Source organism: Nomascus leucogenys, chromosome 3 (assembly GCF_006542625.1).
Source record: "Nomascus leucogenys isolate Asia chromosome 3, Asia_NLE_v1, whole genome shotgun sequence".
Classification (NCBI taxonomy): domain Eukaryota; kingdom Metazoa; phylum Chordata; class Mammalia; order Primates; family Hylobatidae; genus Nomascus; species Nomascus leucogenys.
In genome coordinates this window covers 15,134,836-15,198,093 of record NC_044383.1, presented here as the reverse complement: position 1 = coordinate 15,198,093, position 63,258 = coordinate 15,134,836, and the positions used below count along the sequence as shown (strand labels likewise).

The 63,258-nt window shown below is 39.5% G+C and overlaps 2 long non-coding RNA genes across 2 annotated transcripts; both read left to right on the top strand.

The window, feature by feature from the left end:
• Window positions 1–2,900: 2,900 nt before the first annotated feature.
• On the top strand, window positions 2,901–5,258 carry LOC100590337. Its single transcript, XR_120960.2, has 3 exons — window positions 2,901–2,951; window positions 3,321–3,642; window positions 4,791–5,258. It is a non-coding gene; the product is annotated as an uncharacterized LOC100590337 (long non-coding RNA).
• Window positions 5,259–6,880: 1,622 nt separating this feature from the next.
• On the top strand, window positions 6,881–10,952 carry LOC115832225. The gene is made up of 2 exons (XR_004027657.1): window positions 6,881–7,143; window positions 10,511–10,952. It is a non-coding gene; the product is annotated as an uncharacterized LOC115832225 (long non-coding RNA).
• Window positions 10,953–63,258: the final 52,306 nt, after the last annotated feature.

The following is a 63,258-nucleotide window of genomic DNA, read 5'->3' as shown; positions in this document are numbered from 1 at the left end:
GAGTAGAGTTCAAATTGTGGAGACTCTGAAAAGGCGGGTTAATAGAGGCCCATAGACTGTAGTTAGGGAAGACTGCTAGTTGGCTGTAGCAATAATAATGTAAAAAGTATTGGCAATAGGACTGAATCCAAAAACAAAAGATTGTGTTTTCTGTTCCAAGCATAGACTGGAAAAAGATGAAAAAGAGAGAACAAATATAAAGGATTTGGCCATTGATTCTGTGGAGAAAGGAAAGAATGAAACTCAGGAAGTTTAATGGAAACAGCTAGAACCAATTTAATGAAACAACTCTGAAACTATTGTAAAGTAGATTATATATTATTATTTTATATGGTATATACACGGGATTCATTTTTTCTGATATAAAGAGAATTATTTAAAGTATATTTTGAAATAATCATAAACTATTTTAACTGGTAATAGGACTTGAAAGATGCTGCAAAAAGAAATAATTTTCAATGTTTGCTAATTTTTTCAATTAAAACTCAAAGACCTTTCTCCATAATTTTGCTTAACAGAATTTTTATATTTTCTTTTTTTTTTTTTTTTTACTTTTCTTGTTCATTGAGGTCTTCTTAACATATACTTCATGTGTTCCCATATATTACATCTCTTTTATAGCAACAATCCACTCATTAACACCTCCTTAGTACTTCATTAAAATGTTTTATCCAGATATACTATTGGATTTTTTAATTTGTTTGTTTTGGATAGTGGGGAAATATTCACAGAAAGGAAATACCTTTGGTTCATAAGCCTGGAAACTCTTACTAAATGCAAACAAGCTGACATTCATAGTTAAGTAACTACAAGAGAAAATAGCTTAAAAATCGTGCTGGTGAACTTCAATATATTTATGTCTTTTGCATTTATTAGCATGAATAATAATTCACTAATGTGTGTCTGCTAGGTACAAAACACCATGCTAAGCATAACATACACATTATCTCACTTAATTTTCGTGACAACCATGTGTAATACTCTGATTATCCCTAAATTAAACTAAAGGAAATTAAAGTTCAGAAAAGGTTATGTGCTTGTGATCGCATAGCTAGTGAATGGCAGAGTTTAGATCTGAGCCTAGGATCACCTAACTCCAAAGCCCATATGCTTTCTCCTATACCTCATTGCCTCCCCCAGGAAAGAACAGAAGGGCGAGGATGGAAGAATATCTAAAAACAAACTGAGTCCTTCCTAACTGCCAAACTATTCCAAGTGCTTTTACATACACTGACTAATTGAATTCTCACAACAGTCATAGGAGGGAGGTTTCTTGTTATCCCCATCTCGTATATGAGTAAACCAAAAAAAGGTACCCAGATCTTCCACATGGCATTCAACAGTTCTACGACCAAGATGTGCATAACAATTGAGAACTTTGAGCCAAATAACATCATTTGATGGTCACTGGGAACATCTTCCTGGTCCCTAAATATCTTCTCCAAGGTTTTCCCCTATTGAAACAAAAATAATCCTGGGGGCGAGAACACAATAAACTTCATTATCCAACTGCACTGCAGTGAAACTGAATGACCATCTGGGTTCAGGGGAGGTAGTTTTAATGAGAGGAGAACTAGCAGGCCAAAGGCACCCAAGAAGAAGGGGCTGGGGCACGCTGGGAGGAGGAAGAAAGGAATTACTGAGGATGGTTGAGATGCAGAAAGCCACCCTCGCCTACTTCACGTTTTTCTGGGCTTGGCCTTGCTGCAACCAAACTCACATTTGCAATTCACAAATAGAGGTAAGACAATTAGGTGAACACACTGTGTGCCAGAGAAGATGCTGAATTCAAGTATATTTGTTTTTATTATTCTTTATTTATGAAGAACATAAAGCACTTTGCGTGAGATTAGATGTTAAGAGCTATCCATCTGGCTCTGCCAGATATTAACTCAGATTAATTGTAGGCTGCTCAATCTATCATCCATGCGACGGCTTCACATTTTCAAACAATGTACTAAATGTTCCTCTAAGTTGATGTGATTCCCATACTATATATCACACGGGATTTGCCATCTTAACTGCATGAGTGTGTAATGCCATAAGTGACCCTGTGGCAAAAAGACAAGTGCAGAGTGGGAAGGACTCAGGCTGGGCCCTGATCATACTACATCCAGGTGTGATAATGAATTAAGTTAATCCGTGAGTATTTTCTTAACCACAGACTGGAAAACTCTTATTCCCAAGAAATTGTTTTGACTTTTAAGCAGGAAATCCTGTAAAAGGTAGGCTATTATAAACTCTCCTAAAGCAAAATATTTGCTTTATGTAAATAGCCTTCTCAAGATAATAAATTATTAAGGAACCTCAAAATAAAATAATGTATGAAGCTCTGAATCCCTAACCAAAAAGATTTCCAAAGATTTACCTTCAGAAATACTCCATCTCTAAGGAGAAATACTGAAAACATACCAACTGCCCTAAGTTCCAAAATCATAAGCAACAATTAAGAGCAATAATTAAAACGGAGAGTCCTGTGTTCAGGAGTTGCAAAGACCTGGGTACTAATTCTTTTCTCCCAGGCAAGTTACTTAACCTCCCAGACTTTAGATGTTCACCTGCAAAACAGGAATAAAAGCACCTGCTCTGCCAGCTTGCCCAGCAGTTGTGAGGATCAAATGCAGAGGCAGCAATAAAAGGGCAGTACCTCTGAGACAATCCAGGTATACAAGGTACAATGAGGTCTGGCCCAAGGGCTGACCTCAGACTGTGCCTTACACTCTGTGTCTTACTGCATCATTTCTGGAAGGTTATTTCGGAAGGTGGTAATTACAGAGAGTAAATTAGGGCTAAAGCAGGATGAGAACTTGCTTGGATGTTCTGTTGAGGAAAGAGAGGTGGAAGGAGCAAGGGGCTCAGCACCCAAAACTCTGGGAATCACTCAACTTTAGAGAAAGAAAGCAAACAGCACTCTTAAAATGAGTTAAGTGGAAGACAAAGGGACAAATGAGGTAGGCACCGTGTCCTAGAACCTCTGGTTGGAGTGGGTTGAAGAGGGATCTGATAAGACTAATGATTTTGTTGTCATCTTAAGAGAGTATCTAAGTAGAAAACTAGTCTGTAAAAATAGATACCAGAAACCAGTTGTGCCTGTCACTGGGTGGTGGGACCATTGGTGGGGATGTGTGATTTTTATTCTTTTTGTTTATCTATATTTTCTATTATGGGAATTCCATGATGAGAATGTATTATTTCCATAATGAAAATGCTACTTCTGCAAAAAGTAAAAAAAAAATGGATTTTAAATTATATGTTATATGTAAAAAAAAACTAGATTTTTTTTTTTTTTTTTTTTAGTTACTGGGCGCTTTATTTTACAGGTAACTTCTATAAAGATGGAGGTTGCTTCTGGCTCATCAGCCATCGTTGATGGTAACCAGTCCTACAATTCTCATTAGGTGGTTCTGTTACCCCACTATTTCCTTGGGGTCTGTTGTGCTAAGGACAGGATTGGTTGGGTAAAGGGGTGTGGCACAAATAACCCTCAGGAATACAGGCCACAGAGCTAATGAAGGGCCCCAAGGAAAGAAAGACCTGCCCATCAGCGATGAATTCTCTCCCCTAGTGCCACAGACCTGAGGGCACGTGACCCAGGAATGTGCATCCAAAGATAATACTACCTTCAGAGAACTCTACTTATAGGTAAGTAACTCTCCTTTATAGGAGGTATCTTTGTGTGGCAGACTGTTTATGCGAGCAATTTGAATTGAACTTTAAATGAAAAAGGCATATCTCTGTAAGTGGTAATAATTTTAGTCATCTCACTGTGGCTAGGGGTTGTGGAATTCATTAGCACAGATTAACATATAAAGTGGGTGAGATATCTAATAGCAAACGGAGAGGTTTAGGGGCCTTAATTCATCACTGAATGAACAGCGTGTACAGTATTAGGGACTATGAAATTTTTAATTTACACAAAGTGTCCAAGAATATAGGGAATAAATTTAAACCCAAAACAGATAATGGAGCTATGCCCTACCTGGCTGGCAAGTTGAATTGTTTTTACACTGAGTGAAGAAAGCTAATTATCCCAAGCACAAGGAGACTGCTAAAAATAATAAGATTATAAGGAATAATTTGCTGATATAATTACAACAAAATTGGGTACACACAATCGTCAGATACATGTATTGCTTGACCTGGGTGAGAAAGTGAAATAAATCCTTCTTCTATAGCCTTCGTAAATTTGTTTTTATCATCTCCAAGTGGTGTTTGCACAGGCAGCACAATTTGCATGTGTAATGTGGCTGTACAAATTGACAACAAGTAAATTATTCAAGGAAATAGGCTGGTCGCGGGTCTGAACTATCTCGCAAAGCCTATTCATTTTGAAGAATCACTGAGACGTGAAGCTCATACATCAACCGTTTTCTGACAATCCTCAGACTTATTGTCTCCTAAAATGTCATTATGGCTATTATTTATGAAGCTAATTCATTTATTAATATATATTTAACTGTGACTTGTCATGCACCTTAGCAGACATTCTGTGCACTGCATATTTTTGAATAGATGAAAGGCTTTTGCATGCTTTAATGATTACTGTAAGCTGCTATAGATTTATAGAATGCAGCTTTATTATCTACTTGCATTAATACCTTTTTATAAGTTTTTTTCTTAAGGCCATCAAATATAAATGGCAAATGACATATTCAAAAGATTGTGTGGAATAAGATTTTCCTAGAGTTTTTTGAATTTTAGAACAGAGTGGGTTATCTGTCAGTTAAGGCCTAATTCACCTAAAAAGATAGGTATATACCAATTATGTTGAATTTTCCTGCAAAATATAGGCTGTGGTTTTTCAAGAAAAAGAAAAAGATTCATGATTCATTGAGCTCTTTCCTTGTGAGAAGAAAGGCCACTCTTTTATGTGCTGAAGTTGGACAACAGTTCCCAAGGAAGCTGAATTCTAGCTGTTTATTGTTATTGGGTTTTGCACTACGCCCTTTATGTTGTCATTAATCAATAAATATGTGTGGAACAAATGATTAACTAGATGAATGATCTCCAGGTTTTCTGATAATGCCATGAGTAAAATCAGTAGAATCAAACATCTACCTAGAATACTATTTTATATAGTTTTGCTTTCTGCTTTAGCACTTATAACCTCTAGAGAATGTTCTGTAACTCCCACTGTGATTTAAAAATAAGCCATATGTGTATGTAATCAAAATACACAACACATGTTATTTTTACAGTCTGCATAATAATATATCAATACTAGACATGTATTGCTACTTCTTGTTATCACTGGATAAATTCTGCTCACTAAATGTGACCTTGACTACTCTGTGTGTGTGTGTGTGTGTGTGTGTGTGTGTGAGAATGTGAGTGTGTGAGTATGTATGTGTCTGTGTGTGTGAGTGTTTATGTATTGGGAGGCAGGGAGAAGAAACTGAAGAATAAAAAGGAAGGACGATGCAGTTGCCTCAGCTGTTCTGCTGTGAGTATGTTTCATGCTAACCATTCAAATATTCACTATATTTCTAACTTAACATTTCTGCATTTTTGTAGGTGCAAATGTAAAGCTTTTAAAGTACCAACCAAGCAGAAGGGCAGCACAGGCAAACCTAACACTCCTGCCATTTAACTATGGATTTGAAATTTGTGACAAACCAGATGCTTCATTTTAAAGATAAAAATTGTACAAAGATGAAAAATGTCATTATATACCTGAATATTATATTGAATATATTAGTTTTAATAAGATCATGAAATCACCAAAACTTTGAGATAATTAAGATGTGTTGCTAAAACGTTGCTTAATCTATGAAGATAGAAAGTAGAATTAGCTGGGTGTGGTGGCGTGCACCTGTAGTCCCAGCTACTAGGGAGGCTGAGGCAGGAGGATAGCTTGAACCCAGGAAGCAGAGGTTGCAGTGAGCTGAGATCCCACCACTGCACTCCATCCTGGGCAACAGTGCAAGACTGTCTCAAAAAAAATATGTAGATTAATGGTTGCTTAGGGCTGATGGGAAGTGACAGCTAATGGGCATAGGAGTTCTTTTGGGGGGTGACAAAAATGTTTTAAAATTAGATGGTTGTGATGATTACACAACCCTGTGAATAGACTAAAAACCACTGAATTGTGCTCATTAAATGTGTGAACTATAATGGTATGCCAATTATATCTCAATATGGCTGTTTAAAAAGTACTGCTTGAGCTATGCCAAAATTAGTTTAGTATATATAACCAATGCCATATACTATGAATAGTAGCGTAAGAAATAATTTAAGAAACTAGCTTATGAATGAAACCAAATTTAAGTATAAGATAAATGATCTATCCACAAAAGCATAGGAAGGAGGGCTGCTTTCCAGAAATTCAATCTTCAACAAGAATGGTATTCATGTTGCATGATCTGATGAGAGAGACAAAATTCTTATGTCTCAAACACTGATATAAGCTACCAAATGTAGTCAGGCAAAATCTTAAGTAAATGTATAGGAAGATACAATTTTTCCTTTAGAATTATTGAATAACAACAATAAAGCATCAAGAATCTATTTTTAAAAGTAATTTTCTTACATTAAGTTGTCTCTCAAAATGTCATATTAGATATGGAAAGCAAACCACACACGTACATACAAAATGTCTTTCTAACTGCATCCCCCTGACAGGGAAGGCTGATGACATTTTTATTAGTAATATTAATCACATGCTTAAAGGGAAAACGTCTCACTTTTTCAAGGACCATAATATTTACCTATTTACACCTTTTAAAATTTCAATAAGTCTAACTTAGAACCCTTAACCCCCATAACCTTCAAAAAACAAGTAAAATGAAAATTAATAAATATTCCTTAGTGTGCTATGAATCATTAATTGTACAGACTGAACAGCTGTAGCCTAATAAGAAACATGCCTGCAGCAGAAATGTGAAAGTCACCTGATGCTTATGATTTAATGATAAAAATGTGTAGTCAATTTGCAATGAAGTTAAGACATACAACCCTGGAATATTTTAACTACAAATTATTGCAGATACCTGAGGAACTTTGAAAGGTGAACGACCCGAAGTACTGAAATGTTCTCAGCATGAATTAAGTAATTCATCTGTAAAGTGGTCTGAAGATAGAGGCAATAGAATTTCCAGTAATAACAAATGATCAGAGATGGATTTGGCCTGACACTCCAAGAAGGTACAGGTGTTGCATTAATCTAGCAACAAAATAATTGTATCAGTAATTTTTTAGAGAAGAGATATTATAATATTAGAAGTAAAGACACGTTAATAGCATCATTAATCATAAACCTCATGTAAATTTTTAAAATCAGCTCTAGGTTTAGCAATAAAAGTCCTAAGTATAATTCATTCATTCAAATAAATAAATACTTATGTAATTCTTACTATGAATGAAGGCTGGCGTAGACAATCTGGCGCTAAAGTGGGCAGATTCCAGGGGATATAAAGATGAATTAAACACAGTCTTGTCTTTGAGGAACTTAAAATGAGAGGAGTGTGATGTTTTTACCAAAATTTCACCATTATTGTTTGAGTCATTTCCATTGAGCAGTGTTTTACCTTTATAATCAGAACCAATAGTGTTGATTTCTTTAAAAAGGGATTTAAGTGCCATTGAGTGAGATGCAAAGTTTTATAAGAGTTCAGAAGAGAAATCCCTATCAAAGAAAATTTTTGAGGAAGAGTGCGCGTGTGAGCTGGGCATGGAAAGATGGCCAGCTTAATGACAGACTGTGTGGGGGAAGGCAATCGAGGTGGAAGGTATCATATCAGCTAAAGCTGGAACATGAAATTAATGGAAAACAATGCAGTATGGCTGCAGGTTAGGGTGCATATAGAGCAGAAAAAGCTAGCATGTAATATTAGGGCTCAATCATAGGAGGCCTACACTATCACACTCAGGAATTCATATTCGGTTTGCCAGGTCATGTATGTAAGGTACTTAGCAAACAGTGCCATAGGCATCAAGATATACGAGCCATTATCATTAGTGTTCAATGTCTCGTAAGAAGATGGAGCAGAGCAAAGGCTATAGATAATCCTGGGCAGCCAGTTCAGTGTCCTTTCATCTATCCCATAGGTAGGCTCTAGATGAGTGCGCCCCAGCAAGTAGGTCTGTACTGGGGTGTGACTCACTTTCAAATTGTCCCTGACTCACCATCTCCCCCAGCACTCATCATATTCCTCAGCGGCAAGCATTGACACTCTGAAAGTTCCTTCAGTGCAAAGACTATGTCCTCTTCTATATCTTTGTTTCCATGGCCTTAGTACATATTAGGTGTTCAAGAAATGCTTGTTGAACCAGTTCCGCATTAGGTATGAATACTCCCAGACAAATAAATATGTTGATACTCTGACCAATGTGTCAGAACGGATGGCCTATTCATTTAGTAATTGAGTTTGTCACCACTGGACATACTAATGATAGCTAGTTTCTGGATCTGCCAGGTTCCCAAATGAGCCATTGTCCAGAGAGGCCCTTGCTTGCAATCCTCTGGATATTGACATCCTCTCGGTTCTCCTCCTTTACCCCTAAACTACCACACCTACCTCCATAGGGATATTGAGGGTGAAATAAGGGTTTTCGCATGGCTTGCATTGTGTCTGATGCATACTAAAATTCACTAAGCATGCTCGTTCCCCTAAGCAGAATTTCTGACTTGTCCACCCATTGGCTACGGCATGGTAGACCATTTAGTGTACTGTTTTGGAGACGAAAGAAGTAAGAGAAGGCTCTTTCACAATTTTCATCTGAATGTCTCCGTTAGACAGACAGAGCCACCCTTATGGACATTGACATACTCTTCCCTTTTCTGCAATGGTACACAACTCCTTGTGGCTGAGCTCAGTTCTTGAAAATTCAGAATTACAAAGTTCAGAGTTGCAGTATAGGTCAAGTTCCTCTTCCCACCGAGATCTAAGGGATTGAAGTTCACAGTGAAGAACTAAAGGAGGGATTGAGGCCCAGAGTGGTCCAGTGACTTGCCTCTGCTGAGCACTGTTATGAAGTGGGAGAGAAGAAGAGTGTTCAGTTTTAATCAGAATCTTTGCCATCATGGAGACAGTGAAGCCAAGTGGGTAAGAGCAGGGGCCAAACTGACACACAAATCCCAGCCCCCCACCTATTTTTACAAATAAAGTTTTACCAGAACAGGGTCATGCCCGTTAATTTATGCATCATCTATGGCTGCCTTTGCACTACAGCAGCAGCAGAGATGAGTGGGTGCAACAGAGATCATAAGTCCTACAAGGCCTGAAATGTTTGCTATCTGGCCTTTTGCAAAAAATGTGCACTGACCTTCTGTTAAGAATAATGGCTTTGTTAAGCAGAACTGAGTTTAAATCCTAGTTCCAACTTGGGTGAGTTAACCTCTTTACACCTTAGTTTTTCATCTGTAAAGTGGGAGTAATAAGAGCATCTACTCTGAGGGATTATCATGAGGATTAAATACCCCAAAGTACCTAGCACGATGCTTGGACCATAGTAAACTTATTGAATGTGAGCAATGACAATGATGATGGTATACATATACGTAAAATTTGTCATACTGAGGACACTATACTTCCAAAGGGCTTTAACAATGTGTTTTAAAATGTACCTGGAATTTGTTTTAATCAAGTATGCTGAGATATGCGGACACAAGAATAACTGTCATGAAGGAGGAAGTTATATTCAAAGATCTCTAGAAACAGGAGGCAGGGTACACCATACAGGCCACGTGGAAGAAGCACCAAGATCGGGCAGAAGGCAGAGGGAGTGAGGGGGAAACGTGGGCAGGAGCCTTTATTGAAGTTTCTGCAAGAAAGACAAGCAGGGTAGGCAGTTAAGATGGGCTAGTTTGGATAATTTCCACAGGTTCTCAGGTACAGGAACTACCCCAAGTCTCCTGATACCTGGCCCTAGGGTAAGTGGGGCAGGGGGATAGTGTCCCTGAGAGGAGGAGCTTGATAAAGGAGATGGTTGAGGGATGGGCTCTGGATTGGTTGGTTTGTATATGAAAAGTTCACTCCTGGGGAGGTGTTTACTATCTCTAGGTATTGACTGCCTCTGGAAGGGGCAGGCTCTCCATGATCAGCAAGACTCCAAAATGTCAAAGCATGAGAAAATAAGAAAACAATTAACATGAAATGGCTTGTTGAAGGCCTATAATAGATACACCCATACATACATATATACATGTAATACATGAAAAAGATGTATGTATTACTGCGAGTAAAATACATACACATACACATATATATTACATATAACATATATGAAACATACACGTATTAAGGCAAGTAGAATACACACACACACACACACACACACAAATAATCTGTGCCCCCACAAAAAATACTTTCTCAGTTTCTAGGAACAATACTACCAGAGTGATGAAACTACTCTACCTGATTGTATGATCCTTGTACTAAAAGTAAAATAGGGGTCACGTGGGAATGGAGAGTAGGTTGAATTTAGGAATACATCTACTGTGGTTTTTCCTTTGCCCTCTATCCCTTTAGGATTCCTCTTTAGCTCCTTCCATTTTTTTTCCCCCATCCAGTGGTGAAATTGAGTCACTGCAGCAGCTGAGGCAGAGAGAGTTTCCTTCAGGATTCACGGCCTATTTCTCAGTTCTGGGAAAACAACTATAACAACTCAACAGAGTGAAGAGAGATAAAGATGTTGGGAATGACTGATTTCAAACAATCAAAACTGCTTTGGGGATGAGGATGAAGTTGGGACATTACTGCCTTGTATACCACATACTATAATATTTATTATGTCTATTGTTTATTGTATGTGTCCTTCTTTAGAATTTTAACTCCCCAAGGGCAAAGATCCCTGACTGTTTTGTTTATCAATGTATCCAAAAGGCCTAAAACAGAGCCTTGTACCTTATACACACTCTGCAAATATTTGCTGAATTGAATAAAAGGCTGCCAATCTATAAACTATGCTGCTTTCAAATAAACTAAGACAAGGACATTGATAGCATATCCTCATCCCCTGTCTGGCCCCTTGGATTTGATCTGAGCCTCTGTGATTAGAATGATGAAGTCTGTTGGGGCTGTTTTCAGGAGAGGCTGTGAGACTCTGGGCACCAGAAGAGCTGCCCTGGGACGCAGAGAGGAAAAAGTAATAAATAATGGAGAAGAAAAAAAAAATGGGAAACAAACAAACTCTAACTAGAAATGAAATAAGCTATGACTTCTGTAATCCTCCTGCACATAACAACTATGGGTTTTGGACAAAATACAAAAAGCAGCTATCCAGAGGCACTGAAGAGAAGCCAAGCAGGCAGACAATGGAGGAGAATCTGCATATGGAAGAAGGAGATGACAGTGGGAAAGTTCCCATTATTACAGCTCTTTGCTGGAAAGCCGGTCCCAATCCATGCCAAATAAAGGTTACTAAAACATGAATAGAAAATCTGTAGTCTTACTGGCATGAAGAGCCAGGAGACAGGGTTCATGGTGATTATAGCAACCAGAAAGTGGGGGGGGGATCTTGGAAAAATGAGAGCCAAAGAGGGGGAAGTAACATGTTCTATGTATAAACTCTGCACAAGTCATTGGCTGACTCATGAACCATGTGTGCAAATATCCCAGCTAAGGCTAGAAGAACCAAACAGAGATTTCTGTTGCTGTGCACTGGAGACAGTTTACAGTTTGAAGTAGTTAAATTAGCTGCCTGCTTAAAACAAATCATCACTCTTCAGAGGAATATAACAGAACCCAGAGGCTCTACAACGTATCATTCACAGTTTTCTGGACAATATCTAAAATACTAGGCATATGAAGAAAAAAAGAAAATGTAAGCCAAAAACAATCAATGCAGACTGACACTCAGATAAATAATTAGCAGACAGAAATTTTAAATCAGTTATTTTAACTATGCTCATGAATGTAAAGGAAAATAGGTTTGTAAAGAATTAACAAATACAAAATCTCAGAGAACTAGAAACTATTAAAATGATCAAATAAAAATTCTAAGACCAAAAACTATAATACAATATTTGAAATAAATGTTGCCATATGGGCCTGACAGTAAATGGAAATGACTGAAGAAAAACTGAGAATTTGAAGACAGATCAAGATAATTAATTCTATCTAAAGAATATAGAGGAAAAAATACTGGGAAAAATGAGCAGAGCTTCAGGGACTTGTGGGACAATACTGAAAGATCTAGCATACATATAATTAAGTTTCAGAAAGAAAAGAGACAGAGAATGGAATAGAAAAAATATTGAAGAAGATGTAATATACATGATAAATGTATATTAGCAGAAGTGAGTCTATTTTAAAATGTAATTTTAGATTTCAGATATATATGCGGTAGAAATAAAAAATTCAAAAAAAGATAATTGACATAGAAGATAATAACAAGGATATCCAAATTCTGTGAAAAATATTCTGGAGATCAAACAAATAGCAAACGTACAAAAAGATCAAATCACACCAGAGTAACACTTTTCAGAACTGAAAAAAAGTAATATCATAAACCAAGAAATATCCTTAGTCACTTATAACTGAGACATGAGAGCTTTCAACTTTTTTTTTTTTTGAGATGGAGTCTCGCTCTGTCACCCAGGCTGGAGTGCAGTGGCAGGATCTCGGCTCACTGCAAGCTCCGCCTCCTGGGTTCATGCCATTCTCCTGCCTCAGCCTCCCAAGTAGCTGGGACTACAGGTGCCCGCCACCATGCCTAGCTAATTTTTTGTATTTTTAGTAGAGATGGGATTTCACTGTGTTAGCCAGGATGGTCTCGATATCCTGAACTCGTGATCTGCCTGCCTTGGCCTCCCAAAGTGTTGGGATTACAGGCGTGAGCCACCACGCCTGGCGAGAGTTTTCAACTTTTAAAGAGAAAAACTTTACATTCCTTTTTGAAATTTATATTTGAATCATTTTAAGTTTATTTCTAAATATTTCATATATCGTGAACAATCTAAAAATAATATGTCGAACACTTGTGTATGCTCCACCTGGTTTAAGAATAAAGCAAGCTGGGTGTGGTGGCACACACCTGTAATCCCAGCTACTTGGGAGGCTGAGGCAGGAAGATGGCTTGAGCCAGGAGTTTGAGGCTGGCTATGATCAAGGCTGAGAATAGCCATGGAACTCCAGCCTGGGCAACACAGTGAGACCATGGTAAGAGAAAAGAAAGAAGGAAAGAAGGAGAGAAGGAGAGAAGGAAAGAAAAAAAGAAGAAAGAAAGAAAGAGAGAGAGAGAGAGAGAGAAAGAAAGAAGAAAGAAAGAGAAAGAGAGAAAGAAAGAAAGAGAGAAGGGAGGGAGGGAGTGAGGGAGGGAACATTACCAAATACTGTTGGACACTCAGCCATTTACCCTTCTCTGATTTTACTTTTCTCTACACACCCCCACATTGTAACCACTATATTGACTTTTTTTTTTGAGACAGAGTCTTGCTCTATCGCCCAGGCTGGAGTGCAATGGCATGATCTCGGCTCACTGCAAGCTCCACCTCCCGGGTTCACGCCATTCTCCTGCTTCAGCCTCCTGAGTAGCTGGGACTACAGGCACCCACTACAACGCCCGGCTAAATTTTTGTATTTTTAGTAGAGATGGGGTTTCACCATATTAGCCAGGATGGTCTTGATCTCCTGACTTCATGATCCGCCCGCCTCAGCCTCCCAAAGTGCTGGGATTACAGGCGTGAGCCACCGCACCTGGCCCACTATATTGAGTTTTATCATTATCTTAACTTTTTAATGTAAGTGCATTTATTGTTAAACAGTATGTAGTTTAAGTTTCGATGGTTTTGAACTCGAAATAATACTCTATGTTTTCTTCTAAAACTTTTTGAGTTCAACATTATATTTTCTGATATTCATCTAGGCTGATGCACATAGCTGCTGTTCATTTATTTTATGAACAATGTTTTTTGAACATATTGCAATTTATTTTTTTAATTCTCCCTTCCACAAATATTTGGGTTGTTAAATTTTTTGGTATTACCAAAAATGCTGCTACAAACTATCTCATACATGAATTCAGAGATGCATGTTTAAGGGTTTCTCTAAAATAGTGTCAAAGCATGGTCCTGTACCGGCAGCCTGATTATCACTTGTGATCTTCTCGGCAATACAAATACTTTAATTGGACTCTACCACAGACCTGCTGAATCAGGAACTCTGTGGGTAGGGGCAACAATCTGTATTTTATAAGCCCCCTGGAGATTCTGATGCACTGCCAAGTTTGAGAGCTTGCTACTCTAGAAGTGGAATTACCGTGTCACAGGAGGGTGCATGCATCTTGATTCTGTAATATTAATGGCTGTCCAAAGTGATTGTATCAACTTATACTCCCACTCATCATTATATGAGTGTCTACTGTTTTACATTCTTACCAGCACTTCATATTCTCAGAACTTTTATTTTTTGGCCAATCCAGTTGGCACAGAATGGTATTTACAGTGTCTTATTTTAGTCTTCCTTGATTCCTTTCTTTTTTTTTTTTTTTTTTTTTTTTTGAGACGGAGTCTTGCTCTGTCACCCAGGCTGGAGTGCAGTGGTACGATCTCGGCTCAGTGCAAGTTCCACCTCCCAGGTTCACGCCATTCTCCTGTCTCAGCCTCCCAAGTAGCTGGGACTACAGGCGCCCACCACCATGCCCAGCTAATTTTTTGTATTTTTAGTAGAGATGGGGTTTCACCGTGTTAGCCAGGATAGTCTTGATCTCCTGACTTGATGATCCGCCTGCCTCAGCCTCCCAAAGTGCTAGGATTACAGGCGTGAGCCACCATGCCCGGCCCCTTGATTCTAATGAGATTGATCACCTTTCTGTTTGTTAGTCATCCATATTTTTTCTGTGACATGTCTGTTCCTGTCTTTTGTCCATTTTTCTATTGGATTGTCTTTTTTCTGACTGAGTTCATTATTCATCCTTGTCAGTTAGATGTTTTGGGAACACCTTCTCCTAGTCTCTGGTTTTCTGTTTTTGTTTTTGTTTTTTAGTTTTAAATGGTGTTTTTTGATCAACGAAAGTCTTTAATTTTAATGTGTCATATTGATTATTTTTCTGTGTGGTTTGTGATTTTTTCATCTGACTTAAGCAATCCTTTCTTACCATAAGGTAATAAAGATGTTCTACTTTATTTTATTCCAAAAGTCTTAACATTTTCCTCTCATATTTAGATCTTGAATCTACATTGACTTTATTATGTACAGTGTGAAATATGAATATGTTTTTTTCCATATGGATAAAAGATTGTCCCAGTTACAGTGAATACATAGATTTTAGGAAAGAGAATCAACACCTTTATAGTACTGAGTCTCCCTGTTCCTATTCATGATTGTGCAATTTGTCCATTTATTTAGGTCATTTTAAATGTATTTCAATAAGATTTAATAATCTTTGGTAAATTTACTCCTAGATATCTTATATTTTTAGTTGCCTTATAAATAGTACCTTTTAAAAATAAGTTTATATTTTCCAAGTGTTTGTTTCTGGAGTTAAAAAAAAAAAATTTTTGTGTGATGGTCTTCTAGCCACCAACCTTACTTAACGTCAAAATGGTAAAAACCAGACCACATTTATCGTATTCTGCTATAGCAATCATTACAAGATGCTGGACTAACATCTCTGGAACGCTTAGGAAAATAGTGGGAAACCTTGGGATACCCCACTTAGGGAAGCTGTCATTCACACATAAATGCAAAAGAAAGGAGAGTCACAAATCCATAAAGTCTCACATTGTCTTTTTCACAGCTTACTCAAGGCCACATACCAAAATATTAGAAAATGAATTAGAATTTTTAAATAATGGAGATGTTACTGCTAAGATGAATCTGAGGTAACCCCTTGTCGAAACGGAAGTAAATAAGCAAGAGCTCAAACTAGAAGGCCGCTGCTGCTGTCTAGTTTAAGTGACTTAAAAAATAGTAGTACACAAAACAGAAAAATATCCTGGGATCAAATGGGGGTGAGGAGGACATTCAGAACTTTAGATTCAAGAAATGAAGGATGGAAAAAGTGGAACCAGCATGAAAAATCTCTTGTTTTCCACCCAGAAAAGCAACAAGCCTATAATTTTTACCAGATACATTTAAAATGTGAAATGCTATTCTATGTGATGGTTTGAGTGAAAAACATACATGTCTACACTCCAAATTGCTTTAAAACATCAAAGGAGACAATACTGCACATGTGCTAAAAGATATATAAAGGACAACAAAGTATTAAAATGGTAAAATAACTATACATAACGATTATAATGAATACAGTTATATAAATTCCCCATCGGCTCCTATCGAATAAAAAACTTTAATAATATTTTACTTACCAGAATTTTTTCAACCAAAGCACTACAAACATGATTAAAAATAGAATGATGGTTATTCCATATACAAAAAGCCTAATGAAGAGAAGAGAGTTGTATTTGGGAAAAAGCTTCTGAAGATTTTTGCTTTGTATGACAGGATACAGAAAGATATGTTTAATGTCGACTACAAAAAAGTTTCTAAATCTCATTTATTTTGTTTGTTTAGCAAATACTTATATAGTGCTTACCGTGTGCCAGCTATTATTCTAAGTGCTTTACAAAGAGAAACTCATTCTATTAGTCCGGATCCTGGCAGGAAACAGACGGCACGCTCAAATTGGATAAATTGAAGCGAATTGAATACAAGGAATATTTACAAAGGTGTGAGTGGGATTTAGAAAATGCAATAAGGGATTGTGCAATACCCTGGCTCACAGCAGCAGGGAGCCTGTACCACCCCCGGGCCTGCCTGAAGGGCCTGGGAGAGGAAGTGGTTGGAGGTACCTAGAGAGAGCCTCTTCCTAGAGGCTGCTTGGCAGGAGCACTGGGTGGCAGACAACCCATGGCAACCTGACAGGCAGGGAACAAGGGGAATAATCACCCTGACCTCACTGTCCTCCTGCCCCTGGCTCTCCTGCCCATACTCTCATTAGCCAAACCCAACAGAAAGCCGGAGAGCAGAGAGCTCATTGATGCCTCTTGTACAGGTTGGCCTCCCAGGGTACAGAAGCAGGTTGGAGAAAGGTTGGAAGTGGAACTAAAGCAGCAAAGAGAAGATTCTCTACATACTTACAATAACCCTATTTAGTAGGTACTGTTGTTGCATGCATTTTATAGAAACTGACGCACAGAGAGGCATCAGTTGCCCGAGAACTTGCCCAAGATCACAGAGCTCATAAGTGATGGATCCAGGATTTTAACCCAGGCATTTAGCTATCTCTCTTACAATATTATCATGCGGAAAACCTATGTAATCACTCTCTATATTTAAAAACATTTCTTAATGCTGCCTGATATACTGAAATTTAAATGGACAAAAAAAGACCATTTTAAGAGTCATTTCTGACTTCTTTCTACCACCTGTTTAAGGGCTGGGAGGCGTTTTTATGTTATTGGAGGCACTTAACTACCAAGATTTCCATTATGATTCAGAGATCATTTTGAAAATTGAGCAATTTTCATGATAGGCATACTTCCCAGCAGCTTCGTAGTAGAGTTGGGAGGATTATAGTAGAGCTGGGGAAACACAGGAGGTGAAAATGTGGTTTCATTGGGAAGTGTTCAGTTGTGAATGTGTGTGGTGGTTTTATTAAATTTGTACACTTGAAGTCTTTTAATTTTCCAATAGAACTGTAGGAATCTGGCACTTTCTAACAATCAGGGCACAAATCCTTTCTAGCTTTTTTTTTAGTAAGTATTTTCCAATATTAAAACTAAGCCATGAGTTCAGTATAAAATGAGTGTGATACAGCAAATAAACTGTAAAGCATATTTCTAGAGACAAAGATATATTTTCTTGCTGATTTCTATTATTAGGTTAGTATCCTTTGAATAAACTACTTACTAGAAGCTTCAGAATTGGGAATAAGTACAAGGCTAGAATGGTTGCCAAGTCCAATATTGTTTTCCTGGGCACTTTTGTATTTTAAGAGCTTTTTTTTTTTCCAGAACTTTTCCGCTTTACATCTACCCTTCCCTGTTGTACCCCTGCCCTTTTCTCTGCTCGTCGGCCATACACTTGGTGCCCCAGGCATGTGTTTCCCCTCCCTCTTCCCCGGAGAACGCATTTCATACCTTTGTGCCTTTTCAGTTGCTCTTCCCTTGGCCTTCCATGCCCCTGTCTTATACTTGGTCACTCCTGTTCTTCATTTAGGAATCTAAAGACTGTCTTGTGAGAATGCTTCCCCATATCCCCTAGAGAGAGCCTATCACTCCCTTCCATGAGCGTCTAGGGTTTTGTGTACATACCTTGTTTGCAGCCCTCTACCATATTGTATGAACCTTATTTGCTGGCATATTTATTTATTACACTGAACTGTGACTTCTTGGAGGCCAAGATCCTAGTCTACTGAAGAGTTTTACAAAAGTCGTTGGATAAACAACTACTCCTGAACCAACTAAAAATAGTTGCAAAATTCTTGGCCATCATACAGGGACCAGAAACCCCTTCAAAGTCCGTTTATGTTTTTCTGTCTGCCACCTGCAGGAAGAGATTCAGAAAATAGCCCAAGAGCATGAAACATCATATCTATCCTGATTTGCATTTTACTAAGATTAGGGTCAGTGAGTTAAATATAAGTTTGGTGTAATTCTTCAGTAGGTAGATCAAAAATTCCAGAATTCCCAAATTATTAATAGCTTCCTTAGCTATTTTTATGATGCTTTCAGTAAATTCACTTCATTGTAAGTATACTAAAAATTAGATATATGCTCAAAACAGTAAATGATTATTTCCAATAGCATTCTTCTGAACAAGTATTAAAACCAGAATATGAGTTAGGTTCATATTATCATAAATGGGGAAGAAATTTTGGTTTAAAAAAATACTCTTCAGTCCCCTGAATGACATTATAATTACTCTTCAGTCCCCTGAATGACATAACGAGCACAATATCTTTGTGTTTAATTTAGGTATAAGGGCTGGTCTTTTTAAAAGAATGAGTGAGCCTCTCTCTGGATCTCCTTTTGGGTCTCAGATGCCCCCCTCAGTAGGTGTCATTTCAAACTGCTCCATCATGAGTGTTCCAGTTTCCATCTACCTGGTCTACCTGCCAGTTTTCCCAGGCGCTCACTACCCACACGGCTTACTTTCAATTCCGTTTATGGTGAACCACTAATTTTCTTTTATCACTTCCACCACTGGCTCCTGACCATCCCTCCCTCTACTTGGGAGCAGGATAGAGTAACTCCAAGGCCATGCATAGTTTAGTTTCTATAGGTGGCGCTGGGGCTGGGGAGGCAAGAACAAAGTAGCAGCTGTTTCCATGACCCATTTCTCCCCAAGTGCTAATAGTAAACTCTCGGCGGTGTTGTAGAACCTTATTCTACTTGAGATTTAGTTTAGGGAAGATCATTCACTAAGCCTCTTCAGTTCTCTTTCTCCACAGCCAGACATGTCCCCAGCATCATTTATCAATGAAGACACCACATGCAGAAGTGTATGATCAACCATGAAACAGTAGTAGAGGGAAAAACATGATCTTTACCTAAACTGTGAAAGAACAAGGAAATTTGTAGATTTTTTGAAACTAGAAATCTGTGTGGTATAAAAAAAACTGTTCTGTCAAGAGACCTCAATATGTAATATGAGGACTTAAAACTCAGTAATATTTTTCTTGGTTTCTAGAACTACATTCCTGTTTACTGAGAGTTTGTGGCTTAAGAAGTGTTATCTGAATCCTCAAGTTGGCTAATGATTTGGAATCTTTTTCTAAGTTGTTAGTATGATTTTCCAGTATTTTTTCTCCCTTAATCTGCCATATGGCATATATTTATTCTTAACATTATTGTAAATTAAAATTAATTTTGTTTTAGGAATTTGAAAGAATTCCATAAAATCTCTTGAGGTAGTTGGAAATGTCCTGCAGTTGAAACAAACTAGGGTTGGGAGACACTAATCTAGATTAACGTTAATAAGCAACATGTTGGGATTAATCATGTGTTTTTGCACTTTCTGTCTTGAGACACAGGGCCACAAGTTGTGGAGTTTGCAAATAATAGTTAATCCCAATGTACTGAAAATAACATTTCATTCTTTAATGTATCTCGGAATGCAACCATGACTCATTTTCTTCTTTTGGTTTATAGCTGTTATTTGGATGTTAATAGTAAATGAATTACAGCTCACTATGAATTACAGCAGAAATCTACCTCATGGTTTATGCAAATAAACAGTCATAAGATTTTAACCAAGTAGTTTATGATGAATAATTTATAACAACATCAGTTTTACCATTAAAGAAAAGCACAATAAATTGAAAAGGATAAGATGAATGAGAAGCGCTTGGCACTTTGCTTTCTTCTTAGCATGTTGGCAATTCCTGTCATTAATAACACTTGGCTTTAATGTGGCAAATTTCATTTTGGATGTTTAAAGTACTTCAGAAACATTTGTTTGTTATTCTTCCCAGCATCCCAGGTCCATGGGTGCCCTACCTCAGAAGAACATTTGTTTTCGTTAGGAGTTAAAAGTAGGGTTAGAACCAAATAAAAGTCAACAAGCCTTTTAGAGGGGAAATAAGCATTACATGAAATTCCCAGTGGCTTCTTCTCTACTAGCTCATGGGGAAATATTTTTCCTGCAGCCTCGAGGTGAAGGAAGCAAAAGTGACCCCTTCCTTAACAGCTTCGGAATGAGATGAATTATTCCACCCTATGTGAACTCACAAAATACTTCCATCCATGAGTCTAGGATGGGTCAGTAATGTGAACTGAGTTGAAAATTGTTGCTCCATGAGTCATATTCTCAAAGTGCTCCATTCTTTTGACTCCTCCAATTCTTCCTCGTAGTTTTTTATTTTATTTTTTATTTTTTTATTTTTTTTTCCCCACTGCTGATAACTTGTGTTCTCTAAGCAGTAATTTTCTGTTGAGAAAACTATGAGACATCCATCACTTCTGTTTGGGTGAGAGCTTCTTGAGTGCTGGGATTTTACTTTTTCATCTCTATATAATCAAGATTAGCACAGAGCCTGGGATGGACAGTCCACACACACACACACACACACACACACACACACACGTTATTAACTGATTGACTAAATGGTAAATATCATCAGTAAGTCATAGAGAAATTTAGCTCCTCAAGCTCTATAAATGCCATTTAGTGTGCAAAATGCAGCAATACATCATAAAATCAGGGCTGACACCCCTGCTTAGTACAATCGTTAACAATGGCATTGCTTATCATCTCCAACAGCCACCCCAGTTTTCTCTTACATCTATTTGAATCTTTGCAGGTTAGTGGTCCTTGTAATTTAAGCCACAGTCACAATAAGCACGTCCTTTAGAGTCTTTAGTTTGGGTTCAGCAAACAAAGATTACTCATACTTTCTTAGTCTCCTTCAGTGGTCAACAGATCTAGCAATTTTGTAGCTTTTCAACAGCCTAGGCAGACACTGACAAAATGCTTTAGAAGGACCTAGTCTTATTTTTCCTCTTAGGGCTAGAGATGATCTTCTCGTTGTTAATAACAGCTTTTGAAAATTTCAGGAATGTTGAAGACAAAGAATATAGGTGGGAGTGAAGGGAATTGTGGAGCTGATTCCACAATTTTGCAGGTGGATTAGATACTGAAGTTAGATGTTTTCAGACTATATTGTACTTCGTAGGCATCAAACCAGCCAAACAAAATAAAAAGAACCTGCCTCGCTCTTGCCTGTATAATGTATTCCTGTTTAGTTAACAGAAACATTGCTCCTCCAAATTTCCAGGTTAATCTTCAGTTTTGTAATTACATTAGAAATTAGTATGAATTAACATAATTAATTGAGAATTAATTAACACACTTGAGAACTATTTATCCAGGAACTTTGAATATTATGGTATTCTATATAAATCAGCTTAAGATATTAACTGGACCTGCAGTATCACAAATTTTAGAAACCATTCACCTCAAATGTATGAAAGCTTTTTTAATTTCCTTTAGAAGAGACAAATTGTGAGAGGTTATTTCCAAGCATTATTTTGTCATTCTAAATCTATGTTTGTTTCCTAGATTACAAGATGACTAGTAGTGATTACAATTGCAGCTAAAAGTATTCACATTAAACATACCTAGAAATAGGCAGGGTGAGGTGGTCCACGTTTATAATTTTAGCACCTTGAAAGGCCACGGTGGGAGCCTGAGCTCAACTCACTTGAGCCCAGGAGTTTGAGACTGACCTGAGCAACATAGGGAGACCCCCATCTCTACAAATACTTTAAAAATTAACCCAGTGTGCACCAGCAGTCCCAGTTACTCGAAAGGCTGTGGCTGGAGGATCCCCTGAGCCCTGGAGGTCAAGACCATGGTGAGCTGCAATCACACCACTGCACTCTAGCCTGGGTGACAGGATGAGACCTGGTCTCAAAAAAAAAAAAAAAAAACCATAGAAATAGTAAATATTGTCTTCATTATTTCAAAGAAATAAGGTTAAAGATGGCTCCTCTTTTCTCGGGCATATCTCTGTGTCATAATTTCATGTCTGGGGCATAACTCATATGTTTAGATTTAGGGTGGAAATAAGCATGCAGGATAAGAATCACATTAATGACAACCCAGTAGCTATTTGATCTTACTTATTCAGGCCCTCCATGCCCCCAATCAAATATAATTTACTTAGTCACTTTCTTCACTTCGGCTATGAAAACTATAGTTTACTAATATGGTTCCTATGTAATATTTCAGCATACTGTAGAATTGCATTTGGCAAACTCGAAACCTAGACTAAGAATTTATTACCCTTTTTAGTTCACTTAAAAAAGTAGATGGGATATTGGAGGTGCTGAATACTCAGACTGATTTTTCCCTGGCTGGGAAAATGAGGAGGTCTCTAACTGACCTTTCCAAGAAAAATACGTTACCATCCTGGAGAATAATGTTGGAAACATAAACCATGCAGGGAGGATTATAGAGAAAAACAAAAATAAGACATAGCAGTGAAAGCCTTGCCATTCATCACAAAAGACCAGTCAGGTGGGCGAGGAGAATAAGCATGTCTGGGAAGTCTCAGCTAGGTGCTCCTCCTCCCCTCACCTACCTTTAAGTAGAAGAAAATAAATTAGGAAGCATTGAAAGCCAGGCAAGTTGAAGCAAACAATGCAGGGATACCCAGACAAGACTCCTAGTTCCTCCAGATCCACACAAAGCCAGTCCAAAGAGCTGAAGGAAACCAGAGCTTTCAAACCAGTATGTCAACCAGAGTGGAGCAGTGAGAGGAAGAGTTAACGGAAAGATGTGGTTCAGGCTCATTACAGTTATTTATGATGAGGCCAATAACTTGGGTTTGGGACATGGGTTTGGATTCCAGTTCTACCATGCATTCACCATGTGATTTAATCTCCTTAAATTTGAGTTTCATCATCTGGTAAATGGGGATAATAATTGTATTTAAGTCTTTTTTTTTTTTTTTTTAAGATAATCTCACTCTGTTGCCCAGGCTGGAGTGCAGAAGCATGATCTTGGCTCACTGCAACCTCCACCTCCCAGGTTCAAGTGATCTTCCCACTTCAGCCTCCCAAGTAGCTGGGATTACAGGCACGCACCACCATGCCCAGCTAATTTTTGTATTTTTAGTAGAGACAGGGCTTCACCATGCTGGCCAGACTGGTCTCAAACTCCTGGCTGCAAGTGATCCACCTGCCTCAGCCTCCCAAAGTGCTGGGATTACAGGGGTGAGCCACCGTGTCCGGTAAGTATTTAACTCTTAGAATTATTCTGAGAGTAAAAATAACAATAGCTGATATTTACAGAACATTTATTGTGTGTCTGGCATTGTACTGATCAGGCATTTGTTATCTGTCTTAATACTATTTTTAGTCTCATTGTACACATGAGGAAACCAAGGTTTGGAAAGATTAAGTGTTTTGCCCCAAGTCACTCATCTAAGAGGTGGCAAGGCCTTGACTAAGTGAAAGAAATCCATATTGTGTACAATATGGTGGAATCATCACTAAATACTGAAGAAATGGCAGCTATTATGATTTCCCATGTATCTGTCTAGACGTGTTGTGCCATCAGATAATATGGCAGAAGTAGAGAGAAGCACCAGCCTCCCATCAACCCTTGGAGTTGACCAGCTGGCAACTTTCGGTGGATAAGGTGACACTAGCATTTTGCATGGTGCCGTAGAAAATCAGCCCATTTGCCTTCTTGGCCTCTATCTCAGGTTTCCATCTTCTGTTCTAATAAATAAAGCACTCAACTGGGATTGAGGAAAGTTACATTCTAGCCCCATAGTTGCATGCACCTTGATTGTATCCCAGGCATACATCAGCCATGTGACATTTTAGGAGATTAACAATCAAGAGCATGTTGCTACCTGATTAATTCTCTCTCTCAGGGATTGGCATCGCTAGAAACCGGAGAACCTGCACTCTGGGGCACCCAGGTGGGTGTAGGACAGGACAGATGTCATCTGGCTGTTCCCTCAAGACATTATTGAAACTGCTACTGACACAAAGGGCAAAACCAAGGATATCAGTCTTACTTTGAAGTTATCTTCATTTCTTAATTAGATTGAGATTTGATAGGAACACCTGGTAAAACAAAGAGAGAGAGTTTTTATAAATTAAACTTTTTAAATTTCTATTTTTTTCTCATTCTGTCTCATGGTGCTGATAAACTTGTTTTAAACAAATAAATTATAGAATGCTACATTTCCCAGTATTCTTTTTGCCATGATTTTTGCTTCAGTGGCTGACCCCAGAAATTCGCAAGGGAAAAATATTCCCATGAAGCTGGCTCATCTCAGATGTTAAACAAAATTACTGTAACCATTCTTTAGTTCATAGGTAAGTCTTCCATCGATGTCAAAGGAAATTCAAGACACCGAGAAGATGATATTTTCTTATAGAATCCAGCAAGACGATGTGTAAAGATTTTAGACGTGTAGCTCCTATCAAAGTTAACATGAGTTGTGCTGTTAAAATCCCCTCCTGACACTTTGCATTCTATCCTGGGAAGTCTGAAGAATTTGCGGAAGGGTCATCAAAACATCAGCATCACTTTGATAAACTTGTCACCAGGTAAAATAAAATACATGTATGTTTGCTTCTTTTCTTCTGAAATCTAAAGTAATTATGACTATATAAAACCTTTTACCATAACTAATTAACTAGAAGCTCCTCATAAACTATGTGTCGACAGCACCGAATGTCTAATTATCTTTTTTCACTTTGGAATTGTGATGTTGAGTAATGAAGAAAACATTACCTGATGAAGTCTTTTATTTTATGATGATATCTCAGGAGACAAAGGAGACACAAAGGCTTAAATGCCATCTTCAATTACATCTTGGCCTTGGCAATCTTTTAGCTGGTGTTGATTTGCATGGAAACCACGTTATATTTTTTAAATCGTGTAGAAAGATGGAAGGAAGGAAGGAAAGAGGAAGGAAGGAAGGAAGGAAGGAAGGAAGGAAGGAAGGAAGGAAGGAGGAAGGAAGGAAGGAAGGAAGGAAGGAAAGAGGAAGGAAGGAAGGAAGGAAGGAAGGAAGGAAGGAAGGAGTTGTAAGATATTCTGTATAGCTGTTTCATTGCACTGTTAATTCTAGGCATGAGGAACCCTTTTTACATGAAGAAAGCCATGGCATAGCTGTTAACTACTATGTTAACTGCTAGCCTATTCTGCTGGACATTGTGGCTTGGGTTTTGCCAATTCCATTAAAATGTCTATTCTCTCCCTGCCATATAATGATCTACTTTAATTCAAACCAGGCAAGCATGAACTCATGTGACAGATATGACAGAAACAGGGAGGTGAGTGGCTTTTTTTTTTTCACTTTTGAAAGCAATGGATCAAATCCATACCTGCAGACACTTATGTGTAGACCCAGACCTGCTAGAGAGGGCATTTTCAATCCTTGCCTACTCCCAAGCCTGTGCCCACCTTCTAAATATTTCTACATTTCTGTCAAAACTCGAGAATATATTTCAACATGGTTGGCCATTAAGTGGCACTTTCCTTGCTTTCACAGCCACCCCTGTACTTGGATGCTCTATGCAAGGTCCATTAAAGTACAGGAGGTCTGGCAGAGTGTGAGACTTGGGGAGTACACAGCTACAACTGGGGCATCCCACGGGCCTGAGTTTCTTTTCGTCAGGGTTTCTGTTTGATGCTTTCTACCTTGCACAGGTGGGCTGGGGTCTTCTGACATAGTGCTTCCTAGACTGACATGCACATGAGCCACTTAAGAGTCTTGTTAAAATGCAGACTTTTTATTTTCTTTCTTTCTTTCTTTCTTTCTTTCTTTCTTTCTTTCTTTCTTTCTTTCTTTCTTCTTTTCCTTCCTTCCTTCCTTCTTTCTCTCTCTCTCTCTTTCTTTCTCTCTTTCTTTCTTTCTTTTTTTCTTTCTTTTCTTTTCTTTTTTTTGAGACAGGGTCTTTCTCTGTCACCTAGGCTGGAGTGCAGTGGCATGATCATGGCTCTCTGCAGCCTCAAACTCTTGGGCTCAAGCAGTCCTTCCACCTCAGCCTCCCAAGTTGTGAGACTATAGGCATACGCCACTGTGCCTGGCTAATTTTTTTGTAATTTTGTAGAGAGAGTGTGTCACTATATTGCCCAGGCTGGTCTTGAACTCCTGGGCTCAAGTGACTCTCCTGCCTCAGCTTCCCAAGTTTCTGGGATTACAGATGTGAGCCATCATGCCTGGCCAAAATGCAGATTCTAATTTAGTCGGTCTGAGATGGGGCCTGGGGGTCTGCATTTTTTATCAAGTTTCCAAGGGATGCTGGCATTGCTGGCCCAAGGACCACACTTTGAGTGGTGACACTCCCACTCCACTGAGCCAATTCAGGACTTTCTCTCCCCAGATCCGTTTTTTGGTTTTGTTTTGTTTTGTTTTGTTTTGTTTTGTTTGTTTTGTTTTTCCAGATGCTCTGTCGCATGCAGGCTGGAGTACAGTGGCACGATCTTGGCTCACTGCAACTTCTGCCTCCTGGTTTAAGGGATTCTTCTGCCTCAGCCTCCTGAGTAGCTGGGACTACAGGTTCACGCCATCACACCTGGCTAATTTTTGTATTTTTCGTAGAGACGGGGTTTCACCATATTGGCCAGGCTGGTCTCGAACTCCTGATCTCATGATCCGCCTCAGCCTCCCAAGTGCTGGGATTACAGGAGTGAGCCACCACATCCAGACCCCAAATCCTTTCTTTTCCTCCTCAGTCCCTGCTCTGAATTCTGGGAGCACCAATGGACAATACTTAGTACTAATCTTGGTACTTCTCAGCCTCTGTCTCCTGGGTATGAAGCTTAATGTTAAGCTGCATAAGTAAATGTTTCCTGGGTGTGAGGTTTATCTTTGTAAGTAGATTCTAAGTTATGCCACCTCCCTTTACCTCCGGATAGCAGCAGCAATGATGACACAGCACAGAAGGCCATGGTAATTATTGTTGAATTGAATTGAGTTGGATTGGATTGAACTGACCAGGCTTTCTTACACTATGTTGAGAATACGTTTCTTCCCAAACCAGATTCAATGACTGATATGGGAGACCTTTAAGGCAGGTTTGATGTGTTTAGATGTTTGCAGCAGTGATGCTCAAATAAGCAATTGATTCCAGCATTGGATCTCATGCCTTGTCTCCCGGGTCCCACCAACCTGTCCTTAAACACACAAGCCAAAACAGAAAAGTAAACACAACCAGCAACTGAGTCTATTTCTACTTCCCCAAAGAAATGTCCTCATGTGCCCATCCTTCCTACCCCATCTCTCTGACCCCAACCAAGCGTCTTGCAACTTTCCGAAATCTGAAAGAAGTATCTCCTCCTCATAAAAAGAAGAGAGAAACGTATTAATTTGGTAACTTAAATGTATAACAAAGCCCTACTTACTATCTTTTTCTCTGAATCAACTTCCAGCTAAATGGGTTGAATGTATATGCCCCTCCTCCAACTTAAATAAAACCATGGGGATTTGTTGTTTCCTGCCATTATTTCGTGGTCTTGTAATACCCCATCTCTTTGTTGCCTATCCCCTTGCTACACGTCTCTATGGCTCCAACACATATCCAACCTCTCACAACCAGTTTTTCCCCCATGCTTCCCCAGCCTGAGGGAACTCCACTCTCCTTGGAAATTGCAGAGCTGTAATTTAGAGTATATTCAGCCATTAATTGTGCAGTATCCAGTGCCATATTTTTCTATGTTGTCTCAGCCTGCTTTTTAAAGATTTTATTGTTAGCTAACTTTAGACATATTTATGCCTTATTAAAAGAGGGTAGATTAAAATTTGCTCAAGAAATCCATGACCTATACCTGTGTTCCCTTTGGGTCTGGCGTTCATTTACCATTCAACAATTAATATCTGAGCACCCTAACAGTGGAGTGATTGATGAATAACCAAAATAAAGTGAATATATGTACATAATTGAACTTAAAACCTGATATTTCACAATCCAAGTACTTTCGCATATAACATCTCGTTGTCCTTGTGACATCCTTCTGAAGCAAATGGGAAAAGGTAATATGTCATGCAAAGCATTTAATTAGTAAATTCACTTTGACAGTGTTTCAAGCCAGTATGTTGGGGGGGGAAGTTATTAAGTGAAATAATATAAAAGTTAATTGTGACATGTCAAACAAACTCTTAGAGAAGATTCATAAAAATACCAAAGAAGAACAGTGCTCCAAAACCTAAACAACGGTGGATCGATTTATGGCTTATTTAACCAAATCAACAATCTGGAAAAGGTACCTCTTAAATTTGAACTGAAAGCTTGACAGAGAGTAAGACAGCCTGACCTCCATGGTTAATAAATTCCATAAGTAGAGAGCAAACATTAAAAATGCCCTGTAGCTCAATGTCTTCAGCCAAAAAGAACTAATCCAATTGAGTGAGACCAAAGAAAACGACTGGGGATGTATGGTTCCAGAATGTCTCTGAGGTATTCAAACCCAAGTCAATTTAAGGACTTGTAAGTTAATAACTAGGACTTTACACATAATCCTGTACTTTACAGGTAGCCAGTGAAGGTTTTATACAACCAGGGTAATGTGATTTTCATGCTTGGTGTCAGTCAAAATGTCAGTAACTGAGTTCCAGACCAAGAGAAGTTCCTCAATCAGTCCATTATAGAGTCCCCCGGAACAGCGACAGGCAGGGGCAGCAGGGGTCCCAGGAAGACAGCAGCCACAAACACACATAAAGAGGAGAGAGCAGCGGACAGCAGCCATGGAGAGGGCTGGTTCACAGGGGCTTTTAATGGTGGATCTGGTAAATAATTAAATAGGAAGCCTTAAAAATATGTCAGGATCAAAGATTAAGTACAAGTTCATAATAGAAATCTTGGGAGCAAACAGCCTTCAAAGCTGTAGTTCTGGGCAATTTACGGATTTGCAGTAATGGTGAGAACCCAGAAGCAATGAGAGTTTCTTCTTAGCGTGATTCATCATCAGCTTTTAACAGTCAGGCTGAGAACATCCGGAGCTTAGGTGGTCAGAGAGTGAATTTAAGTTTCAAAGGGGTGAGATGACTACTTTTTAACATAATACTTAATGTTAAATGGATACTTTAAATGCATTGATTGGATTCCTTTTTTACAAACATCATTTAAGAGCTCTCTGTGTGTATGCATGTGTTTTAATTTCCCAGTGGAAATATTATAATGTCAGATGAGAAAATCTTTCCAGATTTGATATTGACTTACGTTTAAAAAAATAAAATGGGAAAAGCAACCAGACGATTAACTGAGCACCTAATATGTTCCTTTTACAAGACCAGGTACTTTATACACATTCTTTTATTCTTATTTTAATACTGCAAGGTAGGTGGGATTAGCTCCAAATATAAACTAGGAAATGAAAGCTCAGAGGAATATGTTGCTCTGTCTCCTGACCACTCAAAATTTGCAGACCAGCACCATTACCATCACTTGGGATGGGGTTAAAACGCAGAATTTCAGGCCCTACCCTAGACTGACTGACCAGAATCTGCCTTATTCAGTAGCTGTAGCATTCTGAAAGGTCCCTTCTATATATCACTTGAGTAAGTTCGCATAGAAAACCTGGGATAGCAGGCAGACCAGTGACCAATTACCAGCTACCAGTAACCAAGCTCAGGGCTTGCCAGCCACCTCTGCCATGCAAATGAGCTTCAGCCCCTGGGGCTCCTCACGGAGGAAATGCATATATAGAGGATCCCTGGGGGAGTACCTGTGGTGCAAAAGGAAGAAATGAGGCATCTTGGACTGGCTCTGGCAGAGAGTGCAGGAGCCCATGGACTCTCAGGAAGAGTCATTCCACACAAATTTACTGAGCAGCAACCATGTATTACCAAAATACAGGTTAAGGCAGTAGGTTCTGGAGCCAGACTGTATTTCAGACCTGCTGAGTGCTGGCTTTGGGCCTTGGGCAACTTGCTTAATCTCTTTATCCCTCCGTTTCTTTATTTGAAAAATGGGGATACTGATGGAGTCATGGTAAGGCATACAGAAAGAGCTCATTGGACATTTGCTTTCATTATTTCCCATGTTGTGCTATGGGGACTATGTCCAGTGTGGAACAAGACTGCTATGGCCTCTGCCTTAGGTTGTAGAGGAGGAGGCAGACATTACTAGGTACAGTTGTGACAGGTGCTATGCCAGAAGAGCGGGGAACTATGGAAACAGGTAAGAGAGAAGCTAGACTTAGAAAGCAATTAAGGAATATTTCTTATGTAACTGACTTTTGCTTGTGATCTGAAGCTTGAGTAGGGAGAAAGACCAGCGTTAAACAATCGAATGAGGAACTGAACCTTGGAGGAGATGCAAGAGGGCCTGTAGGATGAGCACAGAGAGTGAGGGGGTTCCGGAGAGGCAGAGGAGTAGGCAGCCAGCAAACAGCCCTGCCCAAACTCCTGGAAATGCTGAATACAGAATGACAAATACCCTCTTTGCTACGTAGTAGAATCCTAAAAAATGGGAAACCCTTAGTTGCTAGAATTGATGAAAGAACTGAGTAATGCAGTGAGCTACACCCTGGCTGCCTTGTAGGAGTTATTGATCTCAGTAACCTCAAGGCTTAGCTAGGAGATGATGAGGTTCTGGGCTGTAGGTAAGAAGTTGTAGCTGAACCCCTTTCCCAAAGCTGAGACATTTAAAGGGTGGATCAGGAAAACGCATTCAACAGCATAGGGACAGAATGAGGAAATAGTCTGCCTTCTTGGGTGGAGAGAAAGACAGAGGTCATTAGGTTCATTTTTCAAAAATACCATGCCAGCTGCAGGTTGGAGGAGGGCAAAAGTGGTATGGGCATGTGAAGTAGGAAGTTCATCATTCAGGGGAGACTTTCTCATGGCTCTGACTAGGACAGGGGCAGTGCAGCCAGTTCACACAACTGGTAGCATGATTGATTCCGGGTCCAAAATTGTCACCACAAGTGAATGATGGAGCTTAACAGGGAGCTTATGAAACGATGCAGAAACATGAAATGGATCAATATGAAGGGTCAAGTTTCCAGAGACTGGAAACGTAGAGGTCCGTAGGATCTGAGTTGTGGGAGATTTTGGCATAGTCAGTGCAAGACAGTCCAGGACAGGGGAACAATTGCTAATTCACTAGGGCTAGACAGGAGGGAAACTTCACACCCCCGAGGGTAATGGAAGATAACCACCTGCCACAGAGCTGCAGAGTAGCCCCGAGCAAGGTGGGGGATGGTCTTTGGGCTCACGACTGGAGCTGAGACTTGGAAGAAAATTCTGGAGGTGGGGAAGGAGCAGTGCCACTGACTCAAAACTGTTTCAGTCTAGGAGATTGAGTATTACAGCATTTCACACACCCTGTACAGCTGAAAGAAATGAGATGTGTAAAACCCAGTCTGCTACTCAATGTGTGTGGCCTGTAGACCAGCAATACCAGCCTCACCACGGGGCAGGTTAGGAATGCAGAATTTTGGCCCCACCCTGGGGCCTCCTGAGCAAGAATCTGTATTTTAACGTGGTCCCTAGGGATTCTTACATGCATGACCATTTACCATGTGTGGCCATGAAAGATCATGTCACTTGCGCCATCTGTGACTGAGGGCATGGGATGTGTGACCCAGGATAAAAGATACTCCTTAATGAAGTATGTGAAGATAGTTTTGAAATATTTCTGACTCATGTCAGGCAAGCCAAAAATTGGAGAGATTTGGCCACATCTAGGCAAAGAAAACCAGAAATATTGGAACCCTCCTACAAGTCAGACTGCGTAAGCACAATGACAGGATAAAACCAATTTCAAAAAAAGTGAGGTGGAATGAGATGGAAAGAAAGATGCAACCTTGAGAAGTAGTTAAGATTGTAATTTCTAATTTCTTTCCACTTCCTTCAAATTAAATGACTAGCCAGTTCACATCAGCCTAAAATTTACCATGCAACTTTAAAATGCTTACAGGTGTAATTATTTTAGATTCAAATTCACAGCTATAGCAACTTTGCACTGAAGCTACATTTTTTTCAATAATACATTAAAATCCTCCTATATTACTCCAATGTGAAGTATCTTTTGCCCTAATGCAGTTAGAATGATTCTATAACATGGCTAAAGTCAACTTTAGTGGTATTACTATTCCTTCATTCAGCAAATTCATTTGAGCACCTACCATGTGCCTGTGCTAGACACTGGAGATGCAACAGTGAATGTGACTGTTCACTTAATGTAATCACTGCTCTCAAGATGCTTTGAGTCGGCCGGGTTCGGTGGCTCACGCTTGTAATCCCAGCACTTTGGGAGGCCGAGGCGGGCGGATCACGAGGTCAGGAGATCGAGACCACGGTGAAGCCCCGTCTCTACTAAAAAAAAAAAAATACAAAAAATTAGCCAGGCGTGGTGGCGGGCGCCTGTAGTCCCAGCTACTTGGAGAGGCTGAGGCAGGAGAATGGCGTGAACCCGGGAGGCGGAGCTTGCGGTGAGCCGAGATCGCGCCACTGTGCCACTGCACTCCAGCCTGGGCGACAGAGCAAGACTCCATCTCAAAAAAAAAAAAAAAAAAAAAAAAAAAAAAGATGCTTTGAGTCTGTGAGATTAAATATAATCATTACAGTTCTAGCTACTTTCCTAAGTGTTATTAACATTTAAACTGATTTCATTATTCTAATGCTTTGTGGTAGCCCAAGAAATCTTTATATTTGCATGTCTGTTGTTTTACTATATACCTACATGGTGTATGCATCAGAAACCTCTTCTGTGCTATATTTTCAGCAATATCTTCTTTCAGTTTCAATATACTCCTTTCCTGTAGTGAAAAAGTCCTGAGCTTCCTAAGGGATGGCATTTAAACACATAAGGATGTAAAATTCTCATTGAATTAATAGACCTGCTTTGGGTTGGTTTTTTTTTTTTTTTGGCTCGTTAGAATATATACATCTGGCAACTTCTCTAAAACTCTATCGTTTTGGTCTCTTGGGGGAAAATGTGAGAACCGAGGAGTATAGCATAATTGTCAGAGTCTTTGTGTCTCTAGATAGCTCTGTCGATTCTCCATGGGCTGTGGAAGATAATTTGTCAGCTTAACTTCAGCCGCAGCCATTATAGAAGAAGACTATGACTTCTCTTCCAGCAATAGATGTGCAGAAATAGCATCCGAAACCAGAGAATGTAGGCAGGTGGGAATTTAATCCTCCCCCCTGTATCCCTACCCTATCCTGACCTTACATTTCTTCCTTCTCTGTTAGTAATCACATGTCCTGATAGGTGCCTGTGTCTTTAGATATATTTAGGTTATAGTCTATATGTAAAGAGACCAACAAAACCTGGGTTCCTTGGCAAAAGGCAGGTAGCATTTTACACTTTGTGCTTGGAGAGGTAAGACAATAAAATTAGGTAAGAATATCCGTTGTCATTGATTTAATTTCGATAAAATATAGAAAAATATATCCTTTGTATCTTACCTTTGTCTTTTCCCCTTCCTCCGTCCCCATTGATTATGCATTAACTTAATCATTGTCTCCATAGAAGGGAGACAGTCTATAGAGGGGTTTGTATTCTCAGGCATCTAGTGCCCAAAAGCCAATTATAATAAGCTCAGTTTTGTTGGTGACACTCATATTCATCCGGTTGGGAGATGAGAACACATTCTTGGGTATGTTAGGATAATAAGAAGCCTTCTTCAAATACCTCGTTACTGCCAGCAGCAGCACAGTGCTCTTGTCTTCCCAGGGTAGACTTTTTCTGTCCTTCACTGTCTTTTTCCAGCTATCACTTTGCACTGTCATTACTTCCTTTATACTATATTTGTATTCACCATCTTCCTCTCCATGCACACAACTACATCCCTAGTCTAGACTCTAGTTTTCTCTTCCTTGCATTATTGTATTAGCCGATCTTTGGGGTCCACTCTGTCTCCACACCTATCCATCCCACTAGGATGATGTTAGGTAAAGGTCACTTTTGTCCTATTACTTCTTGGCTTCAACATTCTAGATGAAAGATAGTCCTGTGCCGTTTAACTAAGGTCTTATGTGTCTAAGAAATATAGACCATAGAATCAGAAGGACCTGGGTTTGAATCCCATTTCCACCAGTTACTTATTTGCAAGTTCTCTCTTCTCCCTAATCTTTACGTTTTTTATTTCTCTGTTTTGTTGCTGCAAAATATAGATAACATAAAAAATTTGCTGTTTTAATTATTTAAAGTGTATAATTCAGGGACTTTATTTACATTCACAATGTTGTGCAACCATCACGTGTGTGTGTGTGTGTGTGTGTGTGAAAGAGAGAGAGAATATGATCTATCAAGCAATTTAGCAATGGGTTGGCCCCAAAATTAGTTGAATAAAAATTTATAATGGATAATTTACTGTTTTTCTCTCTCTTTAGGCAATTCTTACATACAAACTTTTTACAAATTTTTTATTTTGGTAAAATATGTATAACATAAAACTTGCCATTTGAACAATTTTTAAGTGTACATTCAGTAGTATTAATTACATACACAGTGTTGTGCAACCATCACCATTATCTTTTTCCAGAACTTTTTATCACCCCAAAAACTCTGTATCCATTAAGCAATAACTCCCCATTTCCCATCCCCACCGTCCACCCCTAGTAACCTCTAATCCACATTCTTTCTCGATGAATTTACCTAATTCTAGATATTTCGTTTGAGTAGAATCATACAACATTTGTCCTTTTGTGTCTAACTTATTTTACTTGGCACAATGGTTTCAAGATTCATCCATGTTGAACCTTGTGTCAGAACTTTATTCATTTTGATGGCGGAATAATATTCTGTTGTATGTATATACCACCTTTTGCTTATTTATTTCTTGCTGGACACTTGAGTTGTTTCCATCTTTTGACTATTGTGAATAATGCTGCAATGAATACTGGTATACAAGCATCTACTGAATCTTTTTTTTTTTTTTTGGCAGAGTCTCACTCTGTTACCCAGGCTGGAGTGCAGTGGCATGATCTCCACTCAGCTGTGACCTCCTGGGCTCAAGGAATCCTCTCACCTCAGCCTCCCGAGTAGCTGGGGCTATAGGTGTGTTCCACTATGCCCAGCTAATTTTTAAATTTTTTTTTTTTAGAGACTGGGTTTCACTCCTGAACTCAAGCAACATGTCTGCTTCAGCCTCCTAAAGTGCTGGGATTACAGGCATGAGCCACCGGGCCTACCCAGAATCATTGTTTTCAATTCTCTTGTGTATATAACTACAAGTAGAACTATTGGGTCATATGGTGCTAGGGACCGAATTGTGCCACCCCAAAATCCATATGTTGAAGCCCTAACACCCAATGTGATGGTATTTGGAGATGAGGCCTTTAGAAGGTAATTAGGTTTAATAAGCTTGTGAGGGTGGGGCCCTAATAGTGGGATTAGTGCCCTTATGAGAAGAGGAAGACACACCAGAGCTCTCTCTCCACCATGTGTCCACAGGGGGAAGGTGGCCATCTGCAAGTCAAGCAGAGAGCTCTTACTGGGAATTGAATCAACTGGCACCTTGATCTTGGATTTCCCAGCCTCCAGAACTGTGAGAAATAAATTTATCTTGTTTAAGCTACCCAGTCTGTGGTATTTTGCATGGCAGCCCAAAAAGATGAATACATATGGTAACTCTTTGTTTAGCTTCTGAGGAACCACCAAGTTATTTTCCACAGCAGCTACACTTCACCATTTTACATTTCCTCAAGCAATGCACAAGGAAGGGTTCCAATTTCTCTACATCCTGCAACCTCTGCCATTTTCTGTTTTTGTTTTGTTTAGCAATTCTAGTTGAGGTGCATTGATATCTTGTGGTTTTGATTTGCATTTCCCTAATGACTAATAATGTTGAACATCTTTTCATGTGCTTAATGGTCATTTGTATATCCTTTTTGGAAACATGCCCATTTTTTAAATTTTGTTGTTTGTGATGCTGCTGCTGCATTTTAGCAGTTATTCCTATATTCCGGATATTAAATCTTTGCCACCTATATGTTTGAAAAATACTTCCCATTCTGTAGGTTGTTGTTTCTCTTTCTTGATGGTGTAGTTTGATGAATAAAAGTTTTAAATTTAAGTACAACATGTTATTTTTCTTGTTTTGTTTGTGTTTTTAGGTCATATCTAAGAATATGTTCTGAAATTTAAGGTTAAGAAGATATACCCCTATGTTTTCTTCTAAGACTTTTTTGGCTTTGGTTTTAATATTTAGGTCACTGATCCATTTTGAATTAACTTTTGTGTATGGTGTGAGGTAGGCATCCAACTTCATTCTTTTACATGTAGAAATCCAGCTGTCCCAAGACCATTTGTTGAAGAAACTGTTCTTTTCCCATTGAATGAAGTTGAAATCCTTATCAAAAGCCAGTGGGCCACAGATGTTTGTGTTTATTTCTGGACTCTTAATTCTATCCCATTAATTTATCCTATGACATTACCAAACTGTTTTGATTAATGTACCTTTGTAGTACATTTTGAAATTAGGAGGTGCGATTCCTCCAACTCTGTTCTTTTTCAAGATTGTTTTGGTTATTTGGTGCTCTTTGTAATTCTATATGAATTTGAGAGTTTGCAAAAACAAAAAAGAGGCTCTTGGGAATTAGATAGCGATTACACTGCATCTGTAGATCACTTTAGAAAGCATTGCCATCTTAATAGTATTGTCTTCAAACCTGTGACAATTGAGTGTGCTTTCATTTATTTAGATCTTTTGACTTTCTTTCAGTCATATTTCATAGTTTTTATTGTACAAGCCATTCATCTCCTTGGTTAAATTTATTCCTAAGTATTTTAATCTTTTAGGTGCTATTGTAAATGGAATTGCTTTCTTCATTTCCTTTTCAGATTGTTTATTGCTGGTGTATAGTAACATAGGTGAGTTTTGTGTGTTTATCCTGTGCTCTGCAACTTTGTTGAATTTGTTTGTTAGCTTTAGTTTTCATGTGAATTCTTTGGGATTTTCCCTATATAGGATCATGTTCTCTGTGAATAGAGATAGTTTTACTTCTTCCTTTCCAATTTGGATGCCTTTTATTTCATTTTCCTCTCTAATAATTGTGGCTAGAATTTCCAGTACAATGTTGACTAGCAGTGGTAAAAGCAAACACCCTTGTCTTGTTTCTGATGAATAATTTACTTTTAAAATACACATTAAATAGAAAAACTGTTTAGAGCAGTTTTACTAAAGCTAATAGTCATTGAATTCAGAAGTATCTTTTAAATTAACTTTTCATCTATTTGAAGATGAATTTGCCCATTTGGAAAGGACAACATTAAGATGAATTATCACTAAGTGAATGTGCCCATGTCACCACAACCAGCTAAAAAAATTAACATCACCAGCTCCCTAGAAACCCCCTTGGGTCCCTCCCAATCATTACCTTCTTCCTTCTACCCGAATGGAATCATTATCCTGACTTTTAAAATCATCAGTTACCTTTGTTATTTTTTCAGCTTTGTGTAAATGAGATCTTACAACATGCACTCCTCTTGGCTCTTCCTTGGCTTCTTTTGCCCAACTTTTCCTATTTTTAACATCTTAGATTTGTATGGTACATTCGTTACAGCTACTGAACCATCATGGATATGTTATTATTAACTGAAGTCCATAGTTTATTTCTATTTCCTTAGTTTTTACCTTAATGTGCTTTTTCTCTTCCAGGATCTCATCCAGGACACCTTATCACAATTAGTCATCTTATCTCATCAGGGTCCTCTGGGCTGTTTCTCTGATTCTTCTTGTTTTCGATGACCTTGACAGTTTTGAGAAATACTGGTCAGGTATTTTGTGGCATGTTCCTCAACTAGGATTTATTTGATATTTTACCACATGATTAGACTGGGAATATGGACTTTGGAAAGAAAAACCCAAAGAGGTAAAGTGGTGTTCTTATCATATTAAGGGCACATGCTATCAACAGAACTTATTACTGTACATGTTAACTTGGGTCACCTGGCTGAGGTCATGGTTGTCAGGTTTCACCCCTGTAAAGTTAATCTTTTTTCCCATTTTCATACTGTACTCGTTGACAGGAAGTCACTATGCACAACCCATACTTAAGGAATGAGAAATTATGCTCCACTGTCTTGAGGGGAAGAGTATCTACAGAAATTATTTGGAGTTCTATTGCATGTGAGATTTCTCCCCCACTTATTTATTTACATAGTCATTTACATCAGTACAGATATTTATTTATACTGGGGGTTATAATTCAACTAATTTATTTGTTTTGTTGCTTAAATTATTTCAGCTTTGCAGAAGTGTTTTTTCAGTTTATTCCTCTGTCTCTTTGACATATCACTCTTATTGTGAGGTTTTTTTTTTCTTAATTACTTCCTTATTGTCATGGACTGAATGTCTGTGTCCCCCACAAACTCACATGCTGAAACCCTAATCTCCAATGTGATGGTATTTGGAGATAGGACCTTTAGGAAGTAATTGGGTCACAAAGATGGAGCTCTCATGATGGAATTAGTGCCCTAATAAGAAGAGACAAGAGAGAGCTTGCTTCCCCCTCTCTCCCATGTGAGGATATAATGAGGAGACATCTCTATAAGCCGGGAAGAAGGCTTTTGCCAGAACCCTACCATGCCAACATTCTGATCTTGGACTTCCCAGTCTCTAGAACTGTGAAAAAAAATGATCTATTATTTAAGCCACACAGCTTATGGTATTTTTGTTATAGCAGCCTGAACTCACTAAGACACTTAGTTTTGGGCACTAGAAGATGCTCCAGACTCACCTTGTCTGTTTCTTGCCCCAGTTCTAAAATTCACCATTTCTCTAAGGAGACCTGGTTCCTTTTGTTAGAGAATGGTATTGGAAATCAAGATCTAGGCACTTGGTGAGCTCATTGCTACTGAGGTGTCATTGCTTCTAGAACCTCTCAGTTGCTGGAAAAACGAAATATGTGTGTACACTAACACACATGTATGTGTATGTGTTGTGTGTGTATAAATATTTCTATGTCACTATTTATCTCACAATGACCTGCAGACGTCAAGTTAGCCTGACTGCAGTGGAAGCCAGGTTATAAAGTACTGAAGTGGCACTTGGTAGATGCAGAAGAGATAGATTACTTCGGTCCTGATAAGTTTAGTGCTGAAGGAAAGGTTGCAAGTGGGAATTATAGTGTGAAGGGGCAGTATAGCCAAGGAAATGGTTTTTAAGATCAGTAAAACCAGTTCAATTTTTGGAGAAGAAAAAGAACAAGCCCAACTGGAGAATGAAAGAAGATCAGCCAATAATTGGGTGGGTTTGGGAAGGACAAGGACTCACCCCATTAGGGAACAGGGCCCTGAAGGGGGCAATTGGTTCATTTGTAATAGCCCCTTTCCTCCCTAAAGCTCATGAAGAGGTAAATTGCGTCCCCATTTTACAGCTGAGAATGTTGAGGCTCAAAAGTGAGGTAAACTTGTGTGAGCTCTCACTGCTAATAAGCATCAGAGTTAGGATTCAGCTGGTGCCCACCCTTTGCTGGTCATTACCCCTTGAAGGCCTGTTAGCCTTTGCAACGTCCAAATGCAAATACATCCAAAAGGTCAAATGACTCCTCTGCATTCCTGAATATAAAGAGTCAGTGGTTTCCTCTAGGAAAAAGCCAGAGGGAACACTTGTTCTGCAGACCCCAGAGAAAGAACCAGACCCCATACCCAAGCAATAAATCCAAGGGGCCTTTTCTTGCTTTTGGCGCTGACTCTTTGGCAAGTTACTTCTCTCCTTGCAGTGTGGCCTAACCTTCCACCCTTCCCTGGCTCCACTTAGGAGCTCTCACTAAGACATCTGTTAAGGACAGCCCCCGAATGAGTTTCAGATTTGGTAGTTAAGCTCTTGGATGTCATGCTCTCATTCCCGGCTCTATCCACAAGGGAAGTGAGCAACAGGCCTCTCCGTCTTAAAATTTGAGATGAAAATAATAGTCTGTTGCACAGAGCCTGTGAGAGCCTATAGAAATACTTCCCCACCCCCTCGATTATAAATAAGTAAATGTCCACTGGCATTCTGTACATTGACAGCACGTACATATGTAGAAAATATGTATGATGGAGAGAAGATTTCAATTCTGAGGCCCAGAGCCCATTGTAAAACGCATACATACAAATTTTCTTTCAACCATTTTTCTCTCTACTTGCTGGGAACTATTTACAACTGTGAAATGTGAGAGTTATTAGGTACGAATTTTAAATTCTTCATTTCACACATGAGGAAACGGAGGTAGACAACTGCCTTGCTATATTGTGTATACATTATGTAAAGATTTAATAAACATTCTATTTATGTAAGATAGAAAATCTTATTGTAGCTTAGAAGAATTACTTAGTCTTTTAAAGTTTAGCTTTTAATAAAACTTTATTACAAAACCTTTGCGTTAAATGGGATCTAGAGCAATCTGCAGATATTTCTAGGCTGTTAGGCAAGGAAACAAGGATATTTGTACCCTTTCCCTGTATCCATGTTTAATTATTGACTTTAAATCACAAGGGATGGAAAACGGAAGCTTTGTGACACACTCAGGTCATTCTAAGAAAAGATTACACATAGAAATCCAAACTTTCAAAGCAGATACATTAAGGAATTACTCTGTACAGTACAAGTAAATTACCTGCCTTATAAAATTAATCATTTTATTTAGCATATGTAAAAATTATTAACATCAAAAAAATCTATGTAGGCTATATGACTAAATTTAGAAGGGAGGTACACTAGCACCTGGTTATAAATGTAAACATTAAGAAATTTATTAATCCTAATATGATACAGAATCTTATCTTCTAATTTATTTGTTTTCTTAAAGTTCAATTATTATTTTTTTAAATCCTTGAAGTTTTTGTTCAGTAAATCATACCTGTAATCCTGTTTGGTCTTAGAAAAGAAAGACATAAAACTACTGTTTCAACAAAGTGTATTCCTGAGCCACAGACTAAGCTGAAATCCATATTTTACTGTCAACAGAGTTAAGGAGATGCATGATCTTTATGGCATAGAAACTCTTTCTTCATATCCTTGTCATCAAACTGTCATGAAAACTATTTCATGCCATTGTGGGTCAAGATAATTATTATATGTTTTTTCTGAACTTGGAAGAACTAATCATATTATAGACTTATCAAATTGCACATATATTATTATGAGGAGCATTTCTCAAATGTTTCATACTTAAAAGAAACTTCTAGAAGTCCAGAGGTTGTTTGCAGAAGTTCAGTACTCCGCTAGACCTCTCATTTCCCTATCCTCCCTCATTAGAGCCTGCAAAGGGAGACCTACTCTCCTAAGATTATGAATAAACAAATGATGGGTAACAGACTGATCCCAGATGAGAGCATTTCCTTCCGGCTCTCGTGTTAAGATGATAAATGGGTGGACCACTTGGCGTTAAACAAATGACAGAGATATATTACAACTGATTATGGAGTATTTTCAGTTTTGTTATATGTGTCCACTCTTGACCCTCTAGATACATGAATAAAAGAAAATTTATATTATCTCTGACATTTCAAGACAAAAGCGCTAAGGAAGCTTCCTCTATTGGACTTCCTGCTTTCAGCAGTAGTAAAACAGGGTGTGGTTTTATTAAAATAACAAAAGCCTGCATGGCAGAACTTTCTGCCCTCCTTTTGTATTATAAACAATAGATAAAACCAGATTCTAATTCAGTCTTTGCCAGTGATTATTTCCCATGCCTTCTTAGCAGACTCCAGGTATTCATATTTTTGTTTCTGTTCTTACTCGATTGCATGGTCATGTTTGGAGCAGGAAGGGGGATATTTTAAACACATTTAACCAGGTCTTGAGTTTGGGGTCAGAAATGTGCTGCAACTCCCACACCAGTCTGCAAACATCTGGCGTCCCAGATGGGAGCAATAACAACTCTGCTCTTATTTTCATAACTGCATTGCAGAAGATGTTCACTGGTTTCCTCCTCGGTGAGTTTAATTCACACCAATATTTTAAGGAAGATTAGAAAAAGAGAAAAAAAAAAGAAATGAAAGAAAACATTTCTGACAGCACAGAGAGTTGGGTTTTCATGCTCCCATTGTACAAAAGATTCTAAGATAATTATAACATATAACAGATCTCTTAGGCTTATTTTGTGAATCAAATCAGCTATGTATTATTTTCTATGCCAAAGTTTTGTATGCACCACAAAAATGCTATATTTTTAGCCCAGATTTAGGTATTATGTTTTTCTTCTAAAATGATTTTTACCAGTTAAATGGCTTTGTTGTTGTTGTTTTTGTTGTTGTTTTGTAAAACCAGCTGCAAATCAAGCCACATAGTAGAGTTGCTTTCATTCAGCCTCGCTGGAAATATTGACATTAAAAGGTGCCCTGTCTATTGCATCACCAACACTTTTCAACAGCTGCACTAAGGAGGAATAGTGTTATCTTATTTCTTGCTTCTTCCCTGAGATAATTTTCAACAGTATTGTCCAGATTTGCTGTAGTCGTTTTGCTGCCAAGAGGTTGTAAACAAATCAGGGACCCACAGGGAGACTGGCAGCTCCTGGCTGAAAGGAGTCCTCAAGGGGCTGACCACAGGATCACAGATCCAAAGCTGGACAAGGCCTGGAGTCACCAGTACAGTGATCTTCATTTGCAGAGGCTAAACAAGGGGCAGAGTCATATCTGAACTCAGGACTAGCAGCCTAGCATTCCTGAAAAGTAGACCACTAAATGCAAGGGCTGCGAGAACTGGGGTTTTTGTCCCTTTGGTTGACCGATGGGTCCTAAGCAGTGCTTAGGAAGAGTGCTTGGTACATTGTGGGCACTCAATAAATATTTATTGAATGGATGAATATAACACCCAGCTTCTCAATCAAGTTCACAAACCGCTGGGCGTCAGACTTGACTTTCTTGTGTAACCCTACATAACCGGCGTTGGCAGCATGAGTGAGTGAGAGGAGTACCCAGATCCAATTCGTCACTCAGCCACTCACTTATGTGACCTCAGCCAAGTAATTTGGGACTGTATTTCAAAGAGCAAATGACTCACAGACTTAGCTTTCTCATTTGTAAGCTGAAGTAATACTGGACCTACCTATTTCACAGGATTGGATGCACATCAAATTAGCTAGCACACAACAAACTCTACAGTGCTCTAAGCATATTGTTACTATTGGCAAATGGACTCTGAGATGTAGTCATTTTATTAACAGAGGTGTCAGCTGCAGCTAAGCTTGCGCAGAAACTCTCCAGTGTGATGAAAGTCTTGACCAACGGACATGCTAGGAGCCACGATGTGGGCTGCTGGTGAGCCAGAACCAGCTCCAGCAGAAGCCAGGCAATGAACGCACCCCATGATGAGTGCAAGGTTGGGTGGAGGAGCTGACGGGAGCAGTCACAAAGAGGGTAGGACTAGGCAGAGGTTCAAGTTAATTATCCCAAATATAAGATATAGAGCACTTTGGGAGGCCGAGGCAGGTGGATCACTTGAGGCCAGGAATTCGCGACCAGCTTGACCAACATGGAGAAACTCTGTCTCTACTAAAAATACAAAAATTAGCCACGCATGGTGGCACATGCCTGTAATCCCAGCTACTCGGGAGGCTGAGGCAGAATTGCTTGAACCTGGGAGGCGGAGGTTGCATTGAGCCGAGATGGCGCCATTGCACTCCAGCCTGGGCAACAGGAGCGAAACTCTGTCTCAAAAAAGAAAAGAAAAAATGTAGAGGATACGATTACAATAAGCAGTCCAGGTAGTAGGCTAAAATGCAGTGTTGAGAATTCTGGATGGATGTAGTTGTCAATATCCAGAGACATTTAGATCACTGGTAGACAAATCTATTCTTAGGACTAGGTAAAGGCATCTGGAAACCAGGGCGAGGGTAGCAGAGGCTGAGATAGAAGGGCCAGAGGGGCAGGCTTGTCTTGCACTGGGGTAGAGGAAGGAGTTCAGGACTCATGTGATGCCCAGGGCTTTCTCCACTGCAGTGCCTAGACATTAGAGGTTGGGTTTCAAGCCTCACTGAATCCTGGGGAGGGTTTCCTAATGCACCAGCAGACCTAGGCAGGGCTAAGCCCACAGAGGTTCAGGTGGAAAGGTCTGGGTTCTCTGACGCTTAGAACTGGTGCTGACAGGAAGAAAGCAATTAAAAAAAACTTCAAAGGATGTTGTCTTTGCTGCAGGGTGATGGGAAACAACAGTTGTGGACAAACTGGAGATGCTACTTTGTGACATCTTAAAGCACAGTATTATAAAGCAAAATCCTGAATGCGTACTCACCAGTTTTCAAGCGTTTATTCTGAAGGAAAAACATCAGGAAGTCAGCATCATCACTGATGCAGCAGACCAAAGAGCAATGCTTGTTTGTAGACATTGTTTACTGAGCCTTGTAACTGGAAGTCATTCCACCTTGTTCATTGGCCATCCAGTTGACAGGCATTAAGGGAGGCCAGGGTTCTTGGCTGTTACCCAAAACCTCTTCATCATTCTCATCCATTCCAGGTCTACCAGGATTCTGACAGGTGCCCTCCAAGAACGGTGGGTGTCTCGGCCTCTGGCTCCATCCACTCCTGGACATCTAGCTGGGTAGTGCTTTGCTTCAGCTCTGACCCTGCCATCACACACAGCCTGCATCGGCCTGACCAGCACCCAGATGGGCTCACTCCAGCCAACCCAAAGGTGCAACGTTGCAAACAACCTGCCTCAGCCTCTCTACTGGGGTTCCTCCAACCACTTCCATGAGAGACCTTGGACAGGAACCCAAAGCCTTTTGCAGGCACTGCCTATCAGATGTAGAAGAAAATAGCAAGGCGAGAGGAGGCAGTGACCCAGGAAAGGCCCACCAGGTCCAGAAGGTGCCTACTCCACAATATGGAGATTGTTCATTTCTTTTAAGGACCATTCCTTTGAACTATGCAAATAATTCATTGAAAGTTGGGAAATTTTAAATTCCTAGTGCTAATACACACACACAACTATCTAGGATACTAATGTTCCTTTTTTGAGTTTTTTAAAGTTAGCTCTGGTTAAGAGCTATTTCTAAGTTTCCTGAAGGCTGGGCTGGTAGATTTCACAAAATGGGGGCAAGACATGGAGGGTGGAGAGAGAAAGAAAGAATAAATAAGTAAAAGACACCCAGTTAAATTTGAATCTCAGACCATGCCATGCTCATTATTTTTTACTCCACAATGCTTAAAAAGCAGATTTGTATGTAGTAGTTTTCCCCAAAGTTATTTGTTAAACTGAGTTGGACATCATTTCAACATATTTGCCTATTTATTAATGTAGCACATACATAGCACTAACTAGGGGCTAAGCACTCTTCTAAGTGCTTTACACAATTATTTATTACAAATTTATTTACAAATTTATTACAACTTATTTAATAAGCAACTGAATCATGAATATAGAAAATCCCGTGGCTGGGCGTGGTGGCTCACGTCTGTAATCCCAGCACTTTGGGAGGCTGAGGCGGGCGGATCACGAGGTCAGGAGATCGAGACCATCCTGGCTAACATGGTGAAACCCCGTCTCTACTAAAAATACAAAAAATTAGCCAGGCGTGGTGGTGGGCGCTTATAGTCCCAGCTACTCAGGAGGCTGAGGCAGGAGAATGGCGTGAACCCGGGAGGCGGAGCTTGCAATGAGCCAAGATCTCGCCACTGCACTCCAGCCTGGGCGACAGAGCAAGACTCTGTCTCAAAAAAAAGAAAATCACAGATAATAGTTTCTCTCTCTTTAGAATTTTAGATCTCTGTGGTATCTTTCTTCATAGGATGAACACAATTTTAATTTGCTTGCTATCAGCGTAAAGTTTTGTATATGTAATTTTTCTTTGATTATGAAAGTAGTACATGTTCAAGTAAAAAATTAGGAAAATACAGAAAAGTGCAAAGGAGATAATGAAATCACTCTTCACAGAGATAATCCATATTAGAATTTTTCATTAGACATACATTTTGAATAGCTGTGAAATAACTCGCTGCAATTTCTGCTCATCTATCCAAATAACATCCCAGGCCCAGTCATTCTCCATCCTATCATCCTATTTTATTGCAGTCATTACAATTATCACTATCTGGAATTACCTCATTTCAGAGAGTGAAAACTAAATAGTTTTCATTTGTGCTGTCTCCTGCTACTAGAATCAAACCCCACTTTATGTCCCCAGTTTCAAGTACATAGTCGATGCTCAATAAATATTCCTTTTTTTTTTTTTTCAGACGGAGTCTCGCTCTGTCGCCCAGGCTGGAGTGCAATGACACGATCTTGGCTCACTGCAAGTTCCGCCTCCTGGGTTCACACCATTCTCCTGCTTCAGCCTCCTGAGTAGCTGGGACTACAGGCACCCGCCACCATGCCCAGCTAATTTTTTTTTGTATTGTTAGTAGAGACAGGGTTTCACCTTGTTAGTCAGGATGGTCTCGATCTCCTGACCTGGTGATCCGCCCGCCTCGGCCTCCCAAAGTGCTGGGATTACAGGCATCAGCCACCGCGCCCGGCCTAAATGTTTCTTAAATGAATGAATATTCTCCTTCTGTTGTGCATCAGATCATTGTGATCAATTCAGTGTGACAACATCACGTTGTGCCTCTGGTGTAGGCACATCTGAAATCATTCTTCTCAAGATTTCTTGGGCTCATGATTGAGAAAAGTTAGAATTTTGGCTAAAATTTAGAGTTCACCATGTCTGAAAAAATTCTATACACACTAAAGTAGTCATAATAATGTTGCAAAAATGCTTTCAAAATGCCAGTGAGGTCTTGTTCATTTTGGAATTTTATGGATTAATCCTTTCCTTCCTGAGACTCTCATGGACAGAAAGTTGACAATACAAATTTCAAGTGAGAACATATTTAACAAGGTCAACAGAAAATATCATCATCCTATGTTCTATGAAGCCAAAGTTTTGCTATTTCCCTAAAATCTTATTTGACAGAACAGCATTGTTAGATAGGAAAAATTCAATATACCAAAGGAATTCAGAACACTAAGGGAAAATCTAAATAGGGGCATTTATTTAACAATAATTGGTGTCTGAAAAGATGCCTTATCATGGCCCTAGGACACACTGGGATGCAAAGAAGAGGGCCTGATGTACTTACGGATCTTTCCATCATTAAAGAAAATTAAATTTGATCACATGTATTATCACAACATTTCCACGAAGAAGATGATAAAGACGCTATCGTTCTTCCCATACTGCAGGGTTGTAAACTAACAAGTACTTATTAAGCATTCACTGCTTGTCCAGTTCTGTGTTAAGTAAAATGTGCCTAAGAAAAAGTTTGGTTTAAAGCAGTTTTAGATATAAAGCAATTGGAAAAAAGAGCAAAACTGAGTGGCACTCATTTATTACACAAGTTTCAGGATAGGAGAAGTAGGCCTGGGCAACATGGAGAAGTAGCGTTTCCAGAGATGAGAGGGAAGCAGAGAAGGGAGCCGTCGCAAGGACAACTACAATAGAGCCTCGCATGGATCAAGAGCCCACCATCTGCCAAGTACTATCCTGAGTGCTTTGCACAAACTCATGCAGTCCACACAAGAACTCACTGAAGTTGATCCTTTTCTGATCCCCACAGATGAGGAAACTGCAGAATAAAAAAAAAAAAAAAGTTGAGCTGGGTGCAGTGGCTCATGCCTGTAATCCCAGCACTTTGGGAGGCCAAGGCAGATGGATCCCTTGAGCACAGGAGTTCGAGACCAGTCTAGACAACATGGCAAAACCCCATCTCTACAAAAAATAAAAAAAATTAGCCCCGCGCCCCGCATGATGCGATGTGCCTGTAGTCTCAGCGACCTGGGAGGATCACTCGAGCCCAGGAGGTTGAGGCTGCAGTGAGCCGTGATGGCGCCACTGCACTTCAGCCTGGGTAATGAAGTTGAGATAATAATATCCCGGTTATGCAGAACTTTGAGTCCTAATTTGGGTTCGGTCTTATAAGCCAGCAGCTCTTAAAGTTTTTGGCTTCAGGACCCTTCATGCTCCTAGTGATTATTGAGAACCCCAAAGAGCTTCTGTTTACATAGGTTTTACCTATCAGTGTTTACTATATGGAAGTTAAAACCAAAACAAATTTTAAACATCAACATTTTTAATAGTAAAATAAATGACAGTGATAAACCCATTACATAATAAAAATAACACTTTCCTGAAGAATAATTATATTTTCCAAAACAAACAAAAATTCTGAGAATATTATTTCTATATATTTGCAGATTTCTTTCATGTCTAGCTTAATAGAAGGCAGCTAGATTCTCAAATCTTCCGCATTTAGTATGTTTAGCATGGTTGAAGCATAGTCTACTCTAACACAGATATATAGTTGGAAGAAAGGAATATTTTAATAGCCTTTTCAGGTAATTGTGGATCATCTTCTTATGCATACTACACCAAAACTTGAAAATTTCTAGTGTCTTTTTTCTTTTTTGTTAAAATATTATTTATACATGAAAAAATTTACCAGTTTTGAAAGGTATGATGAAATTTAGTGCTGGTCTCAAAGTATGAAACTGTTTCCTAATCCTCAAAAATACCTTCATGCCACTTGGCACTCACTTTCCTCCCCTCACCACTAGTTCCAGGCTACCAGTGATCTGCTTTCTGTCACTATAGTTTTATCTTTTCTAGAATTTCATGTAAATGGGATCATTCATAGTCTTTTATGTTTGTCTTCCTTCATTTCCCATGATTATTTTAGGTTTATCCATCTTGCATATATTAATATTTGTTCTTTTTTATACCTAAGTAGTATTCTATTGTATGGATATACCACAATTTCTTTATTATATTCACCAACTGTTAGATACTTGGGCTGCTTCCAGTTCTTGGTTATAAACAATAATGCTGCTATCAACATTCACCTACACATTTTTTTGTGGATGTGCATTTTCATTTCTCCTAGGTAAATATTTGTGAGTAGAATTGCTGGAACATATCATAAACATGTTTAATTTTATAAGGTGCTGGCATAGCGGTTTTCAAAATACCTTCACCATTTAGCATTCCAGTCTGCAGTGCATGAGAGCTCCATTTGCTCCATACACTTCCCAACACTTAGTATTGCCAGTATATTCCCTTTTCTAGTGGGTGTGTAGTGGTTTTTCATTGTAGTTTTAATCTGCATTTGTTTTATGACTAGTGATGTTGAACATGTTTTCATGTGCTTATTGTATATCTTCTTTTGTGAAAATTTCTGTTCAATTGCCCATTTTTAAATTGAGTTGTTTGTCTTATTATTAACTTGTAAGAGTTTTTCAGATATTTTGGATACAGGCCATCTGTTGGATTTATGTCTTGCAAAATTTCCCCCTTTTTATTATCTTAATTATATCATTTAAAGAACAGAAGTTTTTAATCTTGATGAAACTCATTTTATCAGTTTATTCCTTTTTGAAAACATTTTTATTTGAGTTAATTTTTATATATGGTGTGAGGTAATGGTTAAGGTTCTTTTTTATATAAATACAGATATCCCACTTTTCCAGCACCATTTGTTGCAAAAACTATCTTTTCCCCATTAAATTACCTTGGCATCTTTGATCAAATCAAATGACCTTATAATTTTATAATTGTGCATCTGTTTCTATACTCTCTGTTCTGTTCCTTGATCTATTTTTACACTAGTGCATCATTGTCTTGATATATAGCTTAATGGTGAGTCACCAGATGGGGTACTATGAGTCCTCTAATTCCACTCTTTTTCTGAATTTTTTCAGCTACTCTAAGTCCTTTCCTTTGATGTATACATTTTCAAATTAACTTTCTTATTTCTTCAAAAATGCCTGTTAGGATTTTGGTTGGTATTGCCCTGAATCCGTGGATCAATTTGGGAGGATCGCCATCTTCTTGCCGTCTTAGCAATACTGAATCTTCTAATCCAGGGATCAACAAACTACAGTCTGCAGGCCAAATCTAGCCTATTTCTATATGCCTGTGAGCTAAGAATAACTTTTACATTTTGAAAGAGTGCTAAAAACAAAACGAGGAAGAATATTCCACAGAGACTATGTGGCCCAAAAAGCCAAAAACATTTACTATGTGGCCCTTTATAGAAAAAGTTTGCCAATGTCTCTGGTAACGTTTGACTATGGCGCATCTCTCCATTTATTTAGTGCTTTGCAATGTTTTGTAGTTTTCAATGTACAGGTCTTGCACATCTTTCACTAAAGGTATGCCTAAGCATTATTGTGGACCATACTTTGAGAACCATTGCAGAAAGTGGTGGGGGCAGGGGACATTAATAGATTTTTTAAAGTCAAATTACATGGTAAAAATACCGAAGTATTATTTTAATGATACTATGGAAAGACCCACAGAGGCTAGAAGCAGGGCAAATGGGAAATCTACAATATTTCCATTGACAGGTGCTAGAGACATGGGTTAGGGTAGTGGGAGAAAAGAAGGAGTAAATGTTAAAAACATTTCAAAGGCAGGAAAAGCAAGACTGGTAATGGATTGGATAAAGGGGATGAAATAGAGGGAAGAGTCAAAGACAACTTCAAGGTTTCTAGCTTGTGATGTTAAATGGCTCGTCCACGGTGATTTTTATTTGGTTTCCTTTTATCATCTGGAGGCACAAATAGGATTTTCCCACATCTAGCTATTGTAGTTCCCTATATTCAGATTTACCATTGAAATTGCCTTCTATCTCCTCACACCCTGTTAGTGAACAGGTAGTATTTTGATGGATGTTACATGATCAGAGAAATCCCGGGTCTTGGCAGCATGAGGAACATAGCTTTCTTTAAATCTTTGTCTTAATTAATCATTTTTTAATATTTTGAAAGCTTTTTGGTGATGTAGTAACCTAATAGAACATTATTTTTACAACCTTGTTTGTTCAGAAATCATTAGCCCTTTAAGACATTTATATTATTGATGACATTTATTATTTTTTTCTTTTTCCATCCTTTGGCTTCCTTTTGAAGTCACACTATTAAACCTCCTTAAAAATATTTATGTATGTTTAGTTAACAAAAGCTCCTGTAAGTTGAATCCATGCTGGGAAAAGGTTCAGGTAAGCTCTCTATATAAGCTTACAGACAATTGTGTAAATCTTCAGCCATTAAAGAGAAAGGAGAAAAAAGCCACCCTCATTACACTGCTGTCATTTACTCTTCATCTCCTGTCCTCTTTAGCAGCATTAAGATGGGATGTAAATTTGCCAGTTAATGCTGTTAGAAAATGGATGGTTCAAGAAGGGCAGGAATTAGAGATCAGTATTAGGTGCAGATAAGCTCCTTTGCCTCCGCAGTGGCGGCTGTTTAACATTCATGGGAAAATCATCATCAAACAGCGTTATCACAGCTCTGTTGATGGCTGAGGAACTTCATCACTATGATAATTTTTTTTATAGCTGTGAGCCAAAAAGCTCCCTTTTATTTCTGCTGTCTAGGGCTGTGATAGAGGCTTGTTTGTATGGGTAGGAGACAGCAAACCCTGGGCTCCTCAGCCGGGTTTGATTTCGCCCCCACCCCCCGTCTCTGTTCTTCCCTTGTGCATGTTGCACTAAACAGTCCTACTGATAAAAAAATATATATATATATAAATGGAAGTCCTCCAACAATCCTTCAAAGCATAACAGATATTTTTTATGATCAGTAATTCAAAGTTTGACAAGTGATGCCATTCTGTAATGAAACTGTCATCCATTTTATTGTAAGCAAAATGCTAACTTGATAAATGGAAGGTGGAGGGGTGGGAGCCAGCCCAAAGCAGGGTAAATAAATGCCTGAGTCTGACTACCTGGAAAGCAAACTATTCAAAACAGTCTGAGTATCCCTCAATGGCGTATTTCTCATCAATAGGCTAAGTCGTCAAAGCTCCTTGCCTGTAATTATTCCTTTCTGAGTCAAGCAGAGTAAACCAGAGCCCGGCTCCTCTGTAGTCCCTTTTTGGTTCTATTCTATGTTTATTTTTAGAGTGTTTGGGGACAACACTGGTTATATTATTCTAAACCGACCAAATTTGCTTTAGAACACATAATCTTTGCACATGATATTTCCCTGACATGTTTAGACATCTTCAAGTGTATTAGAGATAAAAGTCACAGGCGTTGCTTGCAGCACATATGGGGCAAAGACGTCCGGTATTCTTCGTAGCTAGATAAGGAAACGATTCAAAGAAAATTTAAATTTATTAAGGTGCTCACACTTGTGCTTCTTTTCAGCTTTGACCTCATTTTTGGAGGCTTAACTACTCTAAATGACTTTTTCCCCTTTTGGGAATGTAGCTAAAAAGCATAGCACTGAAAAGCAGTTTTGTAGTCTGGACAGAAAGGTACTATCATTAAAATAGTTGGGATTTGAATTCAGGATTGATTTAACTACTTCAGTAATTTACTTTCAACCCCAGCTCATTCCCTTTCTTTCCCCGAGAGCAGACTTCCAGTCCTGCCATGATGGGCTGAAATATGCTTGGAGTTTGGAGATAAGGACTTTTGTCTACGAGGCTCAGCTTAGACGACCAAACTCATTTCCCAGAAGACTAGAGTTTGAATCCAGTTAGGATCCTGGAGGTGAAAGGCTAGCGCCTTATCATTTAAGTATAGCTATTTAAACATAAGTTTAGAAGAGATACTGCAGGATGGAGGGACAGCGTTGCTCCTCGAAGGATAATCTTGGGGACAAGCTGGCTGGCTGTTCCCTAAAGATCAGATAGCCCTCTCCATCCCCCAAATAGCTTTGGCCACCTCTGACTTCTCAAGATCAAGAGCCAAGAATGCTTCCTCATTCCAAGATTTTCTGTTCCATGTTTGTTTAAAAAAAAAATCTAAGGAGGTGTTTAATTTTTGTGCACACACTCCGTCATAAACTGACGATGGGTTTAAGTCTTAACTCCATGCCTGAAAGGAATTCCCAATATTTCCTCTCTCAGCTGAGGAAACTGCACGGTGCTTACCATCATCCTTCACTTGCTTGTTGCCTAGATTCCCCTAGTGTCATGTAAGTTCAATGAGGGAAGACTTCTTTCTCTCTCTTTTTCCTGCAGTATTTCCAGTGCCTAGAACAGAGAGCCTGACATGTGGTAAATATTTAAGAGATATTGAGGAACAAATGAGTTCTTGTCTGGAGCTGAAGCCTGGGAAAACTTCACGGTATTGTAGCAAGAGGTTCCAGGAGCTAAACCTGGCTGATAGCCAGAGACATCTCAAGAGCAGCAGGGACACTCCGCAACACGAGAAGTGAGAAGCGGGAAAGCCCCTTTGGCTTCCCAGGTCTGTGAAGGAAGGAGGGCAGTTGGCTCAGCTCTGAAGCTGAGTCTAAAGGAAGCAGATTCTGAGGAAGGTGTGTTTCAGATGTCTATTGCAGTGGCATGGCGTGGAAAAGGAAACTGAAGGGGGGGGACTAGTGGGATCCTTTTTACCAACAATGTCAAAAAATAATGTTTATTGCCATTGGCCCCCTCTAGCCCTTTCTTTCTGTGGAAATACAGATCAGGGATTCCCCTCCCGTGTAATGATAAGCCTTGCATCATAAAGTGGCCTTTTTCCAGAGTAGATGAAGAAAGGGGACCCAGGGAGCAAGCAGGAGGGAGCGGTGGCATTAGAGAGCCCACCAGCACGTGCCAGCCCCAGAAGGGGTCAAGGCCATCATTGCATCAGCCCACAGAGGCTTATGAGCAGCAGTATGAGCCACACAAAGTAGGCCAGGCTGCATTCAGCTACCACTGAAATCACACATTCTCTAATTTAGTTCATTTTACACTAACAACTACAAGAAACAGCTATGAGTTCACAAGAACAAAAGACAACGATGATAATTTCCTCTGGCTCTTTTGCCAAGCCATCAGCAATTTTCTAGCTTTCTTTCCCCCACTTAAATCCACCCATCTATCTCATTATCTTGAATTCACCTTATTTTTTCTTGGAAATAAAAAAAAATTAATTAACCTTTTAGTAACTAGAACCCATTATAGAGATATGTTGTATTCACAGTATGTAGGTTATGACTCAGTTATTAATTAATGCATCTTTTACCTAATTTTGACTTTGGAGCTAAGCATAGTTAATCTCATAAAAATTGTATTTTTTTACTAGACATATCTGTCTAGTAAAATCCATGTACACCCATGTATTTGACAGATTTATAGTACAGGTCAGTTTTGCTGCAAACCCAAGTTTATATAAATCTTTGTATTTTCAGACTTCCTGTGGATATCAGGACTTCCTCTGGAAAATGTAAAGATAATCTTACAACATCTGAGTTTATGTCAATTAATAAATGAGGATAACAAGCTCGTTGTTTTCATTGATACTATCTGATATGGCATTGGGGATTCTTATCTAAATCTGTTTATCAACACTTTCAATCAAATCAAAAGCAAGAGATGCTTTGCAATGCAGAAACCATTCTTTTGTCTCAGGGGTATGAGGAAACAGTTCATTCTGATAGAAGTGGCTATTGGTGAGGGATGCTTGGTAACATTTTGGGTGGAAGCCCGATTTCTAGAAGGTTATTCTAAGTGGCCTATTTTTTCACCGGGTTCCCCTACTGTACATTCTTTAGGAAGAACACTGGCACTAAGAAGTCACAAATATTCATGAGTGGGTCTTCAATCATAGGACCTTGAACCAACCTTTTGTTTTGTTAGCCAATATAATGGGGGGGTTCTGCAATTCCCCTGAACTTACATAAGAACTGAGTGTCTGCCCTTCCCCATATACACATAACAGAGATACTGCTGAATACCTCATCCAAGTCAGTTTCCTTCATAGAATGGATAGACTTGTTCTGGTCCATTTATATCCTCTTGCCCCTCTGGACCCAGCATACACCTCTGAGTCAGCTGACCGACTGATGAAGGCACCGGAGATCATGGCATGGTGATAAGCCAATTGGCCCATTTAGGCTCAATCCCTGAATGCTGGAGCTAAGTCGACTAGCCACAAACTCCAGGGAACACATGGCTGCATCTGAAAGCACACAGGTTCATCTGCATTGCAGCACTGCCCATTGCCACACCTGCTGCAGCCAGTGAGAGGTGCTCTTTGAAGTTCTGCCCTTCACACAGTGCCTCATTAGTCATAGACCAACCAGGCCGTGAGAAAACATCAGAATACATCTGTCACCTCTAACAATTCATGGAGCAGATTCTCCATTTCCTTTGTTATGCTATGAATAATTCTGCAGCTTCTCCGATTTTATTAAGAAGCCTTTCCCTTGGTTTCTCTTTGTTCTTCTCATCTAATCTCTTAATGGAAGTTGCTAATTAAATTCCTATAGCCATTTTTTTTTAACAGTGTTTTGAATAGCAAAGTCTGTCAACTGCAGAAAGTGTATATTCTTATCAACACGCCTGTTGCCTGGAGGAGCGAAGGCCTCGCTGACAGATGGCTGCCGAGGAAGGCCCAGCAGGCCTCACATCTGCAGCACCTGGTGGTGGGGGCATGGGAGCAAGCGCAGGGCTAGAGACAAGGACCTGTTTGGGCTCAATCATTAGAATCCAGGTTGCTGGAGAGGTTCTGTGAATCTCAAGTGGAACTTGGCAAATTTCAGCAAAGTATTCTGGGCATGTAGTTGTTTTTTAAGCATCTTTTGGTGCTGTCCCATTAACAGTCCCATATCCCTTTAAATCTAAGTGATAGCACGTCTCTAAAGGGAAATTTTAAAAGCCAAGTGGCTGACATGTATACCAACATGTCCCCCTTTTGTGGGACACAAGTCATCACATTGAGTTCCATTAAATTTACTTGTTGCTGTCTGGTAGGAGGTTTCAAGGCCCTCATGAACAACAAGGAATCATCCTTTAGCCTGAATTTATACGGAAATTAAGAATGCAAATGTGTTCCTTTAAAGCAACTTCGTTTTTACCCCCACATAGGTAGTCAGCAACACAATATCTTGTAGTTGTGAGTGGCTAATTGAAGGATAATCCACTAACACAGGAATCAGTACTAAATCAGTCCCTTTAAGGGATCATTTGTCCTTGATCAAATGTTGGTACCTGCCTAAAACAAAAATTCATTTATTCTCTCAACAAATACTTTCTCCTTGCCTAATAGTTGTCACATAATGATGCTGGGTACTAGACATAGAGAGGTTGTGACAACCTGGCTCAAAAGAGCAGGCAGAGCCCACAGGTCTGCTGGCTCCTACATCCACATTTCACAAATCATCAGAACAGAGATGTGAGTGTGTGAGTGACTGTGTGATTGAGTGAGTGAGAGACAGTGTGTGTGTGTGTGTGTGTGTGTGTGTGCGCGCACGCGTGCACATCCTCATAACAGTGCTGAAAACTATGAGAGACTGACCAGGGCTTTAGGAAATTTCTGAACAATAGAAGGGATCAAATCTATGGAAAACTACACCAAGAGTCCAGCAGAAAGTACAGCTTAAAAAAAAAAGAGGGGGAAATGCCCCTGAGAGAGAAGCCATTTGGGGACAGCTCCAAGTGCAGAGGCAAAGGATGGAGGGAGGCAGGCATGTTCCCTGTGGAAATTGTCTGAGTGGTTAAAAATTTAACTCAGCAATTATATCTGTCTGAAAGAAATACTTACATTTGTGCAGGCTGTGTATGAAAGAGGGTGAGCCTTGCTGCATGACTCGTAATGTGAAAACAACCTGATCGTCCATCTCTCAGTGAGTGAGTTACTATGAAATTATGTAGATCACCATGTATCAACATGAAAAGATCTCCAAGTCCTGATATTAAAGGAAAAAAGCAATTTGCAGAAAACACACAGTAAAGGGAAAGAAAGAGATGATAGATAGATAGATGATAGATAGATAGATAGATAGATAGATAGATAGATAGATAGATTAATATAAATGATAGATGGATGAATGGATGGAAGGATGGATAGAGTGTATGTACACATGTTTGTGAATGGAAAACTACAGGTCTGGAAGGAGACTTGCCAAATAGTCATTAAAGACTTTACCTTTTAGACACTGAATGAAGGGTGTAGCAGGGTGAGGCAGACATTCACTTTTTATTATCATGTTTATGTAATGCCTGAAATTGTATGAGGCCATATTAACGTAATACATATGATTACAGGTATGTAAAGTGCAAAAAAAAAAAAAAGCAGACATACTGCCCCTTCCCAAGGAGCTTACATAGGAGATAAAGGCAGGTAGGGAAAAATTATCGGCAATTCAGTGAAACAGGTGCACTGATACAGTAACATCAAGGTGGCTTAGCTCCTCAAAAAGGTGCGTGACCCAATCTAGACCACAAAGGGCTCCCCTGAAGCAGTGACGGCTAAGCTGAACTCTGAAGTTCCCACGAAGAAGTGGGGACAAGAAGCAGGGGGCCAGTCAGCAAAGCTGAGGTGCTCAGTTCAAAGTGCGTATCAAAGATGAGCCTGGACAGGGATCAGGAGGAACCTGACAGGTCGTGAAGGTCCTTGTAAGCTGTCTTGAGCCATCTCACCTCCCTCCTGAGCCTTTCACTGGGGGACACGGTGTGTTGGAGCCCCAGACGTGAGGGTGAGAACTATGCCGGGGAAGCAGCGCCTTCACCTCCAGTGAGCTTATCTCACTGTCTCCCTTCTCCAACAAGACACTGGCGGCTCAGAGACACACAGAATTGCATGGAAGTGACCGAGACAGCCTCTCTGGAGGTTGGGTCATCAGTTGGAATTCTTCTCTCTCAGTTGGGCCTGTGGGCCGCCCCCATGACATCTTCATTCTTTCTTTCCAGCTGGCCCAAGCTGCTCTCTGCTGCTGGTCAAGATGATTCAGGTAAGGATGACAGAGCAGTCACCTCTTTCTTCATCCCTTTTCTCTGCCTTCTCCTAAGATCAGCCAACTACTAATAAACTCCTGCCCAGAAAATTTTACTTCCTGAAACCTTTCAGAAAACTTACAAGTAGACCAGTCACTCCTTCAAGAAGCATGGACTTCAGGTCAAGTGCATGGACTTTCCACGATACCAAGAGGGTTTGGGGGTGGGGGAGGGGGAGTTCCACAGTCAAGGCAGGAGAGGAGAGCTGCTTTTTCCTGAAGTAGCAGCTCATACATTCCCCACAGCACTGCAGCTTTCCAGAAGGTTTCACGCTTGGTCTTTCCTGAGTCCAAGCTGGCATCGGAGAAGAACAGGAATGGCTCTCAGTGCTTGGCATAGCCCCGTGCAACCTCCAGTGAGTGTGTGCTTGAAGGACAGCCGCCACACCAGCACTGGATCAGCTTCCTAGGGCTGCAGCAGCAAAATGCCACAAAGCAGATGGCTTAAACTGACAGAAAGTTATACTCGCAGTTCTGGAGTCTAGAAGTCTGAAATCAAGGGGCCAACAGGGCCGTGCCCCCTCTGAAGGCCATAGGGGAGAATTCTTCCTTCAGTCTTCTGGCTCTGGTTGCCTCCAGGCCTTCCTTGGCCTGTGACTGCATCACTCCAATCTCTGCCTCTGTCTTTACTTTGCTTTCCTTCTGTGTCTGTGTCTTCTCTTTTTCTGTCTCCTGCAAGAACACTTGTCATGAGATTTAGGGTCCACCCATGTAATCCAAGATGATCTCATCTCAATATCTTTACCTTAACTATATCTGCAAAGATCCTTTTTCCAAATAAGTTCACCTCCATAGGTTCCTGGGGTCAGGATGTGGACCTATCTTTTGGAGGGGCATAATTCAACCCTCCACAGGTGCCTAGTAACCTTGCTGCTATTCTTGAGGCCTTTGCTCTCATTTTCTTCACCAGGTTCAGAGTCCGTTTTAGCCCTCACACTTGGTTTCACATCAATCTAGGATGCTATTTTACATAAAAGGAGAACAGCAGATAAAATGGTGTGGCTTTAGAGATGAGATTCAGTACCCTCATTAGTTAGATGCAAAAATAAGTCAGAAAAATCTACTTGCTTGCCCAAAGTCACAGTTTAGACACAGAGCAGAAACTCAAATTCAGGAGACCTTTCCACCACCCCATGCTTCGGAGGTATAAGGTTCTAAGTACTTATGTTTGACCGCGGTTTCAGGCTGGGTATTAGGCAGATGACAGTTATTTTGAGGAGAAAATATTAAAAATAAATAGCACTTTCATCTTGCAACCTCTTATTCTATAGTAGGGCCTTGAAAATTCCACTCCTGTTGGGCAGAACAGAACTAGGATCACTCAGACAGTTGAATACTTTCTTGATTATTTCTCACCTTGTCCCAGTGAAGGAATCTGTCTCTTGATTTCAGAAAGTTTTGGTGTACTAAACTGTGCTTTGATCCAATTAGAGAAAAAACTACCCCAAATGCTATGAAAACAAAACATTTTAGTTCATGAACTTGAAGAAGTGTTATCAAGGCCTTTAGCTCAGTCTGGTAAACCAAGGAGTAGGATAGCACACTTCAAAGACTGGGCAGTATTTTTCTTGGGACCTGAATTAGGAAAGAATGGGGCTGGGGAGGAGTGAGGTGGGTGGGGGCGGGTGTCCTTTGGACTCACTTACAAGGCTTGGCTTGATAGGAGCACTGGGTGCCTGTGAATATCTGTTATGTAATGCATACCCCAAGCAGTTGTAAAGTCATTCAGACAATGGTCAAACTTGGGAAGTTTCCAACTCATGAATACTGCAGATAGCCCATTTTCTTCACCTTCAGTTGAATCTGATACTTTTGAATAGACTGTGAGGTGTTCGGGACTTTATCTGAGCCAGAGCCGCTAAGCTGAAAGGAGACGTGAATGGAGGAGGGAGTCATTCAAAAAACGCTTTCATTTGGTGTCAGAAACACTTTCTTTGTTTTGATGTGCTCAGAACATCATCTATTTGAAGTCTGGCTCCACTAGAGTTTTTATCTCCAAAGCAAGAAAAATATGGTAATTTTAAATAAATAAGCCACCACAACAAAATGTATTTGGGGGAAAAAAAAACTGTTTCCAGGAGATTTGCGCATTTTGAACATGGGTAATGCCTCTATAAAAGTCTAAATGAGTGACTCTAAGCTACAGTCTGTCTTCCTCTTTGTTCTTTAAGAAAATATTCACATCTCTCCAACTAAATTAACATATATTATCACAAATGTGTCCTTCTCAAATTTCCTGAGCTTGGCTTATCACTCACCGTTCTTTTTTTTTTTTTTTTTGCTCATGACTGTCTTTCTGAAAACAAAACAACATTATTCACACCAATAAGTGTAACAGGCACAATGGGAGAAAGTGCTGGAAGCGACTTCTTTGTACTTATCGGGGTGACCTCTCACTCTTGGCTTTTCCTTTCTTCGCCTCTCTGGAGTCATGTCTCTGAGAAGGAACTGTGGAACTCTATGTTCCATTAATGTCCCCGCACCCATTTGTCCTCTACACGCCTTTTGTGCTCCGGGAGAATTCAGCATCCAGGCAAAATCTAACTCCTGACTTTATTCTGCAGTTGACAACAGTGTATCTTGTTTAAAGAGAAATACTTGATTCCTTTCATTATCTTAATTCATAGGTGGTTTAAATGGCTAGAGAAAAAGCCTAAGTCTCCTGAGCTTGAATAAAAAAATAAAATGAACCATTTACTTAATGCTCCATTTGAAGCCACGGGCCCTTCGGAGAGTTTGGCCAGACCATTTGTAAGATTGGAGATTGTATTTGCATACATTCCCACACCTGGGAGTGAATCTGTGTAATAGACACTTGGATATATACCAGTGAGAAATACAAGTTGGGAGTGTCTACCAGGGAGGAGATCTCAGCCCATACTAAATTCTAATTCAGGTCAGGAAAAGAGAGTTCCCTAGAAAGATTCCTTTTATATCCAAATTTAAGTTTCAGAACCAACACAGTAGACAAAGAGAATTCAGAATTTTCTGTCTAATGCCAGTGGGATACTAACAGTATTACTTTCAGATTCACCATTTAAAGCAACTTACCACTAAAAATATCTTCTAATTAAATGGAAACTAAACCCCCTACCAGGATATTAGAAATGATGCAGAAACAGGTTATAGTTTTCTGACTTTATTAAGATAGATTTCTTTGTGTGGCCTGACAGGCAAATCCATTGACACAGGTTGCTAAATGCTTATGGATTAGGATAATGACACGAAATAGTTTGAGCTCTGCTATTTTTGCAATACACAAATTTAGGTATAAAGCATATTACTTATCTTTGCCTGATGTTTATATTTCTCACAAACTTTTCAGTCAATCTAATTTTTTAAATCAAAATATAACCAAAGCCTAGAGGTTGCTCAGGTTAAAAATATATTTTAACTATGACCACCATAGGAACACTAGTGACCAAAAATCTATTTTACCAATGACTCCCAGAAATCTAAGCTTTCAGAATTTTCAAAACCACCAGAATAGAAACAGACTTTGGTGGACACCAGATTTTTATTTTTGTTTTTGTTTTAACAAACCCCACCTCTTTCTCTAGCATCTTATCAATACATGCAGGCCGTTTATGATTCTTCCTACATATTCATTGCTTTCTTGGAGAAATTTAAGACTTTATTACCAATTTTGGTGGATATTCTATCTGACTTTTATGTTGGACAGGACTTAAGAGACCCTGAGCCAAATGGGGCCCCTGTTTCTGTTGCTTCCAGACAGTGAAGGACCAGAAGGCTGAACTGGTGCGTGTGTGTGTGTGTGTGTGTATCTGTGTGTGTGTCTGTGTACGTGTGTGTGTGTCAGGGGTGGGGGCAGTTGCTCTGTCTTTTCCTTAAATTTTCTTATAAGTCACCTCTAATGAGCAGAAGTTATAAGCAAACTCCCTAAAGAGAGGGCAGGTAAATTACTTCTTAATTCTGCTCAGCCACCACGGATCAACATTTATTCCTCTTGCTCAAAAATTACAAAGTTGGTTCATGCCTGGATGCTTAAGCCTGTGGAGACTCGAGAACTCTAAACCCTACTGGGCCTTGACAGGCAGAATGTCTGTAAAATTACTCTGAAAACATTAAATCTTCATGGCTGGGAGATTAAGACTCTCTTCCTCAGTGTAGGTATTTTTTAGTACAGTGTTAAAATCGACTTGCCTTTGTTAAAGCTTCCATGTTCCTACGGTTTCCACCTAAGCCAGTAAGGAGACATAGGGATGTATTTTTGGCGCTAGAACACTGTAAAGACCGTGCCCGTATCAGGGGCACACACAGAGCTTTCCTTGAAATAGACTTTTGGTGTAAGCCTTTTTCTGAAATAAGGCTTTGGGGAAAACAAAAAGAAAGAAAAAAAGCTACCTGTTCTGATTAGGCTCACAAAGAGACTACAGTACTCCACATTATCTTAAGAAAAACAAAAGCCCGAAAGCACAGCCCACAGCCTTTCCATCGAGTAGCAGGCATTAAAGTACATTAGCTCTATCATTTGTATGTCTATAAATATCAATAAAGTATGTGATTTGGCTTCACTTTCACACAAAGAAGGAGGACTATCCTTTTCAGGAAATTTCGCAGAGACACTCACCAACAAAAGTTCAGTAACTTAATCTTTGGAAAGCTCAATAATGCTGAGTTCAAAATTGCAGGTTTTAAACTAATGTACCTGATAAGTGCTGATGGCAGAACTAAAGCGAGCCATTATTAGGTAATTCAATATTCCCAATCCCGGTTATCTGTAACAGAGAAGAGCCTCCCTAAAACAGCAGTAATGTGTTCACATCTACATTCATCTATGAAGTCAAAAAGAGGCATTCTTCATGGGCTTTATCTGTTTCCAAATGTCTGCCTCCACAAGGAGTGATTTCGCACTGCTGAGGCAACTATGCAGATGACTCCAGTATCTTTGTCCGATGGGTGCTATTTCTTACGGATTGCCGGGACTCTGTCCTACAGGCTGGACTTTCACAGCTGTCTGGCTTTTATGTTGAACAGGACTTGGAGACCCTGAGCCAAATGGGGCCTCTGCTTCTGTTGCTTATAAGGGGGTGGGGGGGAAGTTGGTCAGGGTTTTTTTCTCTTCTATGTGTCATACTGCTTCCAACTTTTCTCCAGCACAAGTTTTCCCTTGTAAGGTGTCATGATGCCTGTGGAGAGGGTTTGTAGAGCATCCCTCATGCAAATTTATTTGCACAGGGCCACTTATCACTGCTATTGGTTTGAAACATCTATCTTGTTTCTCCTGAGTGGCAGACCCTACCTCCAGAGC